Source organism: Falco rusticolus, chromosome 7, assembly GCF_015220075.1.
Source record: "Falco rusticolus isolate bFalRus1 chromosome 7, bFalRus1.pri, whole genome shotgun sequence".
Taxonomy (NCBI): domain Eukaryota; kingdom Metazoa; phylum Chordata; class Aves; order Falconiformes; family Falconidae; genus Falco; species Falco rusticolus.
In genome coordinates, this window is record NC_051193.1 from 47,231,242 (window position 1) to 47,303,330 (window position 72,089).

Below are 72,089 nucleotides of genomic sequence, written 5' to 3' on the forward strand. Positions count from 1 at the left end.
GGTTGCATTAAAATAAGCAATGATAAATTAAAAGCACAGTAGGAATCTCGGTGGGTGTGAACAGATGAGTAATCTTAATTAGAAATAAAATATGCCCATTATTCTGTGCTATAAATATAGCTTTTATATTATGAATTGAAGAGATAAAAACTTGATGTGTGGTGCAATGCCACATTAGAGAGAAGTTCAGTACAAGTGTACAGAGTAAAGCCTTTTCTTAGATTAAGGACAAACACAAGCTTTCATGATGCCTCATTAGCATTTTTTTGCATGTGCAAAACCAGATGCTAGCAGTAACCTTTCTGTTGAACATTCAGATTTTCATAATTCTTTTAGAAAATGCCCTGTACGTACTTTTCTTTAAAGTGGTGACACAGTATATTTGCATGTATTTTACTTCCCAGTACTTCCCAACCTGAATAACACAATCGCTACTGCTTTGAGATCCATACAAAATAGCAGAAATCTGAAGCTTCAAAGTAATTACTTAAAGCCCAAAGAATCTAAGAAAAAATTCTGTCTTTTGGTCCAAAAGTTCCATGGGATCAACGTGTATGACAGGATTCTCCGTACAAAGTATATGGATACAATTGGCTTTTGTTAGAACTTGTTTTTTATTCAGAAGTAGCACTTGCTATTATCTTGCTTCATTAATAGAGTCTCTTATGAAATTTCCACTGCTTCTCAGTAGGAACAGAAGCGTGGGCTTGGTTGCCTATGGATAACACAAAACCACATTTGAGCCCACTGAGTCAAAACTTTCTGATCCCTATCAAATTTCAAGAGCCAGTTACATATGATCCCATTTGTGAACAAACTTAGAGAAGTGTTTTGAGGTTCTCTGTTCTGTGGTTTCTGTGTGTGGATCCTACACTTAAAAGAGAAATTACAAAATCTTTCTCTTCCCAGAACCTAAGTGTTTCAGAGCATTCAGAGCTCTAGGAAGCAGTCTAGGCTGTAATTTGCATTTCTGCGGTATATAATGTTGTTTACCTGAAACAAGCTTAAGAGTAAAAAACCCCAACTTCTGCCATTAAAATTATGAATGAAAGTGAGATTAGTCTCAGTACACATCTCTGTAGCTTAAAGCTCCAAATTTACACAAATGAGGGAATTTTGCTTTTGAAAGTAAGATTTGATCCATAGAGCCAAATGATCAGGGGAAGAAGTGATCATATAACTTCTGCTATAATTAGACTGCAATATAGCAATGAACCAACCCAGATAATTAACTGAACAAAGAATAACCATGTCAACTCTGAGTGCTGACAGCTGGTGCTCTGTGTTTGCCAACATGCCCTGTTGTGTTAGATTTAGTTACACTGAAATAACCTGCATGTATTGTATTTGTATTAAAAGATTTTATTTTGCCTTATAGAAGCACAGTTCTTCATGCAGTTCAGCAGTCTGAGGGCTGAAGGTTACAGGGACAGAGAACTCACTAAGTTGGAGAATATGATCTAATAACTTTGTTCTACTTTACACCTCTGACCCTCTTTTTAGAAATTATTCACATGGGTGACCGCCAAATTCTTGCTGTGTCTTCTTTATACAACATCTCCACTGATCCTAAACTGCACAGGATCTGAGGCAGCCACCTTATGAGCTCATCTATCACATTTATAAGCATCTCTAGAGACAACTAATGCGCAGCTACAGATAATACAGAAAGATGTTCCATGGACTGCAAAGTTTGAGGGCCTGTAGTCTTGAATCGCAAGTGGAAAACAGGGTGTGTTCTGGCTCTTGCTCATGTTTTGCTTATTCCAGCCCAATTTCACTGAAGCATAATTTATTTGTTTCTTTCCTGCATAGCAGCACAATGAGTTAATCCCAAGAAAGTACGTGGAAATTGGTAAGTGTCCTGCTTTAGAGACACTGATGCTGGAATTAGCTTTTCTATTTGGTCCAAAGAAGTCTGAGTGTGTTAATCCTCATATTCCATACATGATGTAAATCTTAAATATAATTTCCATCTTTCTGTACCAGAGGTAATGCAGCGAGTGGACAAGGCTTGGGCTGGTCTTTATGCTAAGTTTGTCTTTCAGTTAAGTAAATTATGTCACTGTGTCCAGTGCATGCCTTTTATAAATCTAAAATTAATACATACCTGCTACACTCCAAGATTAGATTAATTAAACCCTCAAAGTATGTGATTCTTTTTCCCCTGTTACATCTATAGATTTTACACCTTTTTTTACAGAAAAATTACACTGACTGCAAAATGAGTGACTTTGAGTGAATTCCTACACAATCAAATTCAAAGTTAACCTGGTATCTGGTAAAGATTCAATGCATTTGCAATACTTTGGACTAGACACTCAGTGAAGCTGCACTCAGGCTTGCTCTCTCCCAGGGATTTTTTGGAGTTCAAAGTTAGAAATACACCTTCACTCTCAGTACAGTACATGGAGAGAATGAACTTCCCCTGCATGTACTGGTACTAAAACTCAACTTTGAGCAAGACGCGTCATAACCCTTTGAACCTATTCAAAGATTCACGTGTTAGGATCCTACCACCCCTTTTTCTTGTGTCCCAGAGCTGAGGAATTTGCAATTGCAGGGAAGTACTACTTTACTTCTGTTGTACAGTCAGGAACCTTTTATAGCCAGAAACAAGTTACTCTCTCCAGTTGTAGGTGATGATGTTCACTTAACTTTGTGATTGTAACAGTCACTGCAACAATTGTCAAACAAAAAGAAGTAAAAATTCAGCTCTCTTTTAGCCTAACGGGGGTAAAATCTGTCATCCAGAAGAAAATCTGAATCACTAGGCTCTGGATTTGGAGACTCCTCTTGAACTTAGTTCAGAGAGCGTTGGCTGGCCCTGAGTCAAGTGGCATGGCTCATCTTGGCTACATTCTTAAACTTTTTTGTTCCCAAATCAATGTTTCTGCTTGCAAGGTGCTAACTGGGAAAAGGCCTTAACACATTCTGAGGGAGGTTTGACCTCTGCCAATGAGGTCAAGCATTTCTTGGGCATGATCAGGAGAGAGCATTTGCTAACAGTTAAGTAGATGTGACCTTTCTAGAGCTCCTTAGTGAGCTTCTAGAGCTCTAAGCATGAGCTCCTTAGGCTGGAGCCTTTCTCTGCATGCTCAGAAGTAGAACTTGAATGACCATGAACCTTTGAAAATGAGCACAGGCGGAGGCTGCTGATCTACCCTAGGTTAAGAATTCACATACAGGTGATTTTCACGGATATAGGCCTAGCAGTTTATGAAATGCCCAACCAATATGCCATTTCCCCATAAGTTTACAAGATATAATAAGCCCTTTAATCTTTTGTATATATTAACTAATAGATGTGTGCATGGCTTTGGTGCTGTGCTCTTAGCAATAAACTGGCAAGGATAATATGGTCTGGCAGGTGTTTACCATGAAACATTCAATTTTTGAGTGATTCCTGGAGATTTTTTAACATGAAGTTGAGGAACTCATCACTCTTTATTTGGATTATTACTTTGCTTTCTTTTTACATTTGTGTTGTCCTTAGTGGATAGCTTCAGTCCAGTAATTTGGTATGAGGCTGTCAGGCTTCCTCACTGGATTTATCAAAGACAACAGCACAAATGACGAAAGTTCAGACTGACATTCTTTGAGGTTATAGAGCTTAAACAAATTCACATTGTCCCTTTAACGACAATAACTCTCCTTACACACCTTGCATTGCCCTTTTATTTTATGTTCACCTCGGACCTAATTACCACCCTTTAACCTGCAGTGTCTTTGGTATCAGATCTCTGCTCTGCAGCTATTAGACGTGCACACTGAAGTGGATGGTTCAGAGATTTGAGACTGTGCTGGAACTGGAAGAGGATAAATAGGGTTTTCTTCTTATGTTTTATTGGCTGACACTACCACCCTGTGAACTCATGTCCTTTCTGAACAGATATACACATGTCCATTTGGAAATAACACCCTCTGTGTTTTTGTCTCCTGGCACTGAAAATAATGACCTGAAACTTCAGTGAGCCTTTTACTTTACATACACTGCTTTATTTCATTTTGCACTCCCTAGCATGACTTAGGAAAAAAGTAAATGTAAGGAATACAATTTAGCATCAGATTTTGCATATGAAAATTATGACCCAGCTAATGTCTCAATTATTGTAGGTTTCCAAGAAGACAGACCTATATCTTGAAGTAGATTTGATTTGATTAGCTATTGGAGATTACATCCTTTTCAAGGAGCGAAGTTTAGGAAGTTGTTCTAGTATCAATGCAATGCATTTGCCCCACTAAGCATTTTTCCATCTTTAGCAGTTTTTCAATACTAAGGAAGTATTTCTTACACATAAAGAATTTGATTTTAAAAGTAAGCCATCTAACTCCAGGAGTTCTTCTGTATAGCTCACACCAACAGCTTGTAGCTGCCTGTTAGCAACCCTTGGTGTGTTACAGGTACTTCATACACACTGCAATAGGATCCATTATCGTATTTGCCTAACCATAGCGTAGGTGAAAAATGTAATTGCATCTCTTAACTTACTGAAACAAGAGAGTTCTCAAAAAGGCATCTTTGTGGCTGTCAATGCAGTGTGAATGTATCTCTGGGGTAGTTAAATTCTTTTTATAACTTCCAGCATTTTATGTGGCCTTGTTACAGGAAAGACTGAGTCCGTATTTGGTTGGTTGTTTTCTCAGGTTCTAGTGGAAATCAGTGTCAGAGGTATTCAGCAGCTTTGCACTCTAAAAGAGATTAATTCTGTGAAGATGTAAAATCAGCTACTGGAAGCATATGGGGTTTTTCAATATGCTCCAAAGGTTGCAAATCAAATGTCTTCTTCAATTTGTAAGTACAACAATATTTGGGGTAAAAGGGGTCTGCTTCTCTTCTAGTTTAGTTCTTTTGTAATTATAGTTGTTTTGTTTTTTTTTTTCCTCGAGTCTTAAGCCTACAATTGCAATTTGCAGTCTGCTAGTCATACTGAATGTTTTGCCTTTCACACTCATTGGTCATAAAGATTTGGTGGCCAAATTCTGTTTCAGTGATGTCAGTGCAAATGTCCAGTATAGGCTACAGTATCACTGATGAGGAGTATTAAGAACAGGGTATTTCATATTCTTATTCTTGTCTATTGGAAAAAAGTAAGCTGTAATCTCCAGTTAACAAATACTTTTCTCAATAGTTCAATTCACATGAAAATAAGAGGAAAATATTATCCCTCTAGCAGACTGAATATTTGATGAATCTAAGGTACCAATTCTAAAACCTTCAATAGTAATCTTGGAGAAGTCAGGCAATGTAATTCTGAATGCATAGCTGTGAACATTATTCTAAATGTCTTTTTGTTAAAAAAGTCAAAATTCACACTGAAATGTTTCTGTTCTAAGCTCCTGAAGGCAGTAAAGGTTCAGTGAGATTCCCCATCTATTAACTTATTAAAACAACCTAGCAGTCTGTTATAAAAGAATTGTAATCGGGGCCTTATGTGAAAACTCACACAAAAGTACAAAGAGCATTGTGGAGCCACTTACATAGTGTCAGTTAAGATAAAGCAGCTAAATAGGCAAAAAAAGAGAGAAATTTCATATTTGTGCAGTGTCCTAAAAGCAAAACTTGTCTTAGTTGTTTTGGCTTCATTTAACCTATAACACACTGTGATACGTTTTAGTAAGACATGGAGTATGGCCATTCAGCTTGCTTTATTTCAGATACAGCCCAGAGTAGGTGGAATAAGCTGGCTAAAAATATCCAGGCATCTCTGGAATATCAGGGTCAGGGTTTTTAAAGGCTTGAATGCAACAGAACTGTTTAGTACTGTAGAAGTCTGTTTTGCCTACACCATTGTTTTCTAAGTTACTTTGTTAGAAAATATCAGTATTAGTATTATTATTAGTATGTAACTGTGGAGTCTATTGTATTTTCTACAAAATTTCACGTGTATAAATGATAGAGTATATGAAGATGTTAATTATTAAAATGCACAGAGGTATTTTCATGATGCCAAAGTACTTCTTGAATAAAGTTTCTACATGTCTATGTGACAAAAGTTTTTTTAGCTTCACTGAGGAGCTATTACAGGGCTTTTACTGAGTCTGCCTTCTCAAGAGTGTCCTTAGAACACACAGATGAAGATGAAAGATACCCACCTTTGCATGCTATATCCATCCAAGTGGTTAGAGTAGTCATGTGGGTTATGAACAAACACATTTCAGATCTGCCTTTCTGTACTGAAATTTCACTATAACACATTTCTTAGAAAACCATGCCAACAATTATGTGGTAAGGGGTTCTTTTCAGTGCTTACGTGTTTAATATGAACCATTTTGAGTTAATATGCATTCACTGGTGACAAGATTCTGCACATAATTCAGAGTATTTAGTAACTAGAGGCACATTGATTTGCATATGCTATGGAAACACAGAAAAGGAATTAATATGTTTTGATAATAAAATGCAATATATATGATATACACATATATGCTGCACGTATTGCTATATAAATACACTGATTTTCCTAATCCCTGGTGACTGTATTAAATATTAAACAAAAGACATTTGTTTCTGCCTCTCTAATCAAAGTCAGAAGGACAAATTCTGTTTCAGCTCTTGTGAAACCCAGTTAGAGATAACGTCTTCTTCTAGTCTCAGTTGAGGATTCTCAGTACCTTTGGCAGGACAGACCTGGGCATCTCCCAGACCTTGATATTTCCTACAACGTTGCTCAGCTTGCTGTTTTGGGGGAATGGATTTTTTATTTCTTTTACATCTAATTGTTGCTCCAAATTATTGTGTTATAATAACGATCCTACTGTTCCACTGGACATCATGATGGCTAAATTTTACATTGCATTTAAGTCCTGATGGTGACTGTAGTCTTAGGAGTCCAGTCTTTGTATGAGTGTCTGTTAGAATGCTTCCACTCAAATCTAAATCTCTAGTTACATGGATACGCATTCTCAAAAGATATTTAATGTGAAAACTGAACTGTTCTCAATATGTACTGAACCATGATGAAGGGCCAATATAAAAAAAGCAAAAAAGCTCTGATTCTATGTAGATACTAGATTTGATTTCTTTCAGGTATTTAGGTGGAAGGGCATCAAACTGCAGCTAATCTTCAGCTGATATTAGAAACCATAAAAATACATAAAGAATCTTTTAAATAGCAATGAAACAGTAAAAACATGGTGGATCAGTCATTGTGTTCCAATTTATTTGACTGCAATGTGAAATGCATAAATATATCCAAGGACATTAGCCTACCTTTGAGGTCTGAAAGCTCGATGATGCTGTACCTTTTTGGACACAAGAGATGTTAAATAGTTTCAGAGACCTGAGTGGACCTTTAATGAATCTCAGTAATAGAGAAGTGACTCAGAATGAATGGAGATAATTAACAGATTGAAGTTCTGCAAGCAGCTAGTAATTGGATTATTGGTGGATAATTTGTTGCCACAGACATTTTTACTATCTGCTATATGTAATATTTCATTCTTATCTTTTTATTCAACAGAAAATTGTTTTCAGACCTTGCATTATCCACATTATGATCTTGGTTATTAAGTTAATGGAAGAGAAAGGTACCATTTAAAAAATACTGGGTTTAGTGATGGTCCATGCCTCTTTCTTTTAATTGTAAATATCAGTTGGTTAGATTTCCTTATGATGGCTGTACTGTCAGGATCCCATAAAGGTTGACATAAGCATGGTCTCTATTTTTCTGGCACTAAATATACTGCTAGTAGTGATGGTCTTTAAGTAAGGGACTATTCATCAACAGGGCTCATAAGGAGATTATGTAGTGCTTCATAGGATCAAACAAAACAGGTGGGCAAATGATAGATTTGAAATCTGAAATGATTTATTGAACCCGTATGTCTGCATGCTGTTGGACTTTTGTATAAAGATAACCCTGTAAGATAGGATCATGTATGGTGATACAAATCTCTCCTGTATTTCTTTCCTTCAAGCACAGCAGAATTGGTTTCTCCTTCCATCCTATAAAACGTCTTTGACTTTTGTCCCCCTCTGCAGAAGAGCTGAAATTGTTGTTCTTTCCCTCCTTTTTATATTTGGTCCCCATATGGATAGGATTACTGTTACATAGTAGATTCACTCTCTACCAGATACAGTGTCTTCTGCATTCCATCATTCACACATAACTTTTCCTTTCTTCTTTCCTATCTGACTTTTTGGTTTTTTAAATAGGCCAAGAACTAGTCCTAACAATTTTTAAAAATACATGTAGTCAGTGCCTCTGGCCAATTAAATTTGATTTGGGGTTTGTGGGTTTTTTCCAAGATTAATGTTAATGTCAATTGTATTTTTTCTCCTTAGGAATTGTTTTAATGACTGTTACCTTATAATCCATGGTCCTTGAAAGCAAACCAAAGCACGTTGCTTTTCTGTGCACTAACTCAAGAATCCAGTCAGCTGGAACAGACAGAAGGGAACACATGGCCTAATAACATTTGCATTGATTGGATGTTAACTTCAGTTATTACAGTCCAGCTGTCTGAAAGGGTTGGGAATTTGGTGGTTACTTGTGTGTGTTTGTGTTTGAGAGAGAGCAAGTCAAGATAGTGTGGTTCTTTATTGATGATGGATACTTACAGTAAGCTTCTCTGATTTCTTCTCCAGATGTGCTTAAAATTCCCCTATCTTGGCAGAATAAGTACAATTCCATTAGGAACGGGACAGTAGAAATTTCCTACTAATTTGATGAAGATGGACAATTCTCTATATTTATATTATGAATAGCTGTGAGATGCTGTCACCTCTGACAACCCATCACATAACCTGACTGTCATTTACTGATGGGAAGAGCTTGCTCTGTTTCTGCTTTTATCCTCTCCAAATAAAAGGAGTTGACAGACCTGATATGAAAACTTTTTCACCATTATATGAAATTTCTTTCTAGCCACAGAAATCCAATTAAACTCACAAAATCATGTCTTCCAAAATAAAGAAAAATGTAGTCAGAGATGACACAGGTTAAACAATGGGCATTTTCAAACTAATCAAAATTTGGAAGGATCTTGCTGGATCAAGGGCTGCCTGTTAAAGTTTGAGCATTGGTGTTTGCTTGGCAGTGAGAAAAGCAGTGATTTCTGTTTGTATGTTTTATGATTCATTTATTATGGGTTACTGCAAATTCACATTTATTTTTGCAGGTAACATGAGATGTACATACCTTCTCTGGCAATGAAATTCACATTTATTTTTGCAGGTAACATGAGATGTACATACCTTCTCTGGCAATGATGGCTAGTAGCATTCTGTGCTCCTGGAAACTATCTTCTATTCCGATCCATGTAACTGCAACTTTGGGGTCTAATGTGTGTTGTCCATATCTTAATACCTATTCAGTAAGTTTTATTTCTGTACAGCTTTGTAGGCTTCTTCCTGCCCTGCCACTGCCTGCCCCTCCCCCCCCCCCGTTTCCATAATTTGGTAAAGAATGTTTTAAGAGCCAACATTTTTTTATTCAGAGCAGACATTGATAGGGAAATTCTTCTAAAAGAAAAGTTGGTGCCTTAATAATCTAGACCCCACATTTCCAGCAGGTCATGGTGTCATGGTCTCTTACAGATCACTGCTGCTACAGTGGACAGAATGTTAGAACTATATTATCACCAAATACATTTGCAGCTGAAGTTTTAAGTGGTGATACTTCATCAGAAGTGTCGTCCATGCCTTAAGCATGAACAAATCCCTTGTAATATTACTTAGCTGAAAAAGGTGTTAAAATACACCACTGGGCAAGTAGGCAATCAGTAGAGGTTCCCCCATCACCCTGTGGAAAATGACCAGTTAGAAATGTAATAGGATTGGTAAATTTGTATTTGCCTTAATTGCCATGGAAGTACCTTGGGGGTTTTATTTATTTATTTATTTTATTTATTATACCATAAATGGATAGATAAAAAGAAAAGGACATACTGTGTCATTATTTGAGGCTTTATGCTTAAGTTCATAAAGTAGCCTGGCAAGGTACATAAAAAAATTATCATTGTACCCACTTATTGTCATATTCAACAGTTTATTAAATGAATATATGTCCTCAGGAAGATTTAATTGATTCATTGAATTCTCTTCTGCTCTGGTTGAAAACTGTCATTCTGATTTCACAAACTTGACAGGACAGAATGCAACTGCTAAGCAAGTGTCTATTTGGTTGGATCAATCCAGAACGGTGAAAATAGGCTACTAATAGACTGATTTGGCCTGTGTAAATGAATGTATAGGCTGAAGTGTGAAAGGGTTAAACTTCAGGCTTCAAAATATATGTGAAAGCAAGGAAAGGTAGTTTTGGACAAAATGAACTGCAGAAAATATGGTTCCAAGAGTCTACTTACATCCCCTTAGCACAGTTCCTGATGTTTTTTACACTTTTAATATTGTGTAGGCAGCAAAGCAAAAACAAAAACCAAATCCAAACCCAAACCCCAAATCCCAAGGAAAAAAAAAAAAAAAAAACCAACAAAAAAACCAACCCAAACCCCCACAACCCCTCAAAGACTAATATAACTCTCAGTCCGGAAATGACATATGGCTTCAGTCTTCAGGCCAACAGAGAGAAAGGGAGAGTCCTGAGCTCAGAGTACTGGGCAAGCCCAGTGAGAAGTCCATTATCACATGGGAAGACTGCAAAACATTGATTTAACTGTATCAAAGAGGAATGGCACAATATTACTGCCCAGGGTTGCTTTTTTTAAGTAGCTATGGTTTCATACTGAAGTGATTTTTTGAGATAGAATATGCTGAAACAGGATGCAAAAGTGAAAGATGAAAGTTTTAGTTCAAAATTTTGATACACAGAGTTTATATGAACTGGAACCATAATTTATTTGTGAAATTCTTGGGGTGACTGTAATCCAAAGCCTGAGAAGATACTCCTTTAGGAGTACATATTTGACAAATCTGACATTATTGAAGCCTGGTGGTGTGATTCATATGATTAGAATGCTAGTGTCAATGGTAATGGTAATCTACGTTAAGTTAATGAAAACAAAGTTGGTAAAATTTTATGAAAAAGGCCTCTTTCTGAGTGAGGCTGAAAGATGATTGGCTCCCTAAGAACATGCTTTTTATGTTTACAGAAAACAAAATAAAACACCTATGTCATCATAGGGGACTTCAGTCTAAGAGGCTTTCTTGAAAGTTTGCCAATAGTTATATATTGCTACAATTCCTAAAAATTACAGATGATTATTATAGGTTATATCTTCATCAATCAAAAGAGACTGTCCAAAGAATAGAAAAATTTTACAGTAGGTATGATTTCTTTATGAAGAAACTATGAGCTAAATAATACAGAGAAAAAAGTACTGAAAAAGAAAATGTAAATGACTTTTGGGAATCACATTAATACCATTCTACTATCTAAAAGGAACAAGCTGACAACACTCATTTTTAAAACTATATATTGGTTAAGAGTAGAAATGGAAGAACGTTAATAACAAACCAAGAGAAAAAAGGAAAATTACAGCACTGAATATAATAGAAAAGAGTTAGATTGTAGAAAATAAATAAAGGAAGGGGAAAAAAATCAGAGACCTTTGAGAAACTGGTTAAGAGTAAAGAATTTTCACAGTAGTACTAATATAGTATACTACTACTATAATATAGCACTGAATGGAAATTAAAAAATGTCAGTTTAAAACACATAAAGCTAAAATATTCAATAACTATACCTATTTTGTATTCCGGTGGAAGGTATATTAGAACCAACCCTAGCAGAAACTAGATGTCTGCTTCTGGACACAGTAACTGAAAAGTTAAAGCAGGGTAGTATATAGAATTCGTAAGGATTAAAAGAAAAGAGTTGTACTTGAAAAAATTGTGATTGTTGTACATACTGACTCGCTATAAAGTGAGAAGCTAGATATCCAGTTTTGGAAGATTATGGGTTTGCTTGTAGAAGACAGCAGGGTCAATGTTACGTTTCCATAAGGTATTATCTTTTGCCTCTCAACATTTCAATTTAGAGAGAAGAATATCACAAAATCAATGTAGCACACATTAAATAGCAAGGCAATAGGTCTGAAAAAAATACCCAAAATGGAGTTGTTGTATTTCTGGAGAGGACACAGAGTAATTACTCCTTGGCTACTGTGATATTTAACACCCATGGCTTGGAAAAGGCACACCAAATCCTAGCTGATGAAGTTTGAAAGTGATACAGAACCTTGTGAAGTAATGATAAGACAGGTCCCTGATATGAAACCACCTGGATCCTTGTTTAGCTGGCATAACTAAATGAAATATTTTATTGTTACAAAACACAAAGGGATTCATAAAGAACAGGAGTGTGAACAATGATTGTCAGGCAGGAGACACTGAACTGAGAGTCCCAGGTCTTCCTCCAAAACATTACTTGGAAGGAGTGTAATGCAGTATCAGTACGTTTAGATAAAGTAAGTGCAAGAATTTATATTTGTGTGTGTTGCTGCCCCAACTGTTGTTGGAATACTTCATCCAGTTCTTGGGTTCACAGCTAAGAGTAATAACGAAAATGGAGAAGGTACAGATAAAACCTGCTGATTAGGAAATGTTCTTTTAGGGACTGATGTCTTGAAGTGTGCTAATTCTAGGTCAGCTATTGACTTCCTTCTTTACTTAGTCTGTTTTCTCAGTCATTATAATCCTGCATCAGAGACCAGCTATAATGACGGTCCTGGGAACAGAGTTCATAGGGTTAAAATGTGGTAGTGGGAATAGGTTGGCATTTGTATACATCATTTATTATGATTTCTAATTTGACTTTTTTATTGTAGTTTTCTCACTATCTTTGAGCAGACATTTGTCTAAGTAATACAAGTGTGTTTGAAGGGTATGCATTTCTCCCTGGTTACCATGTTAACCAGGGAATTCATAATTCATTAAATTTCTAGTGAGAGGAAAATAAGAACATGATAAACGCTCTATTAGATGAGATTAAAGGTCTATCTAGCCCAGTGTCCTTCCTCCAGCAGTAACAACACAGATTTTGCTTAGGGGTAAATAAAAATCAATGTAGTATATGCACCAGAAAGCCAAAAGTGCTGTTCAAATGCAAATAATAATCCCCTGTGATTTGAAATTGATACAGAAGTTCCTTCGTCCCTTGCAGAGAGTGAACATGGGGAAGAAACGACACTTCTTACCGGTGTGGTTTAACTGTGAGGTGAGGTAAGGATGTAGAGTAGCGGTTGGATGCCTCCAAAGGCCCCTCAGTGCCTCCAAACTTGTGACTTGTGCCACTCTTGCTTCAGGAGGGGAGGCAGAAGTGGGGAGGAAAGCTGGAGCCATTCCTGACATCAGCTGCAGTTTCTGTCCCTGCTCCTTCCTGCCGCAGCCAGAGGTAGGAGCTGTGCTCCAGGGTGAGTGTCCTGGAGCTACCAGCTGGGCACCACCTCTTGCCTCTGTGGCCCTGTCCCATCTCTTCCCCTCAGACGGAGCAAGTTTGACCGAGTTTTTTCCTGCCTACCCTTCAGCTCTGCTGTGCAGATCTGTACAAGGAGAGGAAGGGCTGCCAGAAAAAGAGAAGGTGGGTGCTTGGCGAAAAAGGAGTGCATAACCAAGGAAGGGAGGAAAAAAGACATGAAAAGAGAGAGAAGCCCTTCCTGTATGCTTTTCCCATTACCTCCCCCTCTTCCCTCACGCTTTGATCACCCCTCCCAGCTTTCCTTCTATTCTGTCTTCACCGCAAAAAGAAGTTTGACAACTTCCTCCAAATTTTCCACTTGTTGTTGGAAAATTAAATTTTGCCTTTAGTCCCATTAGAATTTTTGAGCTATCTTTATTTCCTTATGAATATATACAGAAACTGACTGATGCTTAAAACACTGAAGTGTATATTAAGATAACATGATACTTTAATAAATAAAAATAAATACCCGAAGTGAGCTGGATTTAGGTTATTTTGATGAAAATCCCAAAAGTGAGCATGATGTAGGTGGTTTGATGGCTCATTACACTGCAATAGCATGTATAAAAAGGGAAAACACGCTTTTTTCCAAATGAAGCATTGCTGAATGAAAGGTAGAAGTGGGGAGCAAAACAAAGCACAACACAAATCCAACTGGGACATCTGCAACAGTGTAATTGAGGAGTTACTTTCTTCTCCAATATTTAAAATAGAACAAAGCATTTCTTTCTTCAAGTTATATGACATAATCAAATACTTCTTTATAACAAAGAAGTAAAACTGCATAACTAAGATTTGAATTGAACAGGATAATACTGCATCAAGATGCAATCTACTGTTGAACTGGTCAGGAATAATGACTAGTGCTGGACAAATATAGCAAAGAAGTAGTTGGAATGTTCATTCTCACTTAAGCAGTGAATTCATTTTGCAATCCTTTCTTTATTTTCCTAGTCATTTCTGTAAACCAAATTTAGCATTTTATGAGTATGTGTGCGGGTTTGTATTTACATTTGAAAGACTTCCAGATTCGTTTTTCAGAAGTCTTGCCAGGTCATGGTACAATTTATCCTGGTAGAGAAAAACACATCTTGAGACATTACGGCCTTTGTTTGTTGATTCAATACTTTAAAAAACTTTCAGGCGTGTGCTAAAATGCTTATTTGTATGGGGTCCCACTTCTGTGGTTCCATCATGAACTGCTGTATCTGTGACTAAAATGTAGCATCAGTTTTGGTGTGCACATGATGAGCAGATACAGAAAGTTTTCAATTCTGGAAAGTGTTAAGAAGATATTTTCTGTTTATCTGAAATAAAAGTTGAAATTATCAGCAAAGTTTGTCTAATAGTTCATGGCTTTCTAACATACCAAGAAATGGCACCTCTAGAGGCCGAAATCTAAATGATATAAGTTTAGACTGGAATTGAGGTCTATATTTTCTAACTGTTGCACTTAAGGTTGTAAATTTATATTCTTCACTCAAGGCCTGATACTGCAGGAATTATTGGTTGAGCCTCCTTGGCTTTGCACTATGTGATAACTCAGAAGATCTAAGCCTTCTGACTGCAGAAGCAGTGAAACTGGGAACAGTTACCCAATCCACCAACACCTCACAAGTCATTTACACTACTCATATGTGTAAAGCCAATGCTTCAGTGTTCTGTGTTCTTCTTCCTTAGGCTCAAGTGTTCTATATTTTCAAGACTGCTCTCAGTCTTTGCTCAAGAGCAGTGATCACACATTCCTGAGCTGGTGACAGGGCTTGTAGGGCTTGTTCATTTTTGTGTATGAATGATAGTACAAGCCACACATGACACAGAAGAAGAGGTGAGCCAAGTGAACATGATGTTATTTTTAACCAGGGGAAAATTGTTCACACAGTAAGACAAAAAAGATGATACACACAGAAGTTGCAGGAAAAGCTTATCAAATAGGTAGTAAAAAGGACTATTTCCTTTGTCAAAGCTTGCTTGTGCTTCTAGACTGCTTCATTTCTGCTGTTGAAGAGAATCTCTCTTCAAAGATACTTAAGATAGGAATAAACTTTCCAACACCTAAGGAATGGAAAGAACTGTGAATAATGAGGAAATATTTATGTTGCTTCTCAAATCAAAGGGAAATTTGAAAGCAGTAATAAAAAGGGCACCCTGGGTAGCTAAACCTGTATTAGTACCACAGGGATGACAAGATGATTTAAAACATGGTTCTGATTCATTTGAAAGTGTTGAAAAGGATAATCTCTATAACTGGAGGTGATCCTGACTAAACTTTCACATCCTTTTTATTTGTCTTTTTCAGGGTCATAAGAATGTGATTTCCTCTCTCAAATTGCAATCAGTGTATGCAAATATGATGCTTATATTGGGAGCAGATCTAGAAGACTTGCCTACGGAGAATGTGTTTTTCATGACAACACAACATTTTTAATTACCATGAAACAGTTGAAATAGTGGTGCCATGGGTCACTGTAAGATATTGAAACTGATCATTTTTCAGCTGAAATTTATGATCCAGCAAAGAATTTAAGAATGTATTTTATTTATGTCATATACATAGTTGCAATAACTGCAGTGGAATGTACTTACTTACTGTACATATACATTGTTGTGCACTGTGGTTGGGGTGGCCCTGGCTGGATGCCAGGTGCCGACTAAGCTACTCTATCACTCCCCTTCGCAACAGAATGGGGGGGGGGGGGGGGGAGCAGAAAATAAGATGGAAAAAAAACCCAACTTGTGGGTCAAGATAAGGGTAGTTTAATAAAGCAATAGAAAAGGTGCAGAAGCAAAGGAAAACAAAAGCTGTTATTCTCTGCTTCCCATCAGCAGGTGATGTTTGGCCACTTCCCAGGAAGCAGGGCTTCAGAGGTTGCTCTGGAAGACAAACATCATAAAGAACGAATGCCCCCCTGGCCCCTTCCTCCTCCTTTCTCTTAGCTTTTATATCTGAGCAGACGTCATATGGTATGGGATATCCCTTGGGTCACTTTAGGTCAGCTGTCCTGGCTCTGTCCCTTCCCAAGATCCTGCCCACCCCCAGCCTACTGGTGGTGGTGGAGAGGGGAACACTGGAGAGCCAGCCTTGGTGCTGTGTGAGTGCTGCTCAGCAGCAGCCAAAACACTGGTGTGTTATCGGCACCTTTCTGGCTATGAGGGCTGCTATGGGGCTCAGCCAGACCAAGTATATGCACCTAACTGTGTTACTGGATAAAAGCCTATTTCCAGGTCACTAGTACTGAACAACCCTTCGTCAGACCTCTTGAAAGTGTCATTGATGATCCTCATATAGGCTCTAACCTTCTAACTGGGTCAGTCAGTGAATGTTCTTACATTCATGATGGCTACAAAAGCAGGATGGAGGTCACAAATCATGATAAAGAGACCTAAAAACCACACATACATTGAGCAACAGGAAAATGAACATGACTTTGCCTTCTTTTTGTAATTTTAGAAACAATCTGGAAAAATTCTAATCACATAGCTTGTTTCTCTGAAACAAATATGTTTGGGAAAGAGAATAGGACAGTATTCCTATTTTTATACTGGATTTGTCAATCATGGTGAAGAGCTTCAGCCTGTTGGATTCCGATGCACTGATGCTAACTTCACTGCAAAAAAAAAATCAAAGCAGGTAATAGTACTTGCTCAGCAAAAACGATACTGGAATGACTTGTTAACTAAAATTCCTAGAAGAGAATAGTCTTGCACATCAGTATTTATTTCACAATTCTTCTCTACAGGCCTAATTTTTCTGTGCAACATAAAAGTCCAAGTATACATCTGTCCATAATTTTCAGTCTTAGATCAAATACAACCAGAAGGGTTTTAGTTTCTTCCTAATCTTCAACTTCATTATTGAGGACTTAATTGTAATAATGTACTGGGTTTGTGTGGCAAGTTTTTGGTAGCAGAGGGGCTACAGGGGTGGCTTCTGTGAGCAGATGCCAGAAGCTTCCGCCGTGTCCAATGGAGCCAATGCCAGCTGGCTCCAAGACGGACCTGCTGCTGACCAAGGCCGAGCTAATCAGTGACAGCGGTAGTGCCTCTGTGATACCATATTAAGAAGGAAAAAAAAACACCAAACCAAATCTACACCAGTGGGAGAGAGGAGTGAGACTATGTGAGAGCAACAGCTCTGCAGCCCCCCAGGTCAGGGCAGGAGGAGGGCAGGAGGTGCTCCAGGCACCAGAGCAGATTCCCCTGCAGCCCATGGTGAAGACCGTGGTGAGGCCGGCTGTCCCCCTGCAGCCCATGGAGGGTAATGGTGGAGCAGACCTCCACCTGGGGCCCATGGAGGACCCCACACCAGAGCAGGTGGATGCACCTGAAGGAGGCTGTGATTTGTGGGAAGTCTGTGATAGAGCAGGCTCCTGGCAGGACTTGTGGACCCATGGAGAGAAGAGCTCACACTAAAACAGGTTTGCTGGCAGGACTTGTGACTTTGTGGGAGACCCAGGGTAGAGCAGTCCATTCCATGGAAGGCACCCACGCTGGAGCAGTCTGTGAAGTGCAGCCTGTGGGAAGGACTCATGCTGAAGAAGTTCACTGAGAACTGCCTCCTATGGGAGGGTTCTCTTGCTGGAGCAGGGGAAGAGTGTAAGGAGGAAGGAGCAGCAGAAACAGCGTGTGATGAACTGACTAACCCCCATCCCCTGTTCCACTGGGTAGGTAGGTTGAGCCCAGGAAGATGTGAGGGGTGGGGGGAAGGTGTTTTTCTGATTTGCATGATAATAAAGTAATTTCCTCAAGCTGAGTTTGTTTTGCCTGTGACAGTAATTGCTGAGTGATCTCTCTGTCCTTACCTTGACCCACAAGCCTTTCAGTATATTTTCTCTCTCTTGTCTGGTTGAGGAGTGATGGAGTGGCTTTGGTGGGCACCTGGCATCCAGCCAAGGTCAAACCACCACAGATAACAAGACCAGAACTAGTTAAATTCTACTTTTGGACTTCCCTTCTGTGTGAAGCAATGATCTACAGTATTTCTTTAGCTTCCATGTGTTTCAAAATAACTAGTTCTCAGTTTAAATTTGTGTTTGTTTGTTTTTCTTTCAGATCCCTAAAATACCCAGTTTTATGCTGTTTTCCAGCTTCTGCTGTACCTTAAAATGCATTTCCATTTTGACCCAAATCACAGTCACTTAGATGTAACAAACTTTCGTATCCAAGTGCAGCAGTACCACACAATTGGTATTCATATTTCAAAAAGCCAGAAATTTTCTTTTGCTTTTATCCTTGGAATGAACTCTCTTTTTCATGCTTTTTCCTCTGTTTGCTGAGATGATTTCTTATTTTTTGCTCTCCGTAGAATACAAAACTTACCTACAGTCTTTCTGCATTCACAACTAATTCTTTGTGGTTGATAGCATCAGCAGTTATATCATTCAAAAAAAAGAAGATCAGAATAATTACAAAGTCTGGGATTTATCTGCTGATTCTTTAAAAAATGTTAAAGCAGAGTTAGCAAATGGAGCTTTTTTTTTAAAAAAAAAAAAAAAGAGAGAAAAAGAAAAAAAATAATAAAAAAAGGAACTCCCCACACACCCCAACCTCGGAGTGCTTCATAATCACAAAGTGGTCATCCAACTGCATTTCTGAGATCCCAGCATTCCAGCCTGTCCTCTCCCTCCTCCCCTTCTTTCATCTCATATATGAATGCATTCCATATTTCAGACCTGAATGTTAATGAATTACTAAAAATATAGTTACAGGTATATATTTATACCTCAAAGTATAAATGTGAGCAGTTTACTGTTCAACAAGTGTGAGCAGTTTAGCAATAAATTCAAGTCCGTTTTTTCTGCCTAATCATAGGAATCTTTTTTCTAACTATGAATTGTTGTAAATTTTGTCTACAAGTGTAGAAAAAGATGAAACTACCCTCTAGATCAACTCAAATTATTAATTGTGAATAGAGCTGATAAGAAATAGAAAGAGAAATAATGGAAATTATTTCACCCTTGTGGTTTTCTTGGTGTTTCAGAGGTGACAACTCTGATTCAGCTTCAGTATTTTTTCATACATGCCTGAAGTGGCCTTATGCTGTAGATTACTCTTGCATTATACACCATGCCAAAATGTCATTTGATTTCAGGGCTATTTAATTTCAGGTTTTTGTAAGGGTTTTCATAGTTTTAGTGTCTATCTGTATAAAACATATAAACTTGGAACTTGGGATTTTAGTGGGAATTAACCACTTAATTTCTGTATGTTCCCTTCAAAATCAGTGTCTCACTGTCTTGCCCTTCCCCCTTTCTTCTAACATTTTGATTACTAACTATATAAATGTTTAATCTTTTCCTAAAGCCTGAGTTTTGGCCTTAATGATATCTTGTGGTAATGACTGCTGCAAGTGAACTAGACATTGTATATGATCTTTTTATGTGTTTTGTATTTATTGCTTACAACATTCAAAGCAATTAAAGCTCTTGAAAGCTGCCTACTTTAATACTATTTTACATCATATTTATTCTTCAAAAACAGAGAAGCAGTTTAATTCTTTTTATTTGCTGATGTTCTACAAGCAATTTGCGTTTCAGAAACTGTGCCTCTGCTAAGCAATAACATCAGTCATACCCACTGTTGAATTAAATGCATCTTCCTATCAGGGCTATTTTGTATTTCCTCATCAGGAATATTATTTTATATTCCTGTCATCAGGTTTTTGTTCCTGTAAAATCACTACCCTTGTGACTTAGATGTCACAAAAAACTATCAATGAGCCAAATAATTTAAATTTCATGCTTCAGCAATAATTAATTTCATTTTTTTTAGACTGTTAGCATTTGAAACCTTAAGACGTTAAGTAATGTTGGATAAGTCTTCTGTAGAGAGCACCTCCAGGTGTATCTCAGCCAACAATAGTCCCTTTTGGAATATTTATCAGACAACATCTTCAAACATCATCTCTGCCAACAATAATCCTCTTGGGTCTGGAGCCCAAAATATGGCAGGTTGTATCATTGCTGCTTCACTCCCCAAAACCTCTCGCAGCAAGTACAACGACCATGAGTTTCTTCACACAGGATGAACAGTAGATTTTCAATGCACTGAATTGCCATGACAGTGTTTCTCTTCCTTTTCATGACACGTGTCTACACAGAAGTTGCTGCTTATTTCAGCTGTTTGTTGATGGCTATATGACATGAGAAACACAAGTATTTCATTTTATAGACATATGAAAAACTTTGAGAAAGATAGATAATCGAAAAGACAAGGAAAATATTTAAAACCAAAATTAAAATATATCTGGTAGGAGAATAACAGATAGAAAACAGTCTTACATATTGCTTGCCCTAACAGGGCAAAACTGCCACTGAGATCAAACTATTTTGACATCAGATTACTCTAGCATTGGTCATGTATGTGTCATTACACTTTTACTTTTTTTCCAGAAAATAATACATATTTTCCTCAAGTTTTAGTGATGTGTTTTGGTTCTCTATCTGAAGCAAGACAAAATGAATTCCTGAATATTTTCAAGGAAAATATCCTCACCTCACACAAACTGAAGGGTGGGAATCTGGACTTTGAATCAGTGAATATTTCACCACTTACTCCTGTACTTGGGCAGAGTAGAATACTATTACTTTGGAAAAGTCATTGATGATATTTGTACTTTCTTTTTTTCCTCACATAGGGTATGTACATGCTCATTCCAGGTGATCAAATAAAGGGTAAATTATCTTTCAAATTATAGTTTTGCTGGAATTGTCCAAAGGCAAAGAAGTCAGTCTGCAACTCCAAAGAAGAGCAAAGTATAATTCCGTGCACTCTTGTTGTGCACCGTCCTTCTTGTTGGCATTTTGTGCTAAGGAACTGTCCTTGTGACTTCCTGACTTGCATAAACCATTTTTTTTCTTTTTTCTTTTTCTTTTTTTTGCAGTTAAGTCACTCTGTGCATTTTATGGGGATCCTGAGGGCCCACATCAGAAGTGTGAATACCCTGACAGGGCAGGGCAGGTGAGAAATAGGAAGTGAAAGTCCTCTATATTCTAGTTTGAACAATAAAGATATGACAGGAGAGAATGTCCTTCTGAGCCTGGAATGTCCTTCCACAAGCACATAATGCACACCTAAGCACATGATAAAATTGTAAAAATTGAAAAAAATGTAAACACTGTGAGAAATGGTACCATAGAATCTCATCATAACCTAACGCTAATTAAAGATCTGTCCACAATATTGTCCACACTGTTAATGAATCAATTATAAACAATAGAGACCTGTTCTTCTCTCAAGGCACAGATACAATTTCTGCTAATTCTAAATTATTTGTCAAATTTTAATTCATTTACATATCTAAAGCTAAGCAAAGATAATGTGAGAAAATCAAATTAACTAGGACTCTTACAGGTAATCTGTTTCTCTTTTCTGTTCCTTTGATTCAGAAAAGCGCTGAGTATCTTCTGTCTTACAGGGCATGAACTGTATTTAACAAGAATGGAAATTCACTGTAGTCAGGAAAGATACCTAGTGTAGACTACATGTGTCATATTATATATGAGCTTGCTTTTTCCATTATTTTAGTTGTGCCTCCACAACGGCTTGCAATAGACAAGACCAAGTAGTAGATACTGAGAATGGGTTAGACATATCTTTCAGATAGGAGCTAACTAGATAGTCACAGTGAATATTCAGCATGACTTGAACACTTTTTTTTTTGCTCTTTAAGAACATAGTTACTCACTAGTTTCAGCTAATGTAATAATTTTCACTTGTACCAAAGGGGGACAAATTTAAGGTGTAAGTTATTTCCATAGTAAACTGTTTCATGTTTCTTCTACATGTGTGGAAATATCATCAAACTGTAAGTAGGTGGACGTTCAGATCATCTATTATCTGGTACCTAGATGTATGACATACGTTCTCTAGAAATTCTATTTAAACTTAAAGATTGTGGGCTTTTTCCTGCATCTTCTCCCAGATTATTGTTGTACTGTGGTTGCTGACTGTACAGATAACAGTATATTTAATAAAGAGAAGAATATTTTTTATACAAATGCTTTTGGTCACCTATGAATATAAGACCTGATATACTGGACAACCTTTTATCAGAATTTATGAGAATTAAAGCTTCCCTGCACAAATGAATTAATACGACTTAATAAGAAGGAACCAGATAGCAGATAGAAGGTTGAACCAGATAGCAATTCAGTATTAAATAAATATTCATAGACACTGTTTTGCAGTATTCAATCAGCTCTAGTAATTTTATGTAAGCTAGTTTCCCTGTCAAAGTTACCTGCCACACTCTCATGTATGCATCATGCTGAGTATGCTGCTTTATCTGACTGCACATAATATGTAACTTAAAGAGTCTGAGTTCTACTAGGTGCGCTCGTATCACAATGAACCATGAAGAAGATGCAAGATATTTTTTAAAATTCTGCAGTCTTTCCAGAAGATCACAATGACTGATAATAGCTGTCTGATTCATTATTTATGAAAGTGTGCATTAAAGGCAGCTGAAGAAATGTCATGAAAATATTCTCTTGTTAGGCCCTGTTTATGCTTCAGTAGTTCATTAAATGCTATCCTGCCGTCTGTTTAAGCATATGCTTAAATACCTTTCTGACTACCTGTACTTTGATGAATGAAGGGCTAAATGTACATCTATTATAGTTCTGATAATCTGTCTAATTATGTATTTTGGATAGAGTAGACCGTAGGTGTTTAAACAGTGGCCAGTAAATTTAGAAAAATGGTCCTTGCATCAGCATGGATAGAACTGGGTCAAGACAGAATTTGTCTGGAGAAAGGATGTGATGGTAACTAAGCATAATAATAACTTGAATAGATGTTGTAATGGATAAAAAGGACTATGTTGTTTTACAGAAAATCACTTTTCAAAATTTTGGCATAGCTTATCCATGAAATGCTGCAGAGAGCCAGAGATTATGTTCTTCTTACAGATGTGAGGCACAGGTATTCACAGTTATCAAGGAAGATGGTAACAAGTAATGTTCCATGGAAGGGAGAAGTCAGAGAATTGCTTTAGTTATATTCAAATAGACATCTGCGAGGAAGAATTGTGATTACACTCTGGAGATTTTTTGGACAAAAAATACAAGAATTGGACATTTGAGTGTAACTCATATAGAAACAGAAGATAAATTTGTCAATAAATGACACAAATCCAGACTGGGAAAACAACATACTATATGGTGGGTTGACCCTGGCCAACAGCTAGACTTCTACCCTGCCTTTTGCTCACTCCTCTATCCCAGAAGATGTGAGGACATTAAAAAATTTAAGACAGGCAGGAAGACTTGTGGGTTGAGATAATGACAGTTTAATGAGGAAAGCAAAATCTATGTGTGCAGGTGAAGCTAAATAAGGAATTCACTACTCGCCATCAGCAGGCAGATATCCAGCTGCTTCCTGGGAACCAGGGCCTCAACACACCTAGTGGCTGCTTGGGAAGACAAGTGCCATAACCATGAATGTCCCTACCTTCCTCCTTCTTCCCCCCAGCTTTTACTGCTGAGCACAATGTCACATGGTATGGGATATCCTTTTGATCAGCTGGGGTCAGCTGTCCTGTCTGTGTCCCCCCTGGCTGTGTCCCCTCCCAGCTTCTTGCACACCCCCAACCTGCTGGCTTTGGTGGGGTTTGGGCAGTGAAGAGAGAAAGAGAACGCATTGCCGCTGTGCCAGCAGTGCTTAGCAGTAGTGACGTGTTATCAACCATGTTTCAGATAAACCCAGAGCACAGCACAATCCAGGCAGCTATGAAGAAATTGGACTTTATAATTTCATCCCAGCAAGCCCCAGCACAGGCAGAAAAGAGATGATGAGTGTTAATACTTTCCAGCAGAATCAGAGAGAAAGCCAGAGGAGAATACACAGCGGCCAGGGCAGAATATCCAGCAGCTGCAAAGAGAAGGGAACAGGCAGAATTAGGGAAGGACAAAGAATAGGAACTAGATGGGGTCAAGACTACCGCAATGAGTATGCAGATTTAACTGGAAGCTTTATGCAGGTAGTTTTAGTTGAGTGTAATTTAAAGAACCTAGAAAATCTAGGACCAAATTGATTTAGGTGGAAATTGTAAGGGATGAGTTCAACTATTTTAGCAGTAAGGAGAAGAGACAAATGGGGCCACTTATGTAGGTGGTTTTATTGTTTCTAAACGTGATCAAACCAGGAGAGACACAGAGAGGGAGACACACACAGAGGCAAACCTTAAAACATGCAGTCAGTTTAACTATATTCAAGTGTTAATATTTCCTAACAGCCTGAAAGGAGGCTATAGACCCTAAATCTTCATTTCATAAGCCTATATTGGAACAAACATGCTGAAGAACTTTATTTTTTACAATGAAATTCTCAATGTTTAATTTTCCTGTTCTGAACTATAATTTCCTTAATGCTGGCTACATGGTTCTTTTTTGTCTCATATATGTTGTTACTGAGTTTAGACAAAATCTGTTTACCCACTTTCTTTAACTGCTCAAAAGGCTGAAGTTTGGTAGAACATGTTTATTACATTCTCTTTCACAATAATCTTCATTAGCTACTTTCTATTTCATTTTACCAAATTTAAAGCCATTTAGGAAGAGATTTTCCTTCAGTCTTTCATACTGGGAATACCAATCACATGTACATTATGGGTATAAAGACTGCACTGGCTCCATGGGACATTGGATCAAATCCTTAATTTCTTTACAGTGATATGTAATTTCTGATAAAAGTTTGAGTACTGAACTGTAAAATATTTTTTAAAAAAGAGTTTCGTGATACATGATTATTTTTTAAAGGGACACTATCAATATGACTGTAATATATTAGGTTTCAAGCCTTTATATACTATAACAATAAGTTTTTTGAAATATAATGTTCCTACTAATTTTGAAAGGGTGTGCCTGCAAAGAAGTTTGGTTTTCGTGCTGCATTCAGATAAGAAAGTCTTATTTATCTGAGCCCTTACATCTAAGATGTAAGTAGATACATATCCAACAAAAGTTGGAACTACCAAAATATTTTGTGATTCAGTGTGAGCTGTGCAAGATTATTTCTTCTAAAGTTCTCTGTATATTCATAAAGCTTACATTAAAGCCTAAACTAATTGAATTTTTTCCCCTTTTCAATCATCTTTAAAAAGCCAAGCCAAATTCTCATTTCAGGCGAGTCCATTTTACTAACTTTATAATCAAGTGGGGTAAATGAGAACGGGGATTTCATATCTGTGGTTTATGGTAGTATAGACCATACAGGAGACAACTAGGTCTCTGGAATCGTTAAACTAAAAGTGATTTAAGCTGCTAGTAGAGTCATTTTATCTGCCCTTATGGGGTACAGCAGAACTGAGATCTTTCCTGATCAAGACATACAAGTGTTAGGTGCTTTCAGCATTTATGAACTAGAACTTTCCAATGGATAGCTGTCTCATAATAAAACCTGCTTGAAATATTGATTAATTATTTTTGAGTAAGCTAAGGTGGAATGGAAGTTGGGCAGTGGGGGTAATAGGAGGATAATATTATAAAAAGTATTGCTTGGTAGATCTTCTGAACAAATGAGGACATTTAAAATATAAGTATTTCCCAAGACGTATGAATGAGTTTTATTGGTAGAAAATATAAATAGTAAATCCGAGTCAAATGTTTTCATTACTGGGGACTAGCACAGTAGGGAACCATGCCATAAATGATCTCCACTTGCAAAGCCAGCTTGAACAATCTTACTGTCACATTAATGTACTTACAGTCTTACTATCACAGTGATATACTTACATGTATAATTACAAATGTTAAACTAAATACACTGAAAACATTTTACAGACTGAGCCAGTGTTTATAATGGATCAGAATATAAAATCATGGCAAGCTGATAAGAAACATCACAATCTGGAAACTGGAATATATTTATATGTGGATGAAATAGTCATTGGATGTAATTCAAATCTAGACTCCCTCTTCTAGTTTCCTGTCTAATGGTATTCTACTTCACATAATCTCTGTGCAATTTTTATGTACTGTAATAAATAGACATGTATGTGTTTATGAATATGTGCATACCAAGATATATGCAGTCTTCTTGGCACGTACATAGGAAAATACTCAAATTGGTTCTGTAGACGTTAATGTTACATAATGAATTATGTTTGAGTATTCTGTTGAAGATACATTTTGTTTAAGAAGAATGGATGCTGCGCTTCTAATACATTACTTTTAAAATCCTTTTCAATTTCATTCATACAAACTGAATAAAGTTCCAGACAAGGTTTTGTACTGGGGGTACAAGGGATAAACCATTAAAACCCAGAGAACTTCCAATGCATAAAATTGATGATGTTGCACTGTATATATGCTTCATATTTCTATACGAGCATTGACAATGACTTCTCATATATGCTGTGTAGCTCAAGGGAATTTAAAGCTCCATCAAAAACGAGTAACACTCAAACATTTTAAAATACTGATTAGGACTTATTTGTAGGTCTTTAAGAGACAATATAGTCATACTGTGTCTTGCACTTTCTGTCACCAGCCTGATTAGTCTTACAGCATTCAATGGAAAGTGTATTAACTAGAGCAAGAGAGCATCTTGCATAAACTTCCATGGTTAGAACATCTGCAAACAAAATACATTAGCTGGATACTGTTCAGTCTGAGGAAGGAATTAAACCCATTCTCTCACTCTTTGAATGACTATGCTACACATAAGGTAATAATTTCCAGCACACTCTTCTCCATCATCTGTATGATGAACAATGTCCTGACTGCTATTGGGCATTCTATGAATGTATGCTAGAGCAGCAGACTTGCACACTCTTGGGGTCTCCTGATTTTCATAGGTGTTAACAGCTCTGAAATATAAACCTCTAATTTTCTGTTTAGCTGAGGCTGAGAACTTCAACTCTGAGCAACTATTTATTTCCAAAACTAAGGACTTCTGACATGTATACAATTTTATATAAATCCACATACATTGAACATTTAAAAAAGATGTTTGATCTTTACTAAGCTTCCAGAATGCAGCTTGTCAACAAGTTCATCCTCCCATACACCTTGTGTGGTAGGTTTGTTAGCTAGTAAATATAATTTTTGTCCTTTCTTATAAATAGGAAAGCTGACTGGAGAAAATTAAGTCGGTTTTGTCTTTATTTTTGGGGATGCCCTGACAACAAAAGCATCCTAGGTTTATGTAAGAACATTGAATGTGCAGCTTATAAAAGAATAATCCTACCTGAAAATTGTCAAGAGCTACCCACTTTCAATCATTACTTCTTTCTTAAGTATGTAACAAATGACAGAAAAAAAATCCTTCCTACGCAGTATTATAGGGCAATACGGTAGTAAAAAAATATAAGACAAAATGTATTCAGTTTTGTCATTTTTGCTTTAACCAGTATAGTTCCTGAAGGACAGAATAATTATACCCGTAAGACTCACAGAGAATAACAGTGCTGGAAATGTGCTGTAGTGGAATCAAATCAATAACTCTGAGACTACTTCGAGCTCATTTTAAATATTACTCTGTGCTCTCCCTAGATTTGGGATATTGATTATAAAAATTGATGCCAAGACTCTTTTCTGCATAATTATATCTTATACTTGGGGTTTTTTTTATAGTGACACTGGGAAATATGACACTTGGATGAACACATTATTGAATATGAAAAGGCTTTCAGTTTGATGCTGGGCTTTCCCACTTTTCCTGGGTAATTCTTGTTTCATAAATGCAAATGTATTTTGGAAAGCTATATGCAGTATCGTGAATTAACTGTAGTCTTTTCCAATAAAAGCAGGTGAGATACAAATATCTTTGCATACCTGAAAAACTTAATACACATATATGCAATAGACCGTTCAACTTGATGTTTTCTTAAACATTTTCTTTATTTTTATTTTATCTAAAGAATTGCATTGAAATATAAGTGGAAATGGCCAGTCAATTGTACTAGCTTGAAGCTTGATTGTCTGAGGTGCTGAGTATTATTCATTTCCATGGAAGAGAGCTGAGACAGCTTAGCATTTCACAGATATTTGCACTGAGTGGTTAGGTAAATACTTTTTTTTAAGAAACAGATATATTTGCAGAATTTTATCTTTACCAGAGATACTGCTCAACCATAGAGATAAAGCTTAAAATCCTGCAAAATTTAGTTAAATCTACTGAAAGCATTAGGATGTACATACGGGTTTACATTTTTCTCCTCCTGACTTTCCTGGGAATATGAAACAGCGTAATTTTCTTCTGTGATTAAATATTCCTATTAATTGGCTAAAGTGCATTGAGTGGTGATAGGAAATTGTTTGGCTTTCATCTATTTGGAATAAACACCAATCTACCAAATGTTAGTTCTGCAAAAATTAAGAGAAACTTAAACATTGCATAAATACTCATATGAAGACATCTAGATGTTATATGATTTATTTACTAATTAACTACCGGACTAAAATACGGACAGTGCCATGACCTATGAATAGAAGGAGAAATGTTTTGCCCTTCCAGGGTTGTGTGACAGGGTTTGCAACCTAACAGTGTCATCTGCTGTGGCTCTCATTTTTGCAGGATTTGACTGTTACAGTGCTCTGACTGAAAGAGCAAATCATAGAATCATTTAGGTTGGAAAAGACCCTTAATATCATCTATGCAATGCCAAGTCCACCACTAAACGATGACCCTAAGTGTTACTTACGTGTGTCCTTTAATTACCTCCAGGGATGGTGACTCAGCCACTTCCCTGGCCAGTCTGTTCCAATTCTCAACAACCTTTTCAGTGAATAAATTTTTCCTAATATCAAATCTAAACCTCCCCTGCTGCAACTTGAGGCTGTTTCCTCTCATCCTATCACTTGTTACTTGGGAAAAGAGACCAACACCCACGTAGCTACAACACCCACAACATCCACAGCTTTTCCCTCACCCACTAAGCAGGTCATCTTGTCATAGAGAGAGATCAAATTAGTCAAGCAGGACGTGCCTTTCATAAACACATGCCTGATCACATGGTTCTTCTGTAGGTGCCACATCACAACACTCAAGATGGTCTGCTCCATAACCTTCCCAGGCACCATGGCCAGACTGACAGGCCTGTAGTTCCCCAGATCCTCTGTCCAGCCCTTCTTATAGGTGGGCACAAATGATGATAGTTATCTTTGATTTTCTATAGGTTCTTTTTAACCCTTTGAATCATAAAATGCTCTGCATACTTTACTGATTTATAAGCTATGGACATGATCTTTCTGTCCTTGCAGAAGAGAGAGCTTTTTTCTACTGAAATACACTTTATTCTTGATGAGTCAGAGCACACCAAATTTTCATACTTTAGACAGTCACTAACAATGTATTTAATGTTTATAATGAACCGTGGTCATCTGGAGGCTAAGGTGGCAAAACAGAGGCAAAACTTTTTAAAATGCTTTAAAAAAATGGCGAAGATTTGAAGTCATATGGAGAATGCACAAAGGGCAGAAGACATGACGAAGGTGATGCATCACATAATTTTGCAATTTGCTACATTAACATGACCAACATGTAGACAGTAGGTATCTGTGTATGTAATAAAAGCTGGTGAAGTGTGTTAGTTGTTAAATTTAGCTAGACAATGAAGTCTAAAAGCTAGTGTTTTAGTGCTATGTAAATGTGTCTAAAATGGATCAAAGGGTCATAGATATTTATGCAACCCTGTATTGCACATTGCAGAAAATGAGGTCAAAGCTTCTAGCAAAACAAGTAGGAAAACAGAATTCCTCATCTTACGATATGCTAATAAATCCTAGATAGAAGCTCTGAACTGCAAAACCAACTAAATTTAGGCTCATTGCTTTTTTTATAGAAATGACTTCTGTATGGTCTGTTTAGGTCCTTTTTATTCTGTGGTTATTCTCCTCTCAGGAAAGGAATTAATTTACAGACAAAAGGAAACAGAGCAGGAGGGAAACTGAGAAGGACAAGAGCACTATACCATGTGTGTCAAATTGCATTCATAATAGGTCAGGATTGAACACCAGCTACCCTCACTGTGCTCCAAATAGGTTGATAACCTACCCCTTACTTAAGGTGTATTGGTCATTTAATTAATTTGCTGTACAAATAAAGGGAAGGCTGAATCCACTGAGTACATCTTTGCAGAGCAATAGTATAGCTGCTGAGAGTCCAGTATAAGTTCTGTGAGTGGTAGGTTTGTTCTAGGGTCAAATTAAACTTGAGAAACACTGTTCAAAGAAAGTTAATCTCAGAGCTTTGAAAGAGTTAAATTTACGCTGACTTGTTAAAAAGTTATACTGGAATTTAGAAATTTAAGTTTTAACATACAAAAAGGAAAAAAAAAAGGAAGAAAACAACTGAGAAAGAAAGCTTCTAGTGATGCTCATTAATAACCATAAGGTAATTATCACTTCCTTCAACATACAAATAATATTTTTAGTTGGGTTGGGGTAGGGGAAGAAAGGAAAAAGCCAACAAGGAATGCTTTATGCAATGAGTACTTTACAAGTGGTAACGGAAATCAGCTCGTTCTGATACAATCTCAGTAGCTTACAAGAAGCACCTGGAAATATTTAACCATGTTGAGGAGTTTGTGCTGAAGCAGCATTGCAGTTGCTGGGGGCTTGGTTATATTGTACTGCTGGTCTGTTCCCATCTGCTGGTGAGATTCCAGAGCACAGCCTTGGAACTTATAGTAGAGCTGCAAAAGAGAGATGTGAGTTTCTTATGGCCTGGTTGAGGAATTTGGGGACAGAAACAAACTTTTAAAGTGTTCTTATGAAATGTGAGTAGTATTTCCATCAGATCTTGCTACTGATACAATCCTGGAGATCCACAATGAGTCAAAGAACTGGGAACAGGTTAAAACACTTTTATGACTTGTCACTCAGGTAGAGGCTGAAACTCTATTTTATAGAATCATTTAGGTTGGAAAATTCCTTTAAGATCATCAAGTCTAACTTAGCTAAATCTAACTGTACGTGAGTTACACTTAATGATAAACTTAATCATAGAATGCATTAATTGAAAGTTACATTTCAAAAAACAGTATATAGCAAATTCTTTATTATTAAATTATTTTTAAAAATAGTCATGCTAAACGAAGTAAACCAATCTTTTTTTTTAGTGTTATATGCCTGAACGGAGTATTGGACTTCATATTTCCTTGCAGGGGAAAAAAGAAAAGTGGTTTTTTTCAGGAACATTATGTGCTATTCAGAGTCTAATATTTTTTTAATGAAAATTGGGTAGTATGAGTTATTTGCATAAAGAACTGTTTAATTAGTGAATCTAATCTGTAAATCTTCTTTGGGAGTTCTGTGTTATGTTAAGGTCCAATGGTTTATAACCCAAAACAGGTTGTCTCAGTTTCTTGGAGGTCATGAAATACATTACATTACTTTCTCCTTTAAACCATGGCAACACTACAAATATGTATATTGTTTGTATGTAATCAGATTTGGACAAGTTATAGAAAATTAGCAAGTTTTGTTTTTCAGTCACCTGAACTTCATATTAAGTTCATTTTGGTTATAAATGTAAAAAAAAAAATAGAGGTTTTTTTAATAAAATACTTGGATTGACTTGATATATAATCAGTCACGTCAAATCAAATTCTCTTTGAATGGTTGAGGATACTTGACAGAAAAATCGTTATATGGTGTTGAGAGGTGTTTCTCTACAAGAAAAGGAAAAGTAAACTGTATCTTGTTTTTCGTTAGGTTACTCCCTACCTGCATCCAAGAGAGGGGAGTCTTAATTCTAATGACTGAGGACAGAAGCAGAACTGAATCCTTGGACTAAGGTAGCAGTTGTCTGCTTTTCTTGAGGCATCTTTTAAAAGTATCACTTCTGCTCTTTTGTGTTTTGACAGCCTTTTTAATGTTAAGACTGTGGATTAATAGATTCTGCCCTTTGATTTAGCTTTATTAAATTTCAAAAACACTTTTCATATAATTCTTTTTCTATATCTTCCTGGTTTCTACTGGTTATGATTCTCATTGCACTGCCCAAACTGAAGTAAAACCCTACTAGTTTCAACTAATTCTATATTAATTTTCTTTTCTTATATCCCTGTGTATCGGTGTTTGTATCTCCATGTTGTTATAACATTTTATAAAATTTACTGAGGTGTGATAAAATATTTGCTCAAAATTAAGTGGATAAAGAATAATAATCTTATTAATTGTTCCTCCCAAAAAGAACCTGCATGAGGTTCTATATGTAAGTGTTGGATTTTTCTTGAGAGAAAAATACATAATACTGGTTGAAGGCTTCACAAATTTGAAACAAGCCCTTTTAAATTGTAAATTCAAGATAAAAATAAGGACCAAATACTGTAAATACTGTAGCTACCTAATTGCAAATCTGCTCTGCCTCTTTAGCTCTTGGAAAAGGCTATGAATCCATATCAGTATGCATCAATGTATTTGAGAAGACCCATTCATATTTCAGGTTTCCTGAACAGCCACAGTATGGTCACTTCATAAGGCAGGGATAAGAAAGACTTGTGTCAGTGTAATGTAAGGAGTCATGTCAGGTTTTATGCTTAATTTTGATCTTTAGAACTCAGAACTAGAATTCCTCTGGCTTAAGCTAAAGCAGAGTCTAGACAGAAGGCATCTTGATGGCATTTGCTGATGGCATCTTGAAATACAGCAGTGGTTTTGTTGACCATTCTCTGCTGGGTCTGTAGTCCAACATCTGTTCTGCTGTGCCCTAATGAAACGCTGCTGAGGCTGCAAAGGAGTGCAACCGACACTCTGATGCCAGAGCACCAGAATTGCATTTTTCTCAGCATACAGGGCCGTGGCTGGAAAGTGTGCAGTTTTGCTTTGTGACCTTCTCATGTTACTGAGGTATTCACCATAACCTTCCAATCATCTTCAGTACCCAGCATGTTCTCAGTGCTACAGCAGTATTAATAATTTAAAAACATGTGTAAAGATTGTTTGTAACTATCTATGTCTCTAAGGACATCGTTTGCAGTGTGTGTCTACATTTGCTTTTCAAGTAAGAACATGTCAGTAGTAAGTGTTAAGAAAAAATTTGTCCTTTTGGACCATATCCTCAGCATCCTTTACATGATATATAGTACCCCAGTCCTAAAGCCATCCCAGGGAAAACACTGTAAAATTAAATACTCTGAAGATGCAGAAATCAAAACTTGTCTTTTTAAGATTAAGATTCCAGTTTAAACTCCAGGAGACTTAAATTCACTGAAAGAAAGGAGGAAGGGGGGGAGGGGGGTAAGGTGGGGGAAGATTATATTAAAAACACATACTTTTGTCAACTAGTGAAGCAAAGGAATATATTTCTGTAAGACAATTGCAAAGAAAGAAAATTGCAAACAAGGAGAAAATCTTCTTACAGAAAAGAAATCTCACAGCAGTGGTGCGAACTCCAGTTATTGTTTTGATTCTCATTTAGTTCAAATATTTGTTGGATACCTAATTTAAATTACTGTTAATTTCATTGATTTGATGGCAGCAAAATTGAAATTCTCATTACAGAACTAGAGTTTGAAAGCCACTAAAGGACATATATTAAAGACTTCTCAATGGTCTTTTTATTATCAAGGAAGAAAGGTGTATTGTCTGCACACCAAACAGAAAAATACTTGGAAACATGGCTGACTGGTTGGTTTGTTCCTTTGTATCCAAAAGTGAAAATTCCATCTATTTCTCACTACCTACAAAGCTTTCATGTCTTCTGTTTTGAGTCTCAACTGAGAGAAGATGTCTGTCCCACTACTGAAAATGAAATGTTCCTACGCTGTACAATTCTGTCTTTGAGAATTAAGTTTCTATGAGAAAACTTAAACACAGCAAATGAGGCTGGCAGATACATAACACAGGACTTTATAGCAATTTCTTTCAACCCATTTTCAGTGTATCCAATGTGGTTAGCTGTTAAGGACGTGTTGGAAAATACCATGTGAAGTACTGCATTGTCACTTCATTACATTGCTTGGTACAGACTGAAAAACTATTTTGTTCCTATTAAATATGATTACTAAAGAGTCTATTTTTCAGAATAGTCATCCTAGTTTTTATTGTCAAAGAGTATTGTATGAAAAATTATTAATCTTCTCATTTTCAACGAAACCAAGATCATCTGATCAGTTATTCTCTAGTAGGCACTAAATTTGTTCACACATATGTATTAAAAAAAAAAGGTTTGGCTTTACTGAACCTGAACAAGGAGCCTTAAACACTGACATTCTAAGCATGGTCTTGGCTGATGTGATGTATAATATTTTGACCAGCTCAAGACCTGTTTTGCATTGTTATTGTTATTCTTTCTTAATCCTGAAAGGTCAGCTGTCAGGAAGAGCCAAAGTTTGTCATCTTTTTTTCCCTCCCCTCAGGTTTTTAGTTAGCAAGGAATGATGATGAATTTCAATAACAGGTACTATTTTAAATCTCTCACAAGAATGGAATTGTGCATGTAGTGTCTTCAGGTACATGTCCATGGTGGTCTTGCCAAGGGTAAAGAAATGGATGTAAATGAGGAATGTCAATCACAAGCCTGGTCTGACATGTAATCTTGCAAAGTAATCGTTAGACCAAAGAAATCAAAATAAAATTTTCACTTCTCAAAGGATTGTTGTATAGACACTCAGTTTGAGTGCAGACTTAAACAGCTAATCCTTTTATCTGTAATTCAGGAGTTTCTATAGTCATATTTGAGCACACAGGGACTTTGATAGAGTCAATTATCATCCAGAATTCAAGTTAATGGCAAGAATAGGAAGCAGGAATTCATCCTACTTTTGAAATCAATGGCAATCTCATTGAATATAATGACTCTGGATCAAGATCCTGTTTTATTGTGTCCACAGATTACTGTGCTGGCCATTTTATCTGGTGGGTTCTTCCACCTGTTTGCTTCTCATCTGTTGTTGTTTGTCTATATGAGATATTGAGAGGTGCTGTCAGAAGCTAAGACGTTGAATTAAACTAATGCAATTTAATACAGGGATGCATGAATAGTCCATTTACTCTGTGGTAAAAAAGAATCATAAAATACTTTTTCTGATTATTTTATTTTGCCTGGGAATTAGTTTCAGCTAAACTTGAGTAGTCATCTGCATTCCAAGATGAGGATAGTTGCTAAGGAGATACAATGAATGTAAGTGATGAACTTTTACATGGTGATGAGGAATTAGATGGTAAGTTTTCAGACAGAGAGGCTATATCTTTGTTAGGCATGTACAGCTGTTACCACAAATATGTCTCTAATCCTGAGAGACATTTTTGTCTGCTACAGTACTGTATGTCATAAGCAGCATAGTGCTTGCATTTGCCAATGCATGTGATGATCACAGAAAGAGGTTCTGTTTTGCTCTCTTCTGTTAGTACAGCAGCTAGGAAAAACGATGAGTGTACAAGTCAATTTATAAAACCTTTTTTTTTTCCTGCAATGAAATACAGAAAATATAATAAAAGCATTCATTCTTAGCTCATCTACATATCCTAATCATTTTTATACAGTCTTTTTTTATGTACAGGCATATTTTGTGAACCTGAGCTTCCATTTCTTAAACATTTGTACTGTTTTTACTTCAATGTAAGCAAGTTTTTAACTTCCTGAACAATCAAGCAGTATTTTGCTCAGGTAGAAATGCTGGTACAAGCTACAAGCAACAAAAAATCAGACCTTAAATATCCACTTTGATCCCTCTTTTTCTTTGTGCCCCTTAAACATGAGTCACTCTTGGCAGGAACAGCCGGACCTTCACGTGCACACAAATGGTATTCTGTTTTGACTGGCTATGCTTCAGTAGATGATTTATATATTAACAGAGAGTCAACAACAGCCTGATTCGGGATCTGGAGCCCTGGACTGAATCCATTGCAGGCTCTGGCACTGATGATTCTTGGTTGCTAATGTTCACAATGGCAGTACTGGCAGGGTACTAAACAAAAATTTATTTCTGTCTTCTGAATCGCTGTCTTCAACAGCTCACGGTTTTCTTTTTCTGTGTATCATTAAATGTAGCAGATGAGAGACAGAAATGGGGAACAATGTAAGTCAAATTTAACTGTTTAGTAAGCATACAGAAAGGAATTTTCAGGTAAAGTGCAAGGCTTACCATTGTTCTTGGAACTAGCAGAAGACAAATACACTACTTACATTCCAATTAAATTTTAATTTAGGGGGGTGAGTTATGGTAAGTAGTTCACAGGCCTTATGCTGCCTATCCACACAGACATGAATTTCACTTTGAGACAGATGATTCTCTGGAAAATAAGGACTATATGTACTGGGACCACATCAGAAAGGTTGTGAAGGGTTTTTTTGGATTATGAGTTGTCTTTTGAATAAGAAACTTCATGTTATATTAAATTAGAACATTTACATAGCACTTTTGATAGCAGCTGTAGTTCATTATTAAGTTTTCACTGGAGTCTGATCCAAATCATGCATAGTCAGTGCATAAATGTTCAGATTTTCTTTGAGTTATCTTGGCAATGTATTGTACATGTTGCTGTTCAAACAGTAAGAACAACAATAAATATATATTTCTGAAGACAATAATAATCTCTGATAAGTCAAAAATTAGCTCTGTGGAAGTGTTTCATAAAATTAAGTTCTATATCACGTCCTTTTCTGTACACACTCATAATAATGAGGCCACATGTGTCGCCATAGATATCTAAGCAAAAGAATAATGAAAATTGTAGTCACTAAGAGAAGGAAATGCCAACAGGAGTCTTGTTTCCTAAATACTGGTCTCTCTCTGGGATACAGGATTTAATTATGGTTTGCAAGTCAGTTGCTAATTCCACTATCAAACTTTTGTATTAAGATTACTTTCTTTTACGGAAGACAGCAGAAGCTGTGTGGGTGGAATGCTCATGTGTAGGCCAAGAACCCCATATTCTGCTCTCTCTCAGTATTTGAACTTTCAGCTTTCAATAGTCAACTGTAACTATAAGTTGTTATGAGTTTTAATTATTTAAATTTATTAAATGTATTATTGAATTATTTTATTATTTAATTAATGATTGTAACTATAAGTTGTAAGGAAATGTGAAGCAGAAGATGTTGAAGATGATATACTCTGCATGTGTTTTCTATGTATGATTTTGTAATAGGAAGAACCCTTGGGTAAGAGATACAAATTCCAAAGCAATTAATATAAAAGAGCAAGTAATTATATTGAAACTTGGATTTTTTCTATTCAAGAGCCCATGAATCTTGTAAAATACAGAATCAGACTCCTTTTTTGTATTTAATGAGCAAATGAATAGTATGAATTTCCTTAACTGGGGGAGCAGTGGACATTTGCTCTGCCTCAGAACATCTTGGAACTTTAGAAATTTGTAGCAATCACCCGAGCTGTGAATCAGTGCCTTTGAGCAGACAAAGCAATGGACCATAGATCTGTCCCCTGAGTAAATCCTTTCTCATGCTAGATTTAATAAATAAATTAAAAAAAAATCTTTTTGGTGCAAAACCCAATCCATTAGATGCTACACCTTAGTGCAGCTGTATGTCATAGACCTATGTATTATTGGTATTCTAGTCCTTCAACTGTCCCCACTGTCTACGTATTGGTATAAATAAATGCTGAGATTCTCCCTGACACATAGGTAGTTCCTTTGGTGAGAGAAGTAGAAGAGCTGAAGTACATTTGAGTGCTTTCCTTACATGCAGAATAGGTGTTTAATCCAAAATTTAATCCAAATCCATAGAAGCTATGCAGTGTAGGTACAACTTGTTTTCACTGCTCAATTCCAAACTATGGTGTGCAGGTATATGCTTCTTCCACAGATAGTGTTACTGAAGCCTCTGGAAAGGCCTGTTAGAGCTAGCTGTGGAGGTTTACCTAAAAACAGGTCCAAAATTATTCTGCATCAGCCTAGAATGTCAACTAAGGAATTTTAATGCTGGAAATGAAGGAATGGCTATACTGTGCAAAGGAATACTGTACAAATAGCGCAATGCTAGTGAAGATTTAAACCACCAAGTTCACGTGACAGAGATCTTTACCAGGCTCAGCTTGGGTATGGAGGAAATAAAATCATCTTCTAACTCGATAACTGTATATCTCCAAGAGGCATAAATGAAAAGATCAAGGATTCAGAAGTCCCTGGCTACTGGGGAAGAAAGAAGTGCTACTTACCTTGCTTTGTTAAATACCATTTTTTCTGACATCATTGAACAGTAAATAAGGTAGTTCTGGTATTTAGATATCCTACAGTATGAGATAAGACTGCAGAGAGATACGTAGGCTGTCTCAGTATTATCTCAGTTTCAGTAACTGTTACATGAAAGCTCAGTGTCATGAGCTTTAGCTTTTGAAACAGAAGTAAATTTCTGTTTCCATATCAATCGATATTAACTGACTATCATTTTTAAAGGGACACTAAATTGCTCATTGATGTTAACCCAGAGGACTTGTGTCCAAAATTGTACAGGTATATCAAGATATGGTATCTTTTGCAAATGGAAAAAATCACACCTACACATATTTTTCTGAACATGGATTAAAAATGCTTAATGATAACTCTCTGAAAATGCAGTATGAATTCAAACTAACATTCTTCAGAACACGATTGAATTGGTTCACTTGACCTTGAAGCTCCAAAGTTGATTTCAAACCTTCAGCAATCCACAGCTTTCTCAGATATAGTGTGGATCTGTCATGCATGCCTGGCCCAGGGCTGGCCGTTCTGGGCTTTCCATCTGTCCCAGCCCTGTGATGGGTCAGTACACTACTTGCAGAACACTGTAGCTTTGGTGTTCCAGATGCTAGGACAGCTCAACTAGATATTAAAGCAGGATTCCTTCAGTGGAGTTGGCAAAAAATAAAAAATACTTCCTTTGAAATACTATTGGGCTTTTCAAGCCTGTTCTTTTAATAACATCATTCATAACTATTTTAAAGGGAGAAATGATGCAACAAAGACAAGTCATTCGCCAGATGTCATTCTGTCATTTTACATTTTGTGTCTCCAGTTTGGAAAGCTGGCTATGCTGATTGGCATAGGTTAGTTTTTATGATCATGTCAACAATGTATTACACAAGTTAAACCAGCACTAATCCTTACCCATTTCTGTTTTGGAAAATAGAGCATTTAACTTGCTTTTTTTATTTGTGATTCCCCTATTGGAGAAAAGATGTTCTTTGCCACTGTTAGCTTTTTCAATTCATCCTGTTAGTATTTCCAGATTCACATATTATTTTACCACTAGATCAGAAGACTTAAAAACTGAAGGAAACTTTGAATTAGTCTGATAAATGTAGGAGAAGAGGATGGAAAAGAGATGGCATTGCCTGCAACAGAAGTATTTTGTAGTAAATCATTTTTACAACTTTTTATTCCAGTCAGCTCAATATTATAGCTGAGCCACCACTGAAATGACAAAAGCTTAATCATAAATTTGCAAAAGCAGTTCAGCGTTTTCAGGGTGAAAACTACTGCAATGTGCCAAGGCAAACAGATGTTTGTCTTTGAGACTGAAGAACGTAACAAAACTCTAAGCATAAATAGCAAGAATTCTCAAGGTCTTAAATAACTTTTTTACTTGCTTTAGCAATTATAATGGTAAGGACTACTGAAGTTCTGCAATTTTCACCCTTAGCAAAAATTTGAAAATTTAAACTGTATAAAGCAGGGCTCCTCTGGTAGAATAATCAGTACATTTACATAAGGCTAGTATTTCCTCAAAACCTTAAAGGCTGGACTTTGTTGCTATTTGACTGCAACACCCACAAGAAAAATCAAGGAAGTGCAGGAAGCAATACCAACAATATAGTCAGTAGGTTTATTGAATTAATGGCCTGACATAAAGCTAAAAATCTTCAGACTTTGTGTTCTACTCTAAGTGCTACCAATCAAATAATTTTAAAAACAAAGGGTGTTGACAAAGCTGTAGTACTGTTTATTGTGGTGTAGGTCGGAACAAAGCACAACCCCTGCATCCTGCCCTTCCTCTCAATGTTAAGCATTATATAAACAAGCAACAAAGGACATAATTGCTTCAGAAAGCTTACAATCTATGTGTCAGACAGGTTGTGACAAGCAGAGAAAGAAGACCACTTAAGTATGTTATGTGAGCTGAAGTAGCAATCTTGGGGTTTGGGTTTTTTTCCTTGTTTGTTTGTGGGGTTTTTTTCCCCTTTCTTTTCAACCTCATAATGAAATGAGGCTCTGACAGCAGAGGAAGCTTTTCAAAGAGTTAATAATTTTTATGGGGGATTTTTCTTATGTTTTAAAGGTAGCTAATGGAAGAAATTGTAAAGGTATAAAGGTGTAAAGGAGTAAGCATCAGAAATCTCCCACGAGGTTATTTATATATTTTTAAAAGGTAACAGAGTTAGCCCCAATGATATAAGTAACTAAACTCTGTACCTTTGGCTGGTTATCATGAGTTTCTGTGTGTTTTGTCCTACAATGTGCTTTGAAGCAGTTAAAGGAAATACTGTTTTCCACCTTACATCATCCTTTATTTCACTTGAGGGCAAATTGAATCTTGAATATTTAGGGTCTTTCAGAGTGAAACATATTATATTAATGTAAAAAAGAAAGACACTCTGAAACTGCCTCATAAGGTCAAACCCCAACAAATTATAAACTGAACAGCAACAGAAGTCTTCAGTAATTTCTACTGAGCACTAGACATTCATAACATGAAATCAAAAAACAGTTCATAAAATCAAGTATGGTAGTTCCTTATTGATATTTACCTTCCCTCTATTCTCAAAATTTGCCAAATAAATGCAGGTATCTCATGCAGATCAGTGGAAGTGCATTCCCTAAGGTGACCCTGAATCAGCTCTTTTTTTTTTTTTTTGGTGTTTTTTTTTTGTTTGTTTTTGTTTTTCATTTTTGTATTCTGTTTTTAATTTTAGAAAGGAGCAGAGGGGAACTGATATGGGTATCACTGAGGTGTCTTGAAGTTATGGACAAACACATGGATTCTATGTTCAGTGTTTCAGGTTGTGAGGGTTTTTTTAAAGGTATTACAAACCTAGAGCCATGATGTCAGTCAAACCAAAGTACACAGCATTTCTTGATCTCTCCTATAAAATGTCTAGTCTTTAGGTGAGTACTAAGTAGTTTAACAGCTTCCTTCTACAAACCCTTATTCACACAATTTTAGCAAGATTTCAAGTATTTGCAACCAGAAAACCTATTTGTGCAAAGTGTCTGTGTAGGTATTTGGAAGATCAAATCTAACTTGCAAGGGCTCCCATGACTTAAAGCTGTGTGTAATCCTGAAGAAAATTATTTAACTTACATGGATTTCTTATCTTACTTACACTTAGCTGGTATCAGAATTGGATCCATTTTTTTTTTTCTTTCCCTACCTAAGGAGGATCAACTTACCTGGAAAGCAAAAGCCATCTTTCAAATCAAACAGGAAAAACCTACAGTTATTAACATTTGGTAATGATGCTGATGTGCCACACAGGAAAGTAGAATGGCTTTTGTGATGCCTGTGTAACGCACCATGCAATTGCTTAGTTTTACAATGCTCTCTGTTTGGATTAGCTTTGTCTGACAGAGTGTACTCCTGAGGTTTGAATACAAAAGGAAAAGAAGTAGGATTCTTGTGTGCTTTTTAAGCATAAATGCATCCCCACAAAGAGTTGATTTTGCTATTTCCAAATATGAAAGGGCTGGCATAATGCCTCCTTGCAACTACAGGTATTTGCAGCTTGGGTTGGAATAGGTCCAATCAATCCCTAGTTTTCCGTAGTTCTGCAAAGAAACAATTCACGTGAATGCCTGTGAAAAACACCTAAAGGATTCAATAGTTCATCTCTTAAATATAAGACTTCCCAAGAAGCTTGTTTCTCTTAAATTTGGTAACTTCCAGCTTGAAGTATGACAGATATTGCAAACAGTCAATAAGATATCCAAGAGAACAATTACTTTTATATGCCTTGTCAGAGATTTTCCTTTTTGCTGTTATCTTCTAGGGGATTCTTGAATATTTTGTAAGACATGTCCATTTGTCTGCATTTTGTCTTTGTTATTCCTATATAATATGAATGTTAGAAGCTTCAAGATATGAGCCCAACTTATCCAAATGTTCGAATGAAATTCAGTGAGCATGCAAATGTAGTTTTCAGTGAATAAAAGTTCTGAGAGCAATGGCTTCCTATCTTATGGTAAAGGGTATCACAAGCAATAAAATTTCCACTAAGCTAAGTTAGCAGGAGTTCCAGTTTCCATTTGTACTTGCACAAGTACAAAATGTAATATATGTAGCTTTGTTATAAGGCTCATTGAAAAGTGAGAAATTATGTTTCATTTCTGAGGCACAGGCTTTGAAGTTGCTTTCTTACTCTTATTTCTCTTAGAAAAGTGAAGGTATGAATAGCTGTAACATGAGAAACTTGATACACTGGAATTTCATTCTTGTGTTGCCATCTCTTAAAAGCACAGTGAATTGTTAATTTATGTTTAATTTTCCCCAAGAGATTTCCTAAGCAGCTTCCTCACAAGTCTTGCCACTTCCATTCCTATTCCATATCATATGGACACAGCTGTTAGACAAGAACTCTCTTATTCCTATCAAGAACAGAATAAAAGTTTTGATTAAACTAATATAATTTTAAAGTTTTATAGAATATTCACTATAACCACAAGCTGATTTTTCAGCTTATCATTGTAGTGAGTAATGTACAAAATGTCCATTTTTTTTTCCAGTTATGTTGTACATTAATGAAACTTTGACAAGCATCTTAATTTGGGAGGGAGAGACAGAGAACAGTAAGTTGTAAAAGAAGAGTTCTCTGTGGGGCTGTGCGTTGTTGGGTTTAAGGCTGACTGAATATTAGCTTCTGTCTACTTGACTCATCTCACTGTTGATCTAAAATTAAGGACTAGGCTCAAAAAAATGATACTAGGTGGATTGCCCCCTGCTTTTGTATGGTTGTAAGAAAATTGTGTAAAACTGAATCAACTCCAGAGGAAACACAAATCATAACTGAAAGTCTCAGCTCAAAAGCCTTGTGGAAAAATGCACTGAATAGCTCATATTCAACAAATTAAAAAGTGGTTGGTAGCTCTAAAAATATACTTGCTAATGGGGAATCGATCATCAATGATGGGTGTGTTTCTATTTAAACTCCTTGGGGGTCTCTTCGCAGCTTACTACTACTCAGTACTCTCTTTTAATAAATCATCTAACAGAAAAAATAAATTTACTCCTAAAAGGGGCTTACATATTTGGGTCAAATCCTGAGAGATTCCAAGCACCACCTTTACAGGCTAAATCTTCAGTTATTCTCTTTTTTTGAGACTAGAATCTTACTGAAAATGAATAGCATTTGTCCACACATAAGGCCTAGTTCAATCCTAGTGGTTTCCCCACGGGAAAATGTGAGTAGAAGGAAAAATTATTGAGTAAAGGTATTAGAGCCTGATAATTCTTGAGTCTTAGCTTTTCTTCAAACTTTAGGCACTAAAATACCAGTAAAATCAATACAGGGATTTATATAGTTCTAGAAAGGAACAAAGGAGCATAACACGTTGTAGAAGTAGCTGGACAACAAAGACAAGACCACATAGGGCTGTTACCTGTTTTATTCTTTTCTTCAATTATTAATGAACTTCATTGATGCTTCAACATTTTTAATTAACTTATGTGGATCTTATGGATGCTTGGAGCCTTGAACCCCTCTGAGTTCCAGAGAACACAGATATGTTTGTTTTAGTAAGGCATTGTACTCCAATTCAGTAAAACAATAAAGTTGAACATTTTAGAATGTATTCAGGAGAGTATTTAGAATCTGGCTAATTGACTGACTTAATGGAGTCTCAAAATAATTTTTTGTTATTATTTCTTACTAAATACCTCCTGAATTATTAAACAAATAAAAATGCACTATTTTACCTCAGTTATCTCCAAAACAGAAGTAATGGTTTATATTCAAAATAACTTACTTTTACCCATTACCTATACAGAGCTTATGCTGCAATACCTGCATTTCTCAAATTAACATTTCTATCCAATCAAAATAAATGGTGCATGCGTTGCTAGCATAAAAGTACAGGCAGTGGGAACCAGCTGAGGAATCCCTATCGCATGGAGATTTTTGACAGCTATGGCATAATTCTCTGGGTAAATATGTGCTGAAGCATTGAGACCAATAATAATCATTGCCTTTTGCACTGTAGAAGCTAAAGTTAAGCAATCACATAAGGAGTTCAGCAGAGATCAGATTTTTAGACTTTTTTTCCTTGTATTTTGATCAGGACATGGCCTTTTTACAAACTTGGGCTTCATATTATTTGAATAAAAGATGGAATTTTCAATCCTATTGGTGCATGGGGATAACAACAAATCAATTTTGCTCATTGTATCTTCAGTAATTTCTTCCTCCACCAATCAAAATATCAAGTGTATGATAAGAAGCAGTTATATGTTTTTCACAGAAGTGAGTGTTAAAGGATGGGTTTAAATGGTTCCGTGATGTCAAATACATAAAGCAGCTCATTAATCTAGCATTGTCTGATAGAAAAGAAATAGAAAAGCTTTTAAATCTCTGTATTTATTTATTTATTAAATAACATGAGTTTTGGAATAATTTTGAAAAACCCAAGGGAAAGAGGCTGTACTAACTGGAATATTTCTTTGCCTGACTGAACAGAAACAAGTGTCTGCCTTTGATAATTGTGCAGACATTAGACTCTGAATAGTAAAGAGGGTTGGCAGCTAGACTATAAACTGGGGCACTTGCCATTTCTGGACAAACTGTGTCATTCTTACTGGAAAGTCAGCTAGTAAATGCTCCAGCGTTTTGTCTGCTATGTTTCTTCTTTGGCAAAACAGAAAACGAAGAATAAATGAACTCAACTGGGACTTCTTTAAACTAGTTATTTTCAAGAGATGAGTTTCCAGTTTAGCTTTAAATGTGCTGTTATGTAGTAGAATACCAGTGTTTGGAAAAAAGGTGATTTGTCAGTGGTTTGCTGTATGTGTAATAAAATGCTGGATAAATCACAGATAGTAGACCAAAAAGCCTTCTCTGGATCATTACTAAGCCTCTAAGTATTTGGACAAGCAGAAAGGTAAATCAGTCTGCAGTATCTCCCTGAAAATGCATATCAAACCAGCCAGTGGTCTTTATACTATACATATATATGTACAGTATATATAAAAATATATAATATTATGTATTATATATCATATAGTGCTCTATATCATATAATGCAATACAATGCTTGTTTGACTTCTGTTAGAATAGACACCGTTGTATTCCTGAAGAAGCCTCACACTTGTGACTGATAAAATTACTGCCTACTTTTCATTTAGATAGTGCATATTTTAATCCTCAGAGGAGCTGTGGTTGTTTGAAGGCACTGTCCCTCTGCTGTGGATTACAGTTGGTATGGAGATGGCAAATACTTGGTGCAGCTAGGACCAAAGCTTGAGCCTTTCTTACCAGTGTCAGATAAAAAAAAGTCAATTGACTGCAGTAGTTGGAGAACTAGGCTGCTATTCTGGAAACACAGGTAGTTCTTACCACCAGTCCACCTCCATTAACCAAAAGGACCTGTGTTTAATTTCTCATCCTAGTAGTGTTTTGCCCACCTGCAAAGCACCAATTACAGCCAACCGTAGGTGGATTATAATATTTATGCTTTTTAAAGTGCAACATCTTTGTGATCTGATTGCATGTGAGGAAGAGTTTTACAGTTTTATTATGCTTTCTGTCTGTACTGTCTTAGTTTCATGCCTGTGGTATGAGGAAACCTTTGCTGAACTCAAGTGCCTGCCACAAAGCATTTCCCTAGAGCAACAAATGACTGGTCTATATGAAATAACTACACATGTTCTAGTTTAATTAGAACAAAGTGTGAAATCCACATATGCCCTTAACGGTTCTTTGAGACATTGATTTATTTGATATTGGAAACAATGTGTTTCATAACATCTACTTGATCTTTTTTAATTACATTGTGTGTTTACCAGAGTTATTTGATGTATAATTTAATTTTAATTTTGGTATTTGTAGTCATTCTGACCATGTTTCCTATTTCTTCTGCTGCGCATGATGGGTCAAAATTCTACCTCATGAACACACCTATTTCAAGACTGTTGAGTAACAGAATAATTTCATCTTCACTGTCACCTCTCTGCTTTTATTTAACTTTTGTTTCTGTCACTTTGTGCTGTGAGATTTTAATCATCATATTCAGAGCAATTTACACTTCTATAGCTAAGCTCTCAAAATGCTGATCAAACATTAATAAAGCTTCACAGTGGAGCTGCTCAGGAATATTTTGATCAATTTTTTTATGGAACACACAGCTTCATCAAAACCAAGAATCTGTTTTAATAAATTTTCCATTTAGAAAACATTCTGACAGACTTCTGAAGCAGACAGACCCCACATATTTCAAAAAGAGTTCCACATATTTTAGAAATAGCTTTTCATTAGGATGATAATTAGTAATATAAAAAAATCAAACCAAATTAAGTATTTTAAAAGCACAAACCCAAAATAATTAGATTGATGAGATTTGAATTGATCCGATGTTTGGTTCCCAAATATTTGCAAAATTTCAGTTAATTGTTCCATTTGAGGTCAAGGAAAGAAATGTAAAGGGACTATACTCACCAGGGAAGTTGAAGCATATGAATAAATCACTGAAATATGTTGCTTTACATACCAAGTTTTGACCTGAAAAAAATGCTAAGAAAGAAGGCAATTTGAATCATCTAGTGTGTGTCTAATGTATAATTAGTGAAATATTAGGTCAGTTACAGATACTGTGTTTCTGTCTATACACAGTCTTCTGGAGAATAAGCAAAGGAGCAACATTCACTTTTCTGTTTTCTTCCTACTATACTAGTCCTATAGATGACAGTCTCCTACTAATGTCTTCAATTTTAGGCTAATAATGTGGGAATCATTAAGTTTCATTGGCTAAATTAAGGGTCAGGGAGATTTAAGCTTAATGAGTTGACTTGCTAACCTGTCGATATTTTTTTCTATTTTTAACTAATTCATATATATTAACACAGTGTTAATGTACAATGTATTGTACAGTGTGATAACATACTATTTTGGAAGCAGCATATATGAGCCCATAAAGACTGATTTAACATGTATGTGCATTTACATCACACTGTATGTAAGCCATATGACATACAGGTTGTATATACATGAGGAATGTAAGGTAGCAGTCAAAAAAAAAAAAAAAAAAAAAAGTAGAACTCACTTTGAGCTTGTTTTTGTCAGGGTTTTAGTTTTAAATTGACCTGATCTGATAAGGTTTATAGACAGATGACATCAATGCTAAATGCTGAGGAAGGAGACAATACACTGTAATCAGTCCCAAAGCTGTTTTCTAAGCCCTGGATAGGAAGCTGCATTCTGCAGGGTACTGGGGGGTCTATGAAAGATGCTGGAGGCTGTCAGCTCTCTACTGGAAGATACACACAAACTATGCTTCACAGCAGCTCTCAGCATCTTCCAGGATGAAGCCCATCAAGATCAGTAAACACACTGATCCGAGAGCAGTCTGATCCAAGGTTTTAATTTCATTTCTGCTCCCCAGAATCAGGAAGTTCATCAGTAAGATCCGCTGTCGTTTGGCACAATAGGATTATAGGGTCAGCAATTAGATGCTGTCATGAAGACAATACACTTATCACTGGCATTTCTTATTCCTTTCTCATTTAGAAAATTACGTTCGGCATTTAGTTGATTTTTCTCAGCAATTAAATGCATAGGCTTTAAATAATTGGGCTTTCTTAGCTACCTTAGTAATAAGCTTCATTCAGCTGATAACCCTGGGTGAGGCTAAATTTACAGTGAGGAACTTAAGGAAATACACTGTTGTGGTAAGTAACCTGCACCTATAACCATGTTTGTTCATTTTTTTGTGTGTTTGTTTTTCGAATATTATATTCAAGTAATGCAAGAAGCGCATTAATAAGTTTTGCCTGTACTGACATTGATTTGGTCAGTTCTCTTAAACCCACAGATTTTTCCAAAAGTTAGTCAGTGTTAACTTGCCGCGATCCTTCTTTCTTAGGGGTTTGCCAGTCTACACTCTCTGTGTTGTGCTAACAAAAGCAAGGTAGTATTCAAAGACAGCTCAGCAATGGCAGGCTGTCATCTAAGGCATGCGAATGTCTCCTCTCTTGGAGCAGTGTCACTATTAGGCAAACAAGTCAACAGAGACATCGCATGAAATAAAGTTGTTGGACTTGTATGGTTGACAAATTTATTTAGAAATGGGGAAGACTTAGCTTCTAATAACTACTCAGCAAAGTTTTGCAAAAAATCAGGTTTACATAGATGTAAAATACAGAATCAAGCCTAGGACTGTGGGCTAAAAATCAGTATTTGATTGTCTTTCCTCTGCTATTCTCTCAACCTATGCTGTATGCTCCAAACATCAAGAAGCATTTTCATGTATCTTTGAATGGTTTTAGCTTTGGGAGGCAATGGTTTTGGGAGGAATGTCAGGTGGCTTTTGTTTTCCAAGGTAGCCATTGCTCATTTTTTTCTCAGCCAGTTCTAAATCTGTCTCCTTTCAGTATTCTACTTTTGATTTTGTTTTGAGAGATCTTGTATAACATACATGCCTGACAGCTTTCTGTGCTCCACTTCAGAGAAACAGGGAGTAATGTGGGTGGGAGTGAGAAGTTCTCAAAAGCTACAGGGATCTACCTTTACCTTTCTAAGTTCTTTATATCTTGCCTAAGGACAAACAAGAACAACAAAAAGTCTGTGTCATGCTGAGAACCGAATTCTTTTTCAGGTCTTTTTTTCCTGAAGCACATATGTATTACTCCTAACAAAGTACTGACCTAGCACAACTTAATTTATGACATCTGATGAGACCACAATCCTTTATGAAATAAGTTCAGGCTAATTGGCTTTTACATTATTGTAAAACCACCAAGCAATAGTCAAATATGATTTTGCAATTTCAAATTTTGCACTGAAATATGTAAGAGTACCTACTGGCAGAGGTGTTCCATATAGGAGAACAAAATTTTTAATGGCTTATCTGGATTCATAGGACATGTAGGCTTCACCGGGCTTTGCTACGAGCACCAGAATTCAGACAGGCTAACCTGTGGCCTTCATACATGTACAACTTCAGAAACATCTTTTGAGTTTCCAGGTTCTGAATGTATTTTATGACAAACTTGCACCTCTGCAGTTTTTGAAGTTTGCAGAACTGGCACCAATAACACAGCACTCAAAAATGTGGTGCACAGAAATTGAAAGGTGAAAACACTGGGGTACCAAAATCTATCTATAGATCATCTTTTTTCATTCACTGAACATGCAAATGGTCTAGTACTATCCAAAGATATTACTGCTGCAAAAGAGATAGTCTAACATCTGGTTATTGGTATACACAAAGAAGACCTCTACCTTTGAGGGTGTTTTTTCAATACAACATTGCAACTACTGTGTTTATGAGCACTTAAACATTCTCCAGTGTTCAATGTTTTATATTTACTATGTTCTAGACTCAAGAGAATTCCAGACCAGTGAAGAACAGTAAAATGCTTGATTAAAAATAAACCACTTCAAAACAATTTCTAGCTTTTCTTCCTCTGCAGTTTCCATTGAATTCTTATGGCATTTTCCTGGAGAGTGTGATTTGGTTTTGTGACTTTTTAAAAGTCATAGTTTAAAGTTTTATACTTGAAAGGGGAAGAAATGGTTGGGAGATTTTATCATTTATAGCTGAAATTGAAACCTTGCTCCCAAGTTCTGTTTGCAAATAAGCAGAGAAATAGTAATCTTTTACAATTGCAGTCTTTTGAACTTTCAAAGATTAAAAAAGGGAAGACCTCTAGAAAGACCCTCTGTATACCATAGATCTCTATTTCCAAAGGATACATTATCTCTTCTGGGTCTGACTATAGATAGCCTAAATTACTATGTGGTCCCAATTAGTTTCCTTTGAGATTTTCTGAAAGTTTTAAAATAGTCAGTTTGTTACTTTTTACAGAAATCTCCATAGAAGTAACAAGCTGGACTAGCTCATCACTTAGTTTTTGAGAAGAAAACAACAGTATCACTCTTATGAATCTGGCTTTGTCCTGTGCTACAAGCTGAAAGTATGGTAAGCAGGAAAACAAAGATGAGGGCTGCAAAGATGACTTGGGGACTGGAGCATTTCCCTTGTGAGGAAAGGCTGGGAGAGCTGAGCCTGTTTGGCCTGGAGGAGAGAAAACTGAGAGGGGATCTTATCAATGTCTACAAATATCTTAAGGGAGAGTGTCAAGAGGATGGGGCCAGGCTCTTTTCAGTGGTGCCCAGCAACAGGACAAAGGGACAAGGTGCAAACTGCAACACAGAGTTCCATGTGAATATGAGGGGAAACTTCTTTACCCTGAGGGTCCCAGAGCACTGGAACAGGCTGCCCAGAGAGGCTGTGGAGTCTCCTTCTCTGGAGACATTCAAAACCCACCTGGGTGCAACTCTCTGCAACCTGCTCTAGGTGAACCTGCTTTAGCAGGGGGGTGCAGTAGATGATCTGCAGAGGTTCTTTTCTACCCTGACCATTCTGTGATGCTGTGAAAACATATACCTACCTGGCCATGCTTTAGCTATAAGTTAGTAACAACTATCACACCAAATTTTTCCTCTAAGAATGGATCCCAGTCAAGAAGACTTTCTTGGAGCAGTTATGCTATGGTACCTGTATCTGAAAAAATATTTGTGTGCTACTTGCAGTATAACCTGGCAGTAAATCTGTCTCTTCTGTTTTCATGGGTAGGTCCTGAAAACTCTAGTTCTTCCTGTTGATTTGGGCTCTCATTTATGTTCTTCCTGATACTGACTTGACTATATGGAGAAGAGTTTCAGTGAGAAGCCAAAGTTACAAGCTTAGATGTAAGAAAAATGCATAAAACCAGAAGAATTTAATGTCAGGCACAAAGGAAAGTTCCTGAATAAAAAGCATCAATTTCTAATAAGGCTTAAATTGCCCAAAATAAAGCAAATGGATTAAGAGATTCAAATCAGTATTGTATCACTTCATGAAGTTAAGTGAAAGTACTAAAAATATGAAGTATGTCATTCTGCCTTGTTAAGATCAGTGGCTTGAAATCTCCAGGATTTTTTAATAGCCAAGGAAAAAGAACAGGTCAGTTATCAAACTGATACACAGAAGTTTGGAAAAGACTTTACTGACAATAATATTCTCCTCTTTAAGATATCAGCTACATATGAGGAATAGAAAAAGAGGAAGACTTGTTGAAATGTTTTTCATAATTTTGAGGCCACTGATCTGGAAGACTCCTAATTCAAGACTAGATTATGATTAAAAGTCTACAACCAGGATAAGGGTTTATTGAAATGATTGTCTCAAACAAAATAGCTATCAAAATTTTTCAAGCTGATGGAAGATTTTGGATGGGCAAGTGAACAACCTTACAGTGCAATTGGTTAGCAAATTAATATTTTTTCCTGTTTATAAAGGTATTCTCTCAGCAACTTTGAAGTGTTACAAAAGCTGAGAAAAGCAGACTAGTGAGTATAGCTTGGAGGGAGGTTAATTGGATCAAGTTTTGGTGTCTTTCTTACCATGAGATGAATTGCCTTTTAGATTATATTGACTATACCTGGTCTGCATTAGCTACAGTGAGAGATTGGATGACTGTACTGGAGAGAAGGATGTACATTGTAAACACCAAGACTGGGTGAAATTATTCCTATGTAGTAAGGTAGTAAGAGGAGAATATAGTACTCAAATACAGGCTGAACTTCCTAGAACTGTGGGGAGCGATAGAAAATGTTCAAGCAGGATTTTTGTCTCTTCATGAAGCCTAAACAATGTCCTGCCTTTGTACAAAGCTGATATGCTTGTTAGAAAGAAAGATACTTTACAAAATATAGAGAAAAGAAAAAAATCCAGAAGAGAAGAGTACATGAGCAAAACAGCAAGAGGAATTATTGCCAGGAATGTGTAACTACTAGGCGTTGTTCAAAAGGCAGCTTGTGAGTGGAATCAGACCTCCAGCTGAGCAGGACATATGAGCAGGACACTAGTGCATAAGACAGCACACTAAATACCTGAGTTAAAACTATGAGAAAAAATTAGACATAGAACATAGACAAGGAGAACTGATTATGTACTGGGCGAATAATCTTTTACTATATTATGCAAACTGGGTGTTTAATAAAGTAACATTGAAAAAAATTGTTGTTTTAGAAAGTAGAAAGTGCAAGCTAAAGTTTGCATGTCTGATGTATCCTTTTTGAGAGAAAGATAATGATAAAGAGCTCGATCCAATTAAAATACATTTTTAATCTAATTAGAGAAGCTAATGACACAACAAAAGCAAACCCAAGAATGTATGTTTGCTCTGTATTATTATCCCACTGGACACAGATAGCATTATTAAAGTATACAGTTGCAGGACATGTCTCAGATATAAAAACTGTGGGAAGCCAACTATAGTAATGGTAGACACTCAATCATGATTTGATTTTGTGCATGTATATTTTTTTAGAATGGTATAAAACTAAAGTTCTAAGCCCAGGGTATCCACAGTCTAGTGGTCTCATAGAAAGTAGTATCATAGTTACTAAAACCAGTTCGTTAAAAATCTGGGGGTTAAGTGAAACAACAAATATATGTAGCAATGCTCTTGAGCCTGGGATTGTCACTGGCTAACATACTGTTTGACATGAAGTTCACAAGAACACTACCTGATTGTGTAACCACCCAAAGATATAAACAAGAATACTCTAAATTCTTATGAATAGTAAAAAAAGGTCAAAGAAAACATATAATGTGATAAAACACCATGCATGACCCTTTGCAACAGCAAGATAATGTGTGTGCAGGATGGCAAACACTGAAAGAAGCAGAAGATTTGTGTGAAATTGTTCTTTGCCTCTGGAAGATGACTGCTAAATAAGAACAGACCTAGAAAAGAGCTGAAATCTGCTACAGTAAGAAGACAGAGGGGTAAAAAAAAAAAAAAAAAAAAAAAGAAAGAAAAAGATCAAGCCCTCAAATGCTTAAACTAAACAGGAGAAGACAGTAGATTATATAGCACACTGTGAAAACAAGCTAGCAGGCCAGTGCAAAACCTGGGTAAAAGACAGCGCTGATCCTGTGAGTTGAATCAAAGACCAGCTGAGAGACTGGCTGTGAATTATGTATTGCAAATACTTTTCTGTTAAAAAATAAAGGATGCTAAGTACTCACCATTACAAGGCTTTGGACAAAATGTTACATGCTCCAAACTGTTCTGGGTAAAACTAATGATATGAACAGCTTAAGTTCATACGTCCCTAACACAAACTCTTGAAAACATTTGTTAGTCTACCTATTATATTAAAGGGTCATTGTAAATATATGAGCACATTGAATACGCATTAATCACCACCTGTGAATTCATCCTAATGTCTGCTTCTTGTCCTTTGTGCACTCTCTCCTCACTGCTTATTCCCCTTTATCTGGAATGTATTTAATTTTTCACATCCAGTTTCTATTGTTATTACTGAAATTCTTTCCAAAGATTCACTTTTTCTTCAATTCCAGCAAATATAGTCCTAATTTCTTCTCTGCCATGTTGTTCTGACAGAGGGAAAAAAAGGTGTGTCAAAGAAGCATAAAACAGTTTCAAATATTCACTTTCTTTCCTGTTACCTCTGTCTTTTAATATCTATTGTTTCTTGTAATATCTTCTAAGCGTGAAGACTGTCTTTGCATTCATACTTCCTTAGATAATGCTCACATCATTGTTATCACCTGAAAAAAGGACAATATTTACGTTAATGACTTGGAGACACATTTTACAGTTTGTCCTGTTGCTGCAAAAGACCTTATACTCCACTCAGTTATCTACATAATGCACCAGTGCAATGGTTCCACTGTCAACGGAATTAATTGCAGATTTAAGTGGTGTAGATGAAGGAAGAATCAAATCTGGAGATTAGAAGACTGCTGAGCTATTGGTGAGAATCCTATCTGGCTATTATCTTCTTAGCCGCTTTCAGGCATTATTAGTGTTGTGTGCTGGCATGTCCTTAAGGAGAGCATGAGTAAACACAGGCCACCAGCAAGGAGGATCACAGACTATTTAGCATCACACTTTCCAAGTAAGATGTAGTTGTTCTCCCCATATTTGGATACAGTACATTCCCTGGTTCTTGTGTTGAGCCTTAAACTAACACTGGTGGTAGGTCTGATATAAATGGATACACCAAACTGCTAGGAGATACAGGGGGTATCCAGTAAACCAGAGTTTGATCTTACAACAATAGAAGCTATAGGGCCTTTACAGTTTTTTTCTGTGAATTGAAAACTGAGGTGGACAAATAACAGAACTCATACCTAGAAGCACATGTATAGTTGGCATGGCATTTTGTTAGGTCTATCCTTCCCTCTTTTGTTGTGTGACCTTCTTAAATTAGGCCATCATCAATTCCAGAAACCTGAATTCTTGAAACAAGTTCTGGCATAGGGCAAAGGAAACTTCTTTGGGACTTCTGTTAAATTACTTGTCCACTCTCAGAAGCCCTGGTACAGTGGCTTAGAATGGTCAACTAAACAGGAGTCAACAAAATGTCATTATTTCATTTGAAAGGAAGGAATCCTGAGATTTCAATAGTAAAACCAAATAAATAATTACACAACAAAGGAGCATGATTTGAGAAAAGTACTGATCATCAACTCTGCAGAAGTCCATCACCTGTAATACTCTTGCCCAAACATTGAGGAAGGCAAGTCACAAATACTTTATTTTCTTGCAGTTGTTCTCTGCTCTTCTTAGTACCTTGTTCACTTACAGATTATACATCACTGTGCCTTACGTAATTACTGGCAAATAAATAGTGACATACATATGTGAAAAAAAATCACACCCTTTTTTGATACTTACTGGCTTGACAAAGCAGCCTAAACTAGCAAAAAGCTGCACTAGTGATTAGCAAATAATAGTTACTTTCATTCTATATAGTTACATATAAACCCAAGAAATTAAAAGGCACCTTTTTAGGTATGACGTGCTAAACCAAACTAAGCAGAGTACCAAAATGTGTGCTGTGAAGAAAAGTGAGCTGGAAAAAAAAAGTACTGAAAGCATCTGAAAAAACATACTCAAAATAAACTCCTTACCTTTTCTAACAGAAAAACTTTGGATCTGAAATTCATGCTTTTTTCTGCAAAAAGCCAAGGTTTTGTTTTCTGTACTGATCCCCTGTATAAATGATCATTCCTCTCAAAAATTATAATAGGAAAAAAATCCAAGTATGCAAATAATTGAGGGAGAATAAGCTGTAGAAAGAGAAATCTCCCCTGAGCTCTGGAAAGATCTAGAGATGATTCTTGTACTAATTTCTCCTCTCATTTTCTAAGTAAGAAGCAGCAACAGAATAAAAAAAAATAAAATTACAAGTTCACTATTTATTCCTGCTTTGTTCTGAAAGTGTTGAAATTTTTTTGAGAGGAAGATTTGCTGATTCATATGGTACAGAGAGCAGAAATGTCCTCAATTTCTACAGAGTGAAAACATCAGCAATTTTTCAGCATGAGGAGACTGAAAGCTTGACTAAAAATACATAAAAGCGCATTTGGAATAAGGGGAAAAACAACGTAAATATATTACTTGGATGAGCATAACCTATTTAGGTGTTGTAAAACTGCTGCCAGATGATGTGGTCCTGTATTTCCAGGGCCCTTACAAGGTCGTCCATTAAACCACGCTTTCCTTTCAAAATGGTTTATTTAAACTGTGTTAACAGAGGTGTTCTTTAGGTGCACACATCTACTTCTAGCTCTTCAGTTCACTTTACCCGTTGATCATAACCTGCTATCAGCTGAGTGAAGCATCTATGGTGATTGAAATTACCAGTCGGGGAACAGACCAAATTGAGTAAACATTTGAGTTAACTTGAGAGATACCACGCTGAATGGTGTGGCCCGTTTTTCAATCCTTTCCTTACATGGTAAAGAAAGTGCAGTCTTAATACATGCGTGAGCACTGAGAGACTGGGATCAGTATCAGAGGTCCATATTATGTGAATAGATGTATATAGTTATATGGATTTTCTCATATTCATTCTTTCCTCCATCTCTAATACCAATAGGCGCTTATGTTTAGAACTATAGCTGATGTAGTGTTGTAGAGGAACACAACTATATTGTTTGTAATTGATTTTTTCAATACAAAATAAGTCAATTGTGAGGCACCATCAGAGCTGGTATCACTTCTAGTCTCCCCCTATTTTATACCGAGCTACAAAAACCTTCTGAATATTTCTAGGATACCCAGAATGATGAAGGACAAGGTAAGGTAAGGATTCTGGAAATTCAGATCAGGAAGTTCTGGAAAGCCAAGTAAATTTCTATATGGGAGAGAAATTCTGGAAGTTCTGAGACTGTCTTACTGAGCTGGAGGAGCAGGAGCACTAGAAGCCTTGAAAGCACCTGGTCAGAAACTCACATGCAGAAAGATGCATGTACTGGAAGGCCCAAGAAACTAAGGTTGTTTCCCACTGGAAAGGCTATTACCCTAAACTAGCCAAGCTCAAGAAGCTGTTACAGATCATCTAGTCCCTGGCACACCTCTTCAGTTTGCTGTTCCAGAAGATGGCAGAATCCCATGCTTCTTAGAAGCTCCATCACATGAGACCAGGCCTGAAAGCATAAAGATTTGAAGCAGTTTTCAGTGGCAGGTCATCAAGTATGAAGTATTTGTTATCAAGAAGTGGTAGTGTATGAAACTAATTCCTGATTTTAAAAAAATATCATTGTATTACAAAACTTGCAACAGCTACCCTTTTGTCAATGCTTCCACTGGGTGCTGCATACAAACACTTTAGGAAGCAGGAGTGGCAATGAGTCATGATACACAGAGGCCAAACATTTTGGGGTAAATCTACCAGTTTTGTCCTCATTAATTAATCTGTGTTTTAGGATGATACTACATTTATTTGGAAAAGAAAAAAAAAAAAAAGGAACAAACCAGATTGTCCTGTGTTCAAGAGAAGGGGTGTATTCTAGAAAGACCTTGTATCATTAAGAATAGTGAAACTATGTAATTGATTAACCCCACTTTGTGGTAGTCTGGCACTAAACTGAGAGAAAACAAATGCAGGCATAAAAAAGAATGAAAACTACTTCTTTCCCTCAGGGCATTTCCTTTGTTCGAGTATGAAAATGCAGAATTTTCTTACCTAGGAAGGAAAAATGAGGAAAGATGTCAAAGTCATGATAGATACATACATTTCATCCCTTCTAGCACTTAATAGTTCCTGCCTTACAGTGATAGGACCAATCGCAGAGACATGTTTTCAATCTTCACACAGTTCCAAGTAACAAAGAGCTTGAGATTTTTGCTGGGAGATTGCCAGCTCCTCAGGGGAAGGATTATTTTGCAGAATAGATGGGGCAAGCCACCTTCATGGTGGTAAAGTAACATATTCAGAAAGTGAGAGAAACTTTGAGAACTTACAAAGGCTAGCAAATGGTACTGTGGAAATTATTTTTTTTCCTTCCAAAATGTTCAGCTAGAAGGTACTGTACAAATTTCACGGAACCTATTTCACTGACCCTCCCAAACCCCAGCCCTCCAGCTTCCATCTTGGGAATATGGGAAATAGAGAGTCCTTTCATAAAAGCTAGGGTCCCTTTCAATCTCAAGGCAGTAAGTTTTCCCACTACAAAGTCAGAATGGATTCCATTGTGTATAGAATACGGACTGGAGAATAAAAGTCCTTCACAGAGCCTGAACTATATCAATCCAAAGCACTTATGGTTTTTTTTTCTGATTTATTGTGGAAGTAGCAGTATCTTAGAGAGTGCAGAGACCACTCGCCTTTCTTTATCATCCTCAGGCAAAATGTGAAGAAGGAGAGTATTAAAAAAAAAACCCAAAACACCAAACAAACTGCTTTAGGCATTTTCTACTAGCAAATCAGTATGAAATGCAATAGTGGCAATGATGATTAGCCGTGGTGAATTGCAGAAAGTTAAATTTAAAAGAAAAACCAAACAAGCCCCTAAAAAACAAAACCACAAGACCAGACCTATTCTTCGGAGCAGGTCAGTCCTAAGGCAATATTCTATTAGACAGCATACTGTGAGATTGAAATCTCTACACATTCTAGAGTAAAAAGGGAGAAAGAAACTGAAGCAAGCTACAAAGTAGAGCTGGTTGGTGCACACCGACCCCTCTGCAAGCAGTATACACTGTTACAGACATAGTAATACATGGGACATAGAATTTTATATCCCCAAGGGTTTTTGAGATTGTGGGATCAAATAAGGTTCCCCTGACAGGTTCCTAGATTGCCAGTGTTTTGCTAAAGATACATGCTTAAAGTTTTATGCTGGAATCTCCTGACACAAACAGAAACATGGAAGGAACTAAGGGACAATTGAGGTGATCAAGAAATTTTCAGTGGGAATGTTGTCATGCTGCAATCCTGGCTTACAGGAGATGTACAGTAATGTTAAGTGGCAAACCATGATGACTGAACCACCTCTGACTGTCAATTGCCAACAAATTTGTCACTAACAAGAGAAATCAGTCTGATGCTTTCAGTAGCATGACTGCTCTTTTTGTGGGAAAGATGCTTTTCCCTTCTAATGCACAACTTTATCCCATCTTTCCCAGACAGGCCAGTTTCAATAAAGGGCCAGGAGGGTTCTCTTCACTGGCGCAGCACTATTCACCTATAATGCTCTGGTCTTGCTGGATATCTATATCTATATCTATATCTATATATATATATACATCAAAGCACGTATAACCTTTAAAACTAGATTGCGCTTATATTTAGCTCTTAGAAGTATTAGAGTCTTGGGGTGGTTTGTAGAATATTCTCCTGCAACCATTAGGTAAAATCAGTAGAGCAGGTCAAGAGATTACTCTCTGTATCTGCAGTTCCAAAGCCACAGGGAGGTATTCCAAAGCACAACTGCAAACGAATAGTAACAAATGGAAAGATTGCTATATTTTAAAAGGATTTTGATTGTTAATAATTGTTATACACTCCTGGCAGACACTTTTCCCCAAATCATATGTTGTCTTCAGGTTACTTATACCCTGCCCTATTGAAATCCTGAAAGTGGAAGATGGATGGTCAAAATCCACCCACAGATCTACTTTTTGAAGTCTGCTTAGCTGATACTCAGCTTTCACTGACAAAGAAATTTTAAAACTGTATAGTTTTATGCTAAATTATTAACATAAGGAATTATTTCCAGTGGCAAAGTTCCTGATATCTCATTTTAATTGTAGCATCTGTTAAGGATTTTCTTTTTAAAAAAATCAGAACACCTCTGGATGTTGTTGGATAAATATTTTAATGATTCGGCTGGTATGAGTGTTTACTGGAAATGTTAATAACCCCCACAGAGGAGTAATGAAAACATATGAACATATCTTTCTTCATTTGTAACTCAAAATGTTGTCTTGCTACACATTCACAGATTGAAAAGTATGAAATGGTCCACGCATTTAACATTACTAAAAAAAAAAATTAAAATTCTTTCCCTTCTTTTGACTGTGTCATGTGTAAAGTAAATTTTATCTATATTTTTTAGCTGCTTAAATGTGTAGAATAAGTAGCACAAAAGAAAAAGCATATGAGCTTGCCAAAAGCTATCAGGCCTTGATAGTTTAAAACAATTATGTCTGCAAAAAATAACACATAGGACCATGTGTAAGTCTATTCGTGGGCAAAAGCTGAAAACTATCGTGAGCCAAATTCTTTGATAAGGTTTTACGAGGACAGAGGACTTGGAGGAAGATAAGAGAGAGAGGGTGGTGGAGAAAGTCTGTTGTTTGTAAAGATGAAAGTATACCAACTCTAAAATATTTAAAAATATGACATCACTTTTTCCTGACTTGAACTTTAGACAACATATTGACATTAAATCAATTTAGAAATATGAAATGGCTTCACTTAACAAAGTATTGGAGAAATCTAAGCTGAGATTGAAGTCTCCCTAGGCCCAATCTTGCTTTATTCTCAATAGCAACAATGTCAGAAAGACAACCAAGATCAAAATCCCAGGTGAGAGTATTTTTTTTTTCCTTTGAAAATTTCAATGCTTATGAAGACAGTCTAGGTTTCTGCCTTTGGAATATTAACTAAGCTTTCTTTAGGAGGAAGGCACAGAGTCAGTGTACCAGGAAACAGGAATGATTCTCTTAGTCACAGAATTTGTCCTCAGTTGTGGTGATATGTGAACTTGAGGCAACTTATCAGCTTTGGTCAAACAAAGGGAGGGGAAGTACAGCATTCTTAGCCTCACAGCAAACATCTGACAAGTAGAAATAGTTTATGAATAATAGCTAATACAGTATGCTCAGCTCTCTTATTTCATCTCCCTCCTGGTGTTATAAATCCACACTGGCATGAATATCATATTTTATTTCCTAAGCCCTGGGGAGGAGAAATAAATAAAAATTAGTATTTGAAGAAAGGTATTGATTTGAGATCTGCATTAAATGCTTCGTATTCACCATGTGATGGATATACTGCCTCTTTCTTGCTGCTTAGAAGTTATTTAATGGTCCAGCTGAAATGAGTTCCATAATGAAGGAATACATGAAAACAAATACTGCAAAGAGCCATTGCAGTGTCTATCTATCTGACTTACAGGAGTAAATGTATTAAAGAGAAATATGAGCAGGAGGATGCTACTGAAACATTGACAGTAGGAGTAAGAAGTAAAGCAAGACTATCAATAGCTTCTTAAGAAAACAATGACAGCAGGATAGGCAGCAGTACAGGCCCCCCCTCACGTTGCCTTTTTTTTTTGCCAGCAGGAGTTTTGCATACTTTAAAGGATTTTGAACATCTGAATTGCTGATAATTCATGCCTTATAAAAGCAAGCGCAAATATGAGCTCAGTTCACTGCATTAAAAACAAGGAAAGATCTGTTAGAATTTTTCATGTATATTCCTAAAGAAACTGCAGGTTTAGTTTTCCAGTACACTTTTTAACCTTCACAGTTCAAGGTCCAATTCTGCACAATCTTTGTCTATATCACTGGAGTTAGTGTAGCCATACCAGCTGAGAAATCTCCAAAAAAAAAAAAAAGAAAAAAAAAGAGAAACAAAAATCCTGAGACATCTAGAGGAAAAAGAAATCTAAATTGCAAGGAATACAAATTAGGTCTTCATTCATGTTTCATATAGGAAAGATGTAAAATTCCGTGGGAAGTATCCAGGAAAATGCAATTACCCTAAAAAGTATTTATCAAACAAAATACTCAGTCTCCTACTCAGAAAAAGTAATGGTAAAATACAAAGTGAAGAATAAAAATGTATGAAATAAATATTTTTTATCTTTCTTTCCCTTCAATAAGAGAAGCATGGGAAGGAAATAATGACAGAATGGTGATAAACTACCCTAAACTTAAAGCTTAGTCAGAATGAAGTGATGTAAATTGATATTACAGACTAATATATAAATCTACAGATTAATATATGAATCTATTCCCACTCAAATATATTAAATCTACATGTGCAAAAGTCAATGAATGGATTAACTCTAGAGAAAGATGTAGTCTTTAGAAGCAATAGCAGGAAAATAAGGAAGAGTCACAAAACAGGCAAGTAGAAAAGGCAAGGATTTATTGTAGTTGGGAAGGCAGAAGGCAGACCCAGTGGGGAGAATCACGAGCTGCTCATCAACCCCTAGCTCCCTGACACTACTGGTACCAGCGGGAGCTACCTCCTTGCTGGGCAGCTCTGCATAGGGTGATCCAGGGCCATTCCCAGGACTGAGTGATCACAGGAGCACAAACCCGCCCTGTACACAAATGTTGCTGAATGTCCCTGTCATGTCACATGGCAGGGAAGGAGGCTCAGTCCTGACTTGTGTTCTTGTCTGTGGTGACAGGAAGAACAAAAAAAACCTAAAATAAATGGAGATTATAATTTCTGAGAGCTGAAAGTGATAATGGGACAGGAAATCCAATGGGAAACCTAGATACCATCTTGCACATCTATTTGTTTCATTTTGAAACAGCTGGACAGAGAAGGCTCTTTAAAGATTTTATAATGTGCCGTAAGAAAATAGTGGCAAGAGTTGGAAAGTATTTCCAGTCTATTTCCTTTAGGGTACTACTGATGCGATAAGTTCAGCCCCTTCCACTGGACACCCAAGACAGATGGCAAAGATCAAGACTGCATTATTCTGAGAGAGTCAGTGTAATTCTTTCCAGCACATTAGGCACAACTATTATCTTTGCAGATAATTGCATAATTGCAGAACATCACTGAGGGGTACACTAATTAATGTAAAACCAAAAACATACTTTATTAATACCATGTAGGCTGTAGTTTCTCTTTAAGCAAACACGGAAAAAGACTTGTATGCTTTTTATACATATGGTAAAATTTTCAGTGTGAAGCTTTACTGAACTAGGTAAGATGCATAAGGATGGCAAAAAAACCCAGAGAATGAATTACCTACACCATTCCTATTTTAGAATTCCCTGACATGACACGGCGGTGGCCAGGGTTACTGAATGTGAAAAAAATACTGTCCTGACCAGTTTGCAGAACATGCAGTAACCCACCCACACCCGGTTTCAGGAGAATCTTCATCTCCCATTTTAATTTCAGTGGCCAAGACCTTGTTTAGACACTGACGTGGTCTAGCCTGCGTAGCCTGCCTTAGCAAATCTGTGTTAGGCGTAAACTGTGGCTCATTTTTTTCCTAAAATGCAACCTTGAAAGGCTGTACTAGGAATAAGATTTTTAGAATCCCTATTATTTAGGTATGAAAATTATCTGTAAATTTGAAAAATAAATACTTGTAAGTTGTTTTCAGAAGAAGGTACATAAAATTACAGTTAAGTTTACAGACATCTGTTTACAATTGCCATTCCAAATCATTCATTTAAAAATCACACTAAAGTACACCCTACCAGTGCAGAAGCCCTAGCAGAGAGAAATATATATTAAATGGGGAACAATCAAGCTTTATTTTAGAAAGACAAGATATATTGCTTAGTTGCTGTTATGGTATCAGGGTAGTTGTGTTGATCAGCCCATGCCATACACTATTTGGTACATGATACTGATGGAATTATGCATGACAGTTCTACAAGCTCAAAAAACATTTTTTTGTTCTTTTTTTCATAGTTATCAAAGGAATTAATAGCTATTTATGACTTCTTGTAAGGTTTGATGCCTTCAATAAAGCTGGAAAGAGACAACCTGAGTATGAACCACATACTCCTGATCTGTAACTTTTTGACATTATTTTTGTTGCCTTTCATTCTGCCGAGTTTGACATTTTTTTCTTCAGTTCTTTCCCTTCTACTGATTTCATTTGACTGATGTCTATGTATCTTTTGCCTGAGTACTGTATGTCTGTACTGAAATGATAACTTCGGGTTTGGTTTGTTTTTTTTTTTTTTTTTTTCTCGTAATTATTTTAAAGATGTGCAAAAGTAGGGATTGGTAAATACTTTGATGAAGCTGATCAGACATTAAGGTGTCCTGTCCTTTCTTCCACCACTCTGACTGAAAGCTGTGATTTCTGTGTTTGTCACTTTTATTATTTTTCTTTCCAAGCTGACAAGTTCTAAATTTTTCACAGTGTACAACATATTCAATCACTTCTTTGGGATCACTGGATAGGATATTACATGAGTTTTACAACTAAAAGAAAAGCAAATTCCAAATATTTTGCGGGAAAATATGTCAATGAAAATGGATGTGTAACAACTGTCAGTCCCTTTGGAGTTAAAATAAAGTTAGAATCCTAAAAACAAAAGTAAAAGTGGGTTAAAATATGCAGAGTTTTCTTTAGTGGGCAGCTTTCAACCGCTAGCGAACAAGCCTTTGTACATCTGATGTATTCTGATTTATGGTGAGAGCTGTGAAGCCACAGGCTCTGCAGTCAGAAAAACATACTTAAAGGCTAAATCAGGTCTGCCTTTACTATGTTGCACCACTCTTATGACTGTATTATGGACATATTCAGTGAGTCATTCTTGGACAGACTTCAGTTTTTGAATGATACTTATAGTTGCATGATTTGCTGAACTGTGCCACAAAACCATAGATGGAGTTATCCTAGAAATGGACTTGTAGATAATCTACAGCTATATCTTTTGACTGTTTACTTCTATGATGTTTCCCTTCAGTTCTCATCTAGGAGTTGGTATTCATCTTCTGTCTTTGAACTTACACTTTAATTTGAAGTCCCATGGAGCAGTAAAAACATTTATTAGGTTTATATAAGTGAAATTGAATCAGATCTTATGATGTGATCTTGTAGCCAACACTATGTCTTAGAAATATTATGAAGAATTAGAAATAATAGTAAGCATAGTAAATAACCAGACTGATTAAATTGTAAATTCTACCCTAATATTGGATGGTGAACATTTTATAAGTTGATTGTGACGTTTTCTGAAGAAATAACAGATGTCACACGTATATGCAGATGTGTGCATTTGAATGCCACAGACTCAAGTCAGAAAAAACTGTTCCCAAAAGTTCACTCAGAGAAATATCATTTGTAAAAGTGCTCATAGGTCAATAAATACATAAACAGTAAGCAAGCAGATTTCAGAGCATAAATTCGTATTCACTTAATTTTTATATGCCTTCAGTATTACCGTATCATATTTGAATATCTGTCTGTCTTAAACCTGTCACATGGTGCTTGAATATCAAGAATACTCTGCACTTACAAAGCACATTTTTCTCAGACATCTTTAAATGCTTTACAGACATTAAAGCACTGGATCTCTAAGATGCTGTGTGAGGCAAAGAATCATTGTTATTTCAATTATCCCACATATTTATCTTATACTCGCAGTTTTCACAGAAAATCTGTAACATTTACACTGGAATCTAATGATATAAACTGTTAGTCTTAAACTTCCCTTTGATAAAATGTAAGTTATTATTATTGTTGCTATTTTTACTATACTTTTAATCATAATTATGTGATGGAGAATATGAAGGAAATTACTGCATGAACACTAACTTGATTTTGAATGACAGCTGTCTTTTATTCACTGCCCTGTATTGATTTTTAACACATTATATAGCTACATGTTTTTGTAGAGCTTCAATGTTTTTTGTTTTGTTTTACTGTTAATATTGAGCAGCCTCTTTACATACAAATTCTGTCATACAACATTTTAAAGACAGTAGTAGAAAGCTCAGAGTGATATTGAGAAAAAAACTTTAGTTTGATTACTGTATTAAGAAATTAATATGGGTATCTAGTCTTTTATGTTTAAGATGGAAAACACAGACTAATTTTTAATCATTAAAACTCTGGCAGTGAAAGAATATGAAACAACACCTACTTATCATAGGACTTCTCTCCTGCCTTTTCATTTCTTGATGTTCTTTGCCTTTTCTACATTTAAAATAATTTGCTTTGCTTATTCAGTTTAATCCTACCTGCAGAGCTGCGTGACACTACCAATAAGAAATGCATCTGCTAAAGAATATAGTTATGTATCAAAAGGTTTTCCTTCAGGACTAGGGCCTGACATACTGGTATTTTGAAAAGAGCAGTATTCTCCATAACGTTTGGTTCAGACCTTCTGACTCTAACCAGTGCTGTAAGCTTCCACTGAGGGCAGTTATGTAGTTACCTCAGTTTCCTAAAATTGAAAGTCTTATCATTTGTTGTCCTGCCTGAAAATTCTGAGTCTTTTCCCCATTCTGCTGAAGGAGTCTAAAAGGCTTTAAGTGGCCTTACCCCATGCTGTGAGAGGGAAAAGTCCTGGTATTAGGTGACCATAACATGTGTGTGCTAATGATAGCTGTATTTAAATACTCTCTCCCTGTCTGAATGCCAGCTTTAACTCCCCAACTCAGCTTGAAATCAATTAAATTCATTAACTTCAGAACATTCATTTGTAATTTAATGCAGCCTTCCTGTGATATGAATGAAGCCTGGATTCCTCCTCACTAGATAATATCCCAGTGGTAAAAGTCTTGGGCTTCTGGGATACCTTGCGCCCTGACTTATTTGTTGTGCTCTGGGATTTATTGATGTTTCATTCATTTTCACTTTCAAACCCAAATGCTCAAAGGTCCTGAGCTTGCAGTACCTACAGCATTGGCTTTTAAGGGGTTTCAAGAACTGGGGGCTTAAGTAGGATTTGAAAATCGCCTCAGGTGGGACACGCAGCAGAGCATCAGCCAAAGCAAGGCTAGGCTGCAACAGGGACTGCGCCTTGGCATGGCAACTCATGTCTGTGCTTCTCTACCCATCTGCACAGGTTTGATAACAAGCACATTTTTTTTTCAAAACATGGCCTTTCCCAGCTAATTTCTAATTTGGTAGGTCAAGATGTAGTTACAGCAGCTTCTGACTTTTGTATGGAGAGGATCATACAAATAGGTGTTTAAACATCCATTCTTGTTTTCACTGATGGGAGATGTCAACAGGCTTAGACCCCTGGTTGTGATCTCATCTTGAAGATTTACTGGTTCCTATCTAGCCTCAATCCAGTTTCCATCTGGTTCCCAGGATGCCTACAATTTTAGCAGAAACTAGTTGAAGTGGTTTATATATGTATACTCTTTTGTGCTGTAAATGTCATTTTTTGTCATCAGTAAAGGTCATTTACAATATGATTCTACTCCATTTTAGTAGACTTTCTGATTTCTCTTTAACTGTGTTAATTCCTGTAGTTTCAGCTGGTTTTCTCCCTTGACTATGAATTAAATGTTTTAATCAAGTCAAGCTGAAATAAAATTATCATGTGAAGTACATGTGAACATAGCTAAAATAAGTCTTGGCCACTAATCTATCTGCTTAACTTTAATCCTGTTGTTAAAAACAACGTTAGGCACTCAGTCTTTGCCTTGTGTGGGTCGGAAGTATCACAGTGAGATGTACAGCCTAAGTTTTTATAGCTCCAAGGGACTTAGGGTTCATGAGTATGCAGGGTCTTCTTGTTCATAACTTCTTTTATCTGTCAACTGTCTGTAGTGCCATCTTGAAGATGCCATCACACCCACTATTGTGATCTTGTGACATCTATTGAATCCCTGCTGCCAGTTAAGATATCCTTGAAATATCTTTGAGCACTACAGCTCTGCAACCCTACATTATGCAGAAAAGAATCTCACCTTCAGGTTATAGGCCAGATTGGGATCACAGCCATTGCATTTATGAATCCAGAAATGAAGTTCCAATATCATTTATGTTCTTGTAATTGTAAAACAGCACAATTAAGATCAGAAGTATACTTTTGGCTGATTTCTATTAAATATTTCAGTGGTTTGAGTTCAGTCTCCACTTTATATTCAAACATTGTGCTATGACCTAGTTGCAGGAACAATTTTTTAGAGACATGGCAATTATTAACCAAATCCAACAACTGTTACTCACCTGAAAATGATTTGGTAAAGATGGAAAGTGATATTTGTTTATATTTGTAGTCGGGCAACATCTGATGGAAAAAAGCTTGTAGCCATAAGCTCAAATGTACATTTAGATGAAAAATATATTCATTAAAATATTTGATAGTTTGAATGCAGCTGTTTAGAGGAGCCATGTGATGTTTTGTGCAAGTTAGTATATGTCCTCTCAAAATTCTTCAGAATAGTCATATATTTAGAAGTTTTTATGGGGAACAGTTAAAGTAATTACTGTATTTTTCTAGAAGTATACCTATGTAGCCTAATAGGATATATATTATATATATAAAATTTAATCAAGGCTAGGACACAGTACTATCAAGCTATTCTTCTTACTAAATATTAGTGTCTTCCCTGTTCAGCTTTGCTGTGTGTGAAGTGGTGCTCTTCAAGACAATACATTTGTATGGCTGAGAGGACAAAGCATTCTGAGCAGGCAGTATGAACAGGACTGCCACAACTTTTGCTCACTTTGGTTTTAATTTGCTTACATTTTAATTCAATGTTATTGAAATTTTTTCTCCAGTTAACATAATAAGCCTTCATACCACAACCAGTGGCAAGCAGCACTTACCCTTAGGTTCATGCTATTAAAAACCATTCTAATGCACACCAACTGTGCCCTTATATTGCTAAATGTACTAGACTAGAAGATTAAAATAAGTCTAACAATAACTTAAAGCCACAGCAGATCCACAGCCAGCTTCTGTCAAGCAGAGATACAGTCCATGTCACGTGGACTTAGGGCCAGCAAATAGTGCCTGGCCCTGCTTTGTTATGGCAAATATATCTCAGGTATACATATGTTGTAGTTTAACCCCAGCCAGTAACTAAATACTACACAGCTGCTCACTCACTCCCTGCCCCTTCCCCAGTGGGATGGCAAGAAGAATCAGGAGAAAAAAAAAAAAAAAAAAAAAAGGTAAAAACCATGGGTTGAGATAAGAACAGTTTAATAACTGAAATAAAATATACTACTACTACTACCAACAATTGTAATGGAAAAGGAGATATTAAAAAGAGAAAAAATAAAACTAAAGGAAAAAATCTAAAAAATCCCAAGTGATGCACAATAGAGTTGCTCATGCCCACTAATCAACACCCAGCCAGTCCCCAAGCAGCAATTCTGCTCCCCTGGCCAACTCCTCCCAGTTTATATACTGAGCATGATGTCAGATAGTATGGAATATCTCTTTGGCCAGTTGGGGTCAGCTGTCCTGGCTGCGTCCCCTCCCAGTTTCTTGTGCCCCTCCAGCCTTCTCACTGACAAGGCATGAGAAGCTGAAGAGTCCTTGACTTACTATAAGCACTGCTTAGCAACAACTGAAAACATCAGTGTGTTATCAGCATTATTCTCATCCTAAATCCAAAACACAGCACTGCACCAGCTACTAAAAAAAAAGTTAACTCCGTCCCAGCCAAAACCAAGAAAACATACCACGCTATTGATGCCATACTTAAAGGCAGTTACTTGTGGGCTAAAGTTTTGCTACTATGCATTACAGAGAAATAGGAAACAGATTCATCACATGAATCTACAGCTATTATTTTATGAACAAAGAATGCATGCTCCATCTGGTTTCTGTTATAGCCTTTAAAAAACATCACTTGCTCTCTTATGAAAAATAATTAAGAGAAACATTAGTTAATTTTACATATCAGCCAAATAGGGTGCTTCTAGGTTAGCCTTGAAGTACATGCTGCATGGATTATGGATTATATTACATTATGAAAATTATTTTGATTCCAAAAAAAGTTTTATTTTCGATATATTTATATTTTTATGACAAGAGAATAACCATAAATCCGTGTATTTATGTAAATTTGTCTTTTCTCAAATTAAATGTTTTGTCATTTGAAATACAGAAAAGCCGTAATTTATATCCAAGTATTCCACTGAAAGTAAGTGCTATTTTCCAAGCAGACATGTAGTAGTAGCTGAAGAAAAACATCAGCCTCTTAAATAACTGGTTTAGCATTTGGGGTTTCATTCCACCTAGGTGGTGACCGAGTTCAACCCTACTTAATTTTTAATATCTCATGAAAACACTGCCGAGGGTGGTATGGCTGAATACACAGTGAACAGCTGAGCTGGACCATGATTTGTGATTAAAATTATACTTAATGGAAACAAACAAGTACAGATAAGCTAGATCAGAAAAAGAAGAATGAATGGGTAAGTCTTTAGTTGCTCTCTGAAGTGAGGGAATATGCGTCCAGCTGCTCATCATGTTCTCTTATAATAGAGTTTCTGAATAATTTACCTTAGCTTTTAGTTGCAGTGCAAGGTAATATTCCAAAATCCTTATTTTTTGTCTTAATCTGAAAATAGTCCTACTGATTTCCATGAAATTGTACCTATGGTAAGAAAACATGTATCAGAAATTGTTATAACTACTATGGTGCAGGTATAGAAACTACTATGTTGCATAGTTCTTGCAATAGCCTACCTGTTATCAGAATTTTAAATATAACTCCCTTTACTTCTTTTTTCATATAAATATTTTTAATTTAATGTACCATTGTCACAGTTAACACCATGTTTTGGTAGATAGAGTGGGGCATTATTGTTTGCCGGTATATCTGATTCAGATATCAGAGAATCATAACATCATTTATGTTGGAAAAGACCTTTAAGATAATCAAGTCCAGCTGTTAACCCAGGGTGCCAAGTCCACCACTAGACCATGTGCCTAAGCACTGCTTCAGTGTGTTTTTTAAATGCTTCCAGGGATGGTGACTCAACCACCTCCCTGGGCAGCCTGTTCCAATGTTGACAAACCTTTCAGGGAAGAAATTTTTCCTAATATCCAATCTAAACCTCCCCTGGCACAACTTGAGGCTGTTTCCTCTTGTCCTGTTGCTAGTTATCTGGGAGGAGAGGCCTACCCGTGCTTGTCCACAGCCTCCTTTCAAGTTGTTGTAGAGAGCAATAAGGTCCTCCCTGAGCCTCCTTTTCTCCAGGCTAAACCACCCCAGTTCCCTCAGCCGCTCCTTTTAAGACTTGTGCTCCAGACCCTCCACCAGCTTTGCTGCCCTTCACTGGACATGCTCCAGCACCTCTGTGTCCCTCTTGAAGTGAGGGGCCCAAAACCAAACACAATGAGATGTGGCCTCACCAGTGCCAAGTACAGGGGGACAATCACTTCCCTAGTCCTGCTGGCCACATTGTTTTGGACACAAGCCAGGATGCTATTTTCCTTCTTGGCCTCCTGGGCACACTTCTGGCTCATGTTCAACTGGCCATCAGCCAGCACCCCCAGGTCCTTTTCTGCCAGGCAGCTTCCCAGGCACTCTTCCCCAAGCCTGTAGTGTTGCGTGGGGCTGTTGTGACCCAAGGGCAGGACCCGGCACTTCTCCTCAAACATCATACAATTGGCCTCAGACCATGGGTCCAGCCTTCCAGATCCCTCTGCAGAGCCTTCCCACCCTCAGGCAGATCAACACTCCCCCTGGCAGATCAACACTCCCCCTGCAGTTTGGTGCCACCTGCAAACTTACTGCAGGTGCACTGGATCCCCTCATCCAGATCCTCGATAAAGAATGCAGGGAGTTATGATGCAGGGAGTGGTTTTGTTGGAATGCGGTCCAGGGAAACTTTGAAGAGGAGGCTGTATGGAAATACAGGGTTGGTTTGCACAGATATTTTCATGCCCAGTATGTGTCTCCAGTACAAAATGTAAGTGTAGGCATTACACTTTTTTTACTCAATCAGTTAGAAAAGTTACTAGTCTGAGAAACTTTGAAAGCAGAAAAGAAGAAAGGAAAAACAACAAAGGACCGTATTTCTAATAAGCAAATTGATTGGAAAGATGAATCATTTCTTATCAATACTCTTTAACTAATCCTAGCTTTACATGGCTTATCAAGGTCTTCCCCATCAGCATCTTTCTTTCACAATATTGGCAGAGAGAAAGGGTGAAAGAAAAGCAAACAAGCAAAAAGGCTTCACACTAGCCTGAGGCTAAAGTGGAAATATTTTAAAACTGCCCAACCACTGTGACGAGAGCAGAGTGCGGTAAAGAGGTTGGCAGTATCCAGCTGGAGAAATAATATCTTGTTTGTATGGCAAACACTTAATAACTTTTTGCTGTGTTGATGGAAATGATTAACACAGATCTGACTGTAGGATGTCTGTAACCAAGAAAGGCATGTATAGGAAGTGTCTGTTTGTCTGCAAAGCAGTAGTATATGTCCTGACTGCAAAGAAGGAGAAAAGTAGAGCACAGTGAAATGAAAGTTAACCAGTTTTGTCATACAACTGATGCCTGCAAACTCTGAGATACCGCACAGTGCTAAAACTGGGTATCTTTCATCGAACAAAGCACTTGGATCAGGGATCAGAGTTCACACCATTGTATCCTACGCACTTCTTTGCAATCATGCAATTACATCAGAAAAATAAATTATTTCCACAAACCTTAATGTGTTATGTGATCTCTCTT